Source organism: Lactuca serriola, chromosome 2 (assembly GCF_051521515.1).
Source record: "Lactuca serriola cultivar US96UC23 chromosome 2, Lser_US96UC23_V15, whole genome shotgun sequence".
In the NCBI taxonomy this organism is placed as follows: domain Eukaryota; kingdom Viridiplantae; phylum Streptophyta; class Magnoliopsida; order Asterales; family Asteraceae; genus Lactuca; species Lactuca serriola.
Window position 1 is genome coordinate 207298446 of NC_136409.1, and position 71697 is coordinate 207370142.

General features: G+C 35.7%; 6 protein-coding genes, 1 long non-coding RNA gene and 1 pseudogene across 10 annotated transcripts; 3 read left to right on the plus strand and 5 right to left on the minus strand.

The window, feature by feature from the left end:
* Positions 1-3990: 3990 nt before the first annotated feature.
* Positions 3991-6091, minus strand: LOC145088281 (uncharacterized). The gene is made up of 3 exons (XM_079026541.1): positions 5453-6091; positions 4665-5079; positions 3991-4575 (listed from the first exon to the last, which is right to left on the minus strand). Exons 2-3 carry the CDS (start codon positions 5001-5003, stop codon positions 4171-4173), a joined length of 744 nt encoding a protein of 247 aa, XP_078882667.1. The 5' UTR covers positions 5004-5079; positions 5453-6091; the 3' UTR covers positions 3991-4170.
* Positions 6092-16005: 9914 nt separating this feature from the next.
* Positions 16006-16938, plus strand: LOC145088283 (histone H2A). The gene is made up of 2 exons (XM_079026543.1): positions 16006-16323; positions 16529-16938. Exons 1-2 carry the CDS (start codon positions 16114-16116, stop codon positions 16769-16771), a joined length of 453 nt encoding a protein of 150 aa, XP_078882669.1. The 5' UTR covers positions 16006-16113; the 3' UTR covers positions 16772-16938.
* A 440-nt stretch (positions 16939-17378) lies between these two features.
* On the minus strand, positions 17379-20692 carry LOC145088282 (arginine biosynthesis protein ArgJ family). The gene is made up of 17 exons (XM_079026542.1): positions 20524-20692; positions 20096-20221; positions 19872-19995; positions 19722-19795; positions 19600-19644; positions 19489-19539; positions 19338-19406; positions 19208-19266; positions 19058-19127; positions 18847-18927; positions 18666-18752; positions 18446-18568; positions 18306-18368; positions 18154-18231; positions 17920-18065; positions 17769-17839; positions 17379-17679 (listed from the first exon to the last, which is right to left on the minus strand). The coding sequence occupies exons 1-17, from the start codon at positions 20587-20589 to the stop codon at positions 17597-17599; spliced, it is 1416 nt and encodes a 471-aa protein (XP_078882668.1). The 5' UTR covers positions 20590-20692; the 3' UTR covers positions 17379-17596.
* A 10792-nt stretch (positions 20693-31484) lies between these two features.
* Positions 31485-32546, minus strand: LOC145088284 (RNA-binding (RRM/RBD/RNP motifs) family protein). Its single transcript, XM_079026544.1, has 3 exons — positions 32319-32546; positions 31943-32011; positions 31485-31856 (listed from the first exon to the last, which is right to left on the minus strand). Exons 1-3 carry the CDS (start codon positions 32434-32436, stop codon positions 31618-31620), a joined length of 426 nt encoding a protein of 141 aa, XP_078882670.1. The 5' UTR covers positions 32437-32546; the 3' UTR covers positions 31485-31617.
* A 1932-nt stretch (positions 32547-34478) lies between these two features.
* Positions 34479-38454, plus strand: ALB1 (ALBINA 1). Of its 3 annotated transcripts, none has more exons than XM_079026546.1 (15): positions 34479-34902; positions 35057-35235; positions 35370-35454; positions 35537-35853; positions 35921-36044; positions 36117-36209; positions 36327-36422; positions 36544-36678; positions 36784-36999; positions 37082-37237; positions 37318-37425; positions 37497-37631; positions 37696-37851; positions 37929-38049; positions 38145-38454. In XM_079026546.1, the coding sequence occupies exons 1-15, from the start codon at positions 34591-34593 to the stop codon at positions 38228-38230; spliced, it is 2319 nt and encodes a 772-aa protein (XP_078882672.1). In that variant the 5' UTR covers positions 34479-34590; the 3' UTR covers positions 38231-38454. The 3 variants fall into 3 exon arrangements, with proteins under 3 accessions (XP_078882672.1, XP_078882673.1, XP_078882671.1); XM_079026547.1 differs by having other exon boundaries at positions 36787-36999; XM_079026545.1 differs by having other exon boundaries at positions 36544-36999.
* A 765-nt stretch (positions 38455-39219) lies between these two features.
* On the minus strand, positions 39220-39969 carry LOC145088287 (splicing factor 3B subunit 6-like protein pseudogene; annotated as a pseudogene).
* A 3305-nt stretch (positions 39970-43274) lies between these two features.
* On the minus strand, positions 43275-49075 carry LOC145088288 (uncharacterized). Of its 2 annotated transcripts, XM_079026548.1 has the most exons (18): positions 48900-49075; positions 46718-48397; positions 46581-46649; positions 46295-46493; positions 46129-46213; positions 45873-45995; positions 45700-45768; positions 45533-45614; positions 45383-45442; positions 45256-45308; positions 45001-45167; positions 44681-44919; positions 44304-44603; positions 44152-44213; positions 44015-44071; positions 43843-43936; positions 43622-43762; positions 43275-43541 (listed from the first exon to the last, which is right to left on the minus strand). In XM_079026548.1, the coding sequence occupies exons 2-18, from the start codon at positions 48380-48382 to the stop codon at positions 43449-43451; spliced, it is 3558 nt and encodes a 1185-aa protein (XP_078882674.1). In that variant the 5' UTR covers positions 48383-48397; positions 48900-49075; the 3' UTR covers positions 43275-43448. The 2 variants fall into 2 exon arrangements, with proteins under 2 accessions (XP_078882674.1, XP_078882675.1); XM_079026549.1 differs by lacking the exon at positions 46581-46649 and having other exon boundaries at positions 46718-49075.
* Positions 49076-69317: 20242 nt separating this feature from the next.
* LOC145088289 (uncharacterized) lies at positions 69318-70939 on the plus strand. The gene is made up of 2 exons (XR_013701051.1): positions 69318-69546; positions 70640-70939. It is a non-coding gene; the product is annotated as an uncharacterized LOC145088289 (long non-coding RNA).
* Positions 70940-71697: the final 758 nt, after the last annotated feature.

Sequence of the window (71697 nt, forward strand, 5' to 3'; positions counted from 1 at the left end):
GAGTTATATCTCTCACCCTCTCCTTTAATTATGTTATATATATTTATATGCATGTATGTATGTTATATGTATGTCCCATGTACATGAGCATGACTTAGAGAAAAAAAAGGATCATGTAGAATATGATTTTATGTAATGTTAAGTTCCTGTTGTTATACATGTAAGACCTTGTATCTGAACATGTATGTATGACCAAAGCATGTGTATATGTACAAGGAAAGATGTGGGTATTATTAGTAATACCCATAAGAGTAGATAAAGAAATAATATGATTGTATGTAATATAATCCTATGTATGTTTAGAGATGGAAAAGGTATTTTTTATAATACATAAGAGAAAGTAGATAGAGATAGAATATGATTATATGTAATATAATCAGGGGCGGCTCAACCATTTTAGGGGCTCTAAGAAAACAAAAAAAATTGGGGCACTTCATGTATCCAAGTAGATTTGAACCTAAGACCCTTGGTTTGCTAAACCACCACTTCACCACTAGACCAAGTTCAAACTTGTCTTTTAACCCAAGAAATACGTATATATACAGATATAATTAACATAATAAGTTTTAAAATTAGAGGCCCTTTAGAATTGGGGGCCCTAATCCATTGCTTAGTTTTCTAAAGCATAAAGTCGGCCCTGAATATAATCATAAGAGTATGTAAGTATGTCTAACTACCATTAGTATTGTAAAATGATGTATGGTACTAGACATAAATATTTATTAAGTACTTAATATATTAAGTACTAGATGAGTAATGGAAGATCTCTTAATGATATAACGGGTAAGGTTCCTACGGGGACAAGATATAGATGGTCCTTTGAGGACAAGTGTAAGGTTCCTATGGGAACAAGTGTTAGATGGTTCCTTCGGGGACAAGTGCAAGGTTCATATGGGAACAAGTGGTATATGGTTCCTTCGGGGACAAGTGTAAGGTTCCTATGGGAACAAGTGATATATGGTTCCTTGGGGGACGAGTGTAAGGTTCCTACGCGAACAAGAGTAAGTTTCCTTGAAGGACAAGAGTATGGCTCTTTCGGGGACAAGAGTATGGTTCCTACCGGAACAAGAGTATGTTTTCTTTGGGTACAAGAGTACGGTTCATATAGGAACAAGAGTAAGGTTCCTTCAAGGACAAAAGTAAGGCTCTTATAGGGACAAATAGTATGATTATGCGGGAATGAGATTATGTCCCTACGGGGAAAGAGATAGATGATTCCCTCTGGGGAACATAGATAGATGATGCTTGAGAGGATCTAGACTGAGTATGATTAGAAGATATAGAGAAAGGTTCCTTGTGAGGGACAATATTAGAGAGTTCTTTGTAAGAACTTAGATGTAACCCACAATGGGTTAAGAGCAAGGAATCCGTGATGGATTCAAGAATAAGAAGAAGAATTAAGGATCCACGAAGGATCATAAGAGAGAGGGGTAAGATTGGGTAACTGTGCCCAGTAATGAAAGTGGGGTGTTTTCCCTTAAAACTTGGTATGAGATATGACCGTTGGGTCTAGATGAGAATAGAGTGCTGAGGCACTAGATACGAGAATATAGAAGAGAAAGAGTAGAGAATGAGAAGAGTCTGGTAAGAGGATGTGAGTAGATATAGATGAAGAGACAGAGATAGAGTATGTATAGAGTATGATAATAGCATGTTAAGAGGTTAAGAAAAGAGTATAAAGACTAAAGGAAGAATATATGAATGTGAAGATAGATAAGAATATAACCCACCACACACTTTGTGTCTGATACTGCAAATGTGTTTCTATTTTGCAGATTCAGGTAGTAGCACCCATGGTACCATTAGTAAAGGTATGAGCACAAGGACATAGAATAGGTTTTATTTCCTTGTTGTCCTAATTTGTATGAAAGTTTCATTATACACCCGTGATTGTGCCTGGGATTAAAATGTTGTTTTTTATGATTTAATAAAATCTTGTAAATTATTAGTAATAACTCTGAGAATTTCATTATATTAGATATATAGAAATCTGGGTCGTTAGATAAATCTTTGTAAAAAACTCAAACTAGTGTTCGAGTTCAAGGTTTAAAACATATATAATATAGTTTATTAAGCACTTTGATCGATGATTTGAAAGTTAATGGTTTTTGTAGGATGTTAACTTGTGTTTAAAACATCTTATTTATTGTTAATTAATCATTTAGGACCTTGATAAATGTTTTGGAAAGGTGTATGAATATTGGAATGAGTTTGGACAACCTTAAATAAAAAAACTACTCCTTTAAGGGCATCATGACATACCCACTTGCAAGTGGAAGCTCCTTTTTGGCTCAGCTCGGTCAAATAACTTGTTGCATTGATGTTAGAACTGTCAAGCATGTTTCAGTTCTAACTTTTACATACAAACTTTAAATTAGGGGGTAAATAGTTAATGAAGAGCATGATTTATGAAGCTAGTTGTCTCTATACATATCCCTTTTTTTTATTCAAATGAAAATTTAAAGGAGAAGGAAGGTCTCATGTGTGGCTTTTTCTCTAATTGAAGTGGAATAAAAAGAGCTTTAAGTTATTTTGTAAGGGTAACTATAATCATCACTCTGGGACTAATGGATGGTGTATTTAATCTTACTTGAGTTTCCATATATCGAGTTATGGTTTGGGAATTCTCCCCAAATCTGATATTTTAGTTAAATTATAAATTATAATGGTGTTTTTAGACGAGCATATGTATTAGAAGGTGATTTGTAATACTATTTACGCAAATAATGGTTGACAATTCAAACCGATGTTCATTTTCAAGGTTTAAAACATAAATGGAGTTTATGTTGATGGCCACTTTGATCCATGTTTTGACTATATTAGTGATTTTTTAGGATGTCAATTGACGTCTAAAGCATGCTATACTCGCTTGAAGGGGTTGTGGCATTTGATCCGGTCATCGGTTAGGACATTTAGAAATGATTTGAAGGAGTTTTGGAATTACTGGAATTAGTTTGGACAACCCAAAATAATAAATTGCTTGTTTTTGGGAATCACTTGGTCGAGTGGAAGTTCTTTACTAGCTTCATTCGATCAAACAACTTTTTGCATTGAGGTTAAAAGTGTCAAACATGTTTTAATCATAAATTTTTCATATAGACTTCAAATTAAATCCGTTTTTTACATCTGTTCTTCTAAGACTCGAGATGATACTACAACAATAAAGTTATATTTTTTAATTAAAGAACTCAATACATAACTTAATGAACCATTGAAGAGTATTTGACACAAATTAAAATTCCATATAATATGTTGTGTGTGTGAGTGTTAGCCGCTCTAAAAAAAATAATGTGATGACGCGAAAAATCTAAAATGATTACCGATGATTTAGAAAATGATTAATGATTTGAAAGAATAAAGTACTATGTCTCGTGTACATATTCAACCATTAAACTATTTTTGTATGCAGTTTACCATCTAATATCTCTAGTCATCTTTTTGGTAAAGAAACAATTTTACAGTCATCTTCTTTGTACGTTTTCAACATGCAAGATCTATCTTCAATACAACACAATATGAACACAAGATTCATTCCAAACTTTAAATATAGGTTTCCAAAATGGGGATAAACACAATGAAGATATTGGTTGAAAAAAATGAGATGAGGTGAAGATGTTTGTTCGATTTTCGAGTTTGGATCGTGTCCATACTTTCGTCTTTAGGTTTTGTGTATTGCTTGTAAGAAACAAAACTTGAATCATATCTATGGGTTCGAAAAATGGGGCTAAGAACACGATGAAGATATGGATTTGAAAAATATCAATTTTTTTGAAGTTCTTGAATATTTATGGGGATGAATACGATGGATGGAGATATGGGTTTCATCCTCATCCTTGTTTGGCATCAAGGTTTCTTCAACTTTGTTATGAAGACGAACACAATGAAGATCTAGAATGAACACTTATTTCATGTTAGAGATATTAATACATAATATTTAACAAAAGCAATATAACACTTATTTCATCAGCTATATAAGTAACCAACAGTAAATAAAATAACATGCAATACTTCCATTCAATGAAAAAAAACAAACTAGAATTCAAGACAAGATATCTACAAAAATCCAAACAAACCACTCATACTAGCGTCTTCACAACAAAACTGCAATCTTATTATTATTATTATTATCCTATTTACAGGAAACCAGTTATCATCATGATCACAAAAAGCTTAAGTAGCTTCTGCAACAGATGAAAGGTGCAAGTTGGTTCCATAACCCTTGAGAAAGCTGCTTCCACAGAACTGATCATGAAAAACAACTCCATCATCGTCTTCTTCTTCATGCTCATGCAACTTGTACCCTGTGCTTGAAGAGTTTCCACCACGTTTTCTTACATGCTTCTTCTCTTTACCTTTACTTCCACGTGATGATGATTTGTTTCCATTCTTTTGCTTGTTTCTTGAATTCTTCTTGCTACTATGCCTTGATGACCTGTTGCTTGTTACAACATGTGATACTGAAGTGGGAATCGGATCGTACACATCTGGTGCCCATTTTACCCTCAGCTTCACTGGTGGAGCCACTCCACGTTTCTCACGGCTACCTTTCATGGCAGATACAGCCTTCAAATGGGTCTGTAAGTAACACAAGATCCAATCACTCACCATAAATAAAGATAAAACTCATAATTCATAAATGATGAATACAAGAAAACTGTACTTACAGGTAAAGAAATGGAACGGAATCCAGATTGATCCAAAGATTTGATCTTGTCATCGTGTAAGGTGATGGAATCTGGACAAGGAAATGTTGCAGACCTGCTGAGACAATTTTCAGGAGGTTGAGTTGTTGTTGTGTCTTTAGGTTTATGGGATGGTGAGGAGTTTGAATCCTCATTTGTGTCATCTTGAATGTTGAGAAACTCGGTGACATTAATGCTTAGTTCATCCACAGAAAGGGGTTTAAGGGCTCCATGAGTGGGTTCGAGTGGATCGTTTTGCAGATCATGAAGATCGTCGGCATTATCAGCAACTGACAAATCAGTGTCGGAGCAAATGTCCATTTGCAAAAAAAATCGGGGATTTTGAAATAACTGACTGCACTGTTGAAGCTTCAGAAGCGAAAGTGTTACAAGAAACCTGTGTCAAAAAAAGGTGTGTCATTTGTCAATTTAGTAAACATGATGTCATGGTGATTTGTTGAAGAGAAACTGTTGGGATTCATGCTCAAGACCTGATCTTCGATCATACTCAAATCTCAATATCAAAGCAATTTCGTGTGCATTATATTAATTATTAAATAAACCACCATCACCAAACAGTTTTATTCAGCTGTCGGTGAGGTGACAAACACATGTAATATCAATGAAAAAACAGATAAACCGTTTCCAACAAAGCATTCAATATAGCTATCAAGATATGGAACATTTGCTCCAAAATATTCTAGAAATTTAATACACAAATCCAAAGCACGTATACGAAAACGAAAGGAAAAAAATAAAATAGATGGTACCTTCTCCGGCAGATTAGATCTGGCTAGACCAAACTTCTCAGGCGCAGAAATGAATCCAACCAGTCCCGTATGTCTTAAGGCGATTTTCGATTGTCGATCGATCTCGGAATAAACAGATATAGCTAGTTGACCGTGTCAAATCAGTAAGGTAATGGAGAAGAAAAACAGACAGATGTAGAAAGAGATGACGGATGCTAATTAGAGGGAGGAAAACAGAAAAACAGGCCTATTGTTAACTAAGATTACCACGACGATCTCCTTTATGAAGACGACGTTTCAAACGATGAGAACACGAACGACCGCCATAAAAAGAGTTAAGCAAAGGGGGAGTAATAAATTCGAGTGAAAGCACCGAATGCATTGTTCGATGCTTTTCAAACCCTAGTTTCCACAACGAAAAGAAACTAAACGGCCAAACCCTAATCAAAACGACTCGATCGTCAATTCGATTAGATCCCGATGACTATACAAATTAAAAGCCACAAATGAGACGTGATTTGATTGATGGCGATAACGAAGGAGCTGATTACATGAAATTGAGGATCGACAGTCGATGATCGGGATCGAAGAACATGGCTGGAAAACGGAGAGAAACCAGGTTTAGGTAGGAAGATTTGTGCAAATGATAATACAAGGGGAATGGATAAACCAGAGAATAGGAATCGCTTGGTCAACGCCCTTCCGACAACAGATTTGGACTGGGCCTATATATTCCACCGCTAACGGCCCTATATGAGACGGGTCAAAGACTCAAAGTTAGTTCATTGTCGAGTTTACTTCGATACACGGTTTAATTAAAACAATAGTCTCTATTTTTATCAAAACTACATGTATGGTTTTTAATTGTATGGAGCATGTGTTGTGGGTTGGTTTGGTAGCCAAAAACAAATTATACCTATTGGTGAATGTATTTTGATGATTGATGTATTTTGATAGTCATTGATTGATTATCGATTATCATTGGTTTGGCTAATGGCTTTTGTTTTGTTTTAACTATTACGCGGAACAGGACGGGACAGAACAGAACAAGATCCTATCACAGAGCGTTTGGCACGGACGGGACTGGGACAAAGTTAGTTGTTGACCAAGTCCAATAGGACTATTTCTCTAAAATTTAGTCTCATCCAAAACCATAGAGCACAATGGGACAAAAGCCAAAATGACAAAGAAAACCATTTCTAGTGTTTTTCTTTTTGTTCCGGTGTTGCCAATTACTATATAACGAGTTCAGTCTAGTTCTGTCCAGTCCAGTCCAGTTTTGTCCAATCTAGTTATGTCCCACCTAGTCCCACCACCAAACGCTTATAGTCCAAAATGACTTTAAAATAGAAATTATATTTCTATTAAAAATGAAAAAACAAAAAGTGCATCGCCATGAAATCAAAAAATATGTTGTTATAAGTAGTTAAATATGTATCTTATTTTGTTTTGTGCGAGAAATCAGAAAATATGGTCATGATATTTTGTGAGTTTGCATACATATCTCGTATTTTCTTGAATTTCAACTCCTCGTTTAATTAATATAACTACATATGCTTTGAGTGTTCAACACAATTAAGCACTAAAGGAGAAGTACATTTGACCACCAATACTTGCATCTAACTTCAAAATGGAGCAATATGGAGAACATCATAGTCGGCCATGAAGAAAAAGAAAGAAAATAACCAACAATATGAAAGATTTTTGCATCCTTTAAGTATTCACATGCAATATCTAAAGCACGTATACTTCCATTTAATGTAAAGTGTATATATATATATATATATATATATATATATATATATATATATATATATATATATATATATATATATATATATATATATATATATATATATATACTTTACATTAAATGAGAGAGAGAGAAAGAAAGTTAGGTTCAAATTTTTTACTATTTATTGTATGCTTGTAAAATTGATTATGGACCATTCATTTTAGTTATTTTAAAAAAGTAATTAATGCATATTAAATGCTTAAAGTTTAATTAATGCTCATTATATCTTTAACATGTACATATGCATTAATTACTTTCCTAAAATAATTAAAATGATTGGTCAATAATCAATCTTAAATGCACACAATAGATAGTTAGAACAAAATAACCTAACCATATATATATATATATATATATATATATATATATATATATATATATATATATATATATATATATATATATATATATATATATATATATATATTGCAAGTAATGTATATGTAAAGGGAGGTTGGCAAGCAACATCTCATCCCTTGTGAAAATCATGGTTTTAGCGAGACAAATAAGATACAGAGTTTGACTTATTTCAACAACTGGTTTAGTCCATGTAAGTAGAAACTTATTACATTTATTCGGGTATGGACGACATTTGCCTATGGAATAACTTTGGATTTCCAGACACTATCGTTGCTAGGAAAGGAATAGTAGCATGAAGATGGTGGTGTCAGTTGCGTGAGTTGTTTGATCATTGGATGGGTCAACGAAATTGTATTTTCGCATGTACTAAAGTCGGTTAGATTTCAATGATTTCTTGACGATAGAAATCAGAGTAAATGTTTATTAGTGAATGGAAAGGGTTATGTTTCTTAGCTGCAAGCATAAGAACTCAAGGAATTGGTATGGTATCATGGGAGGTGATTTGGATCATTAGACTGGTTAAGGCCTCAAGAGTATTCTTCCGTATTCTTCCGGATTCCATGAGTTGGGCAATCATTGAGATTGTCTAGTAATAACACGCTAGTTTTGGTAAGCGCAGGGCATAGACAGTTCACGATATATGGGGATTGATGGTTTGGGAATCCATAAGAATTATGGAATAAGAAAGAGTTCGTCAAATCCAAGTGGGGGAGAATCGATCAGAATTTTCGAGAGTTGTATCAGGTGTGGAACTGTAACATCCATAAATTTTACGCCAAATTTAAACTTTTTCAATCATGAATAAAAATCAGATAGCATCATTTACAAAAATGTTTTCAAATCAATATCCATCAGAGTGTCCCAAAATCATAACATAAGGATGAGGAGCGGCACTGTCACCGCCCTACTGGGCCTACAGTCTATCTGAATCTATCCCGAGCCTTCGGCAGGACTGGTCTGCCACGTGGGCCTGCAGTCTCCCCGAACCGTTCATAGGGTATGTTGGCCTTCAGCACAAAGCAGGAACGCCTCAACCCAACCAACAAGCAAATAACCATGTGCGCATAACTATCATATACTGGCATATACAAACATTAAACATATCTATCTCACTGATCATCAATCATAGAATTCTCTCGTAACTAGAGTACCGACCTAGCATGTCACTAACATACTAATCCTTACGGATCATAAGAGTATAACATATTTGTCTACCCTGATTCCGATCTAACAGATCATAACCACATGTAGCATATCATAACAATAACAACTAAAGGGCCGGTCTTTGTGCCGTAGACCCTATCGATATAATGAGGATAACTCACCTTGAAGATGTCGACTCAGAAGATAAACTCCAACTCTCGGATCACTTGACACGAGCTCCACAACCTATGATCATAGTACAATATACTTATAAGTCCTTAACCTTATAAGGTACTCCATAACCCACTAGTCAACCCTTGATCAAAGTAAAAGTCCCCGACCAAGGTCAACAGTTCATGTTGACCCCAACTCGTTGAGTACCCTCGGCTACTTGCCGAGTTCCTTAAAGCACTTTCCAACTCGCCGAGTCATCATGGTGACTCGTCGAGTTCCTTCGATTCTCGTTTAAATTTTAAGGCCACCCGTCGAGTTCCCTCCTTGCAACTCGACGGATACACACGCATACATATCCTAGGGGAAACTCATCCGACTCGCCGAGTTGTTCTTCAACTCGTCGAGTCTTATGGTAATCTTCATCGGACTCGCCGAGTTGTTCATCCAACTCGTCGAGTTCACGACCATCTTCATGTGACTCGCCGAGTCAACCTTGCGACTCGCCGAGTCCATGCAATCTTTTCCCATGCAGACTTGATTTGAGCCATGCAACAGATCCAAATCACAGATCCAAGCTTCTAGGGCATGCTTATCACGTAGAGTTGCAAACTTTGCGTGCATGCATGGCTATAAATGCTCTAAATGCCTATTTTAAGTTCTTAATGGAGCTTCAAGCTCAAGAGGGACCTCAATCATGACAAAAAAACTATAACTTTATGCTTCTAGAATCTGAGGACGGTCCAGATCTGAAGTTACAACCTCATATCTAGCCCATAACTCATCTTTCCAACTTAACATCTCACAAAAACCCTAAAACTCAACCAATAGAAGAGATTCACAAGGAAAAAAAAGTGATTTGGTTACCTCTAGAAGACGATAACTGAGATAAGTGTTGATTCCCACACTTTACTTGCTCCAATCTCCTTCTCCTCCAAGCCTTCTCCCTCCAAATATCCTCTTTTCAAGCTTCAAACACACAATGGGCACATATACACACACGCACGTATTAGGGTTTTAAGGAGCTCTCAAAGACTGCAAAGAGGCCAAAGGAGGTTGAGGCTCCTTTAAATAAAGGTGAAAACCCCAGGATTTAGGGTTTCATCTGCCAAATCCTACTCGCCAAGTCCCAATATGGACTCGTCGAGTAGGGCACTTAACTCGCGATCCCACCCCGCTGCTACTCGATGAGCAGGACAACCAACTCGTCGAGTAGGGCCTAACCCAAAAAAAAAATCTTATTTATACAATACCTGAGAATCGGGGCGTTATAACTCTCCCCCAATTGAACTAGACTTCGCCCTCGAAGTCCGTTGTAATAAACAATGTCGGGTAATGCTCGCGCATCTCCGCCTCCGGCTCCCACGTCCACTCGAATCCCCTCCGATGTTCCCAGTGTACCTTTACTAAAGGTATCTCCTTGTTCCATAAAATCTTCTTCTTCCTTTCCAAAATAGCCACGGGCATAGTTCAGGCGCTCATCGACCTACATATCATCCAATGATACCACTGCCTCCTGGTCCATAATGCATTTTTGCAATTGCGAAAACATGAAATGTGTTGTGGATCCGGTTATGCTCCTCCGGAAGCTCTAGTCTATAGGCCACCCTACCAACCCTGACAACAATCCTGAAACGGCCCAATGAAACGGGGACCTAATTTTCCCCTCTTCCTAAAATGGATTACACCCTTCCAGGGTGAGACCTTCAGGAGAACCTTGTCACCCCACCTAAAATTCCAGTTCAGATCGGCATCGGTCGGCATAACGTTTCTGCCGACTCTGAGTGGCCTGCAGTCGCTGTCTAATTTGTTGTATCATCTCGGTAGTTTGCAGAACAACCTCTGTCCGACACATCACCCTGTGCCCAACCTCACCCCAGCAGACTGGGGTCCTACACTTCCACCCATACAACAGCTTGAAAGGCGGGGCGCCAATACTGGAATGATAGCTGTTGTTGTAGGCGAACTCTGCAAGCGGTAGGTGGGAATCCCAACTCCCACCGAAATCAATGACACACGCCCTCAACATATCCTCGAGGGTCTGAATGGTCCGCTCACTCTGCCCATCAGTCTGCAGATGGAACGTCGTACTAAAATGCAGTCGCGTACCCAATTCCTCATGGAACTTTTGCCAAAAAACGGGAAGTAAACCTGACATCTCGATCGGAAACGATAGAAACTGGAACCCCATGGCGAGAGACAACCTCTATGACGTACAGGTCGGCTAACTTTTCTGCCGACGAACTCTCCCATATGGCTAGGAAATGGGCACTCTTGGTCAATCAATCCACGATGACCCATATAGCATCGAACCCCTTGCCATCTTCGGCAACTTCGTGATGAAATCCATCGCGATTCGTTCCCATTTCCACATGGGAATCTCCAGAGGCTGCAGCTTACCATGCGGCATCTGATGCTCGACCTTGACCATCCTACAGGTCAAACACCTCTCAACAAACCAGGCGATATCTCGCTTCATAACAGGCCACAGTAACTCGAACTCAAATCAAGATACATCTTGGTGGCTCCCGGGTGAATAGAAAAATGAGACTTATGAGCCTCCTCCATCACCGTCTGTCAGACCCCTCCGGACATCGGAACCCAAACCCGACCATAACGGGTCAACAATCCGCGACTATGCTGAACAAACCGGACGCTTTCGCCCTTAATCCTCTCCAATTTCAAGTTCTTTGGTCTCATACCCTCAGTCAGCGCATCCCTGACCAAACCCACCGGCGGGGAATCCACCGCTATCCTCATACACCTGGTTGGGGTCCAGGACCTTGCGGCTCAAAGCATCTGCAACCACATTCTCTTTACCAGGATGGTAAATGATCTCACAATCATAGTCCTTGACCACATTCAGCCAGTTGCGCTGCCTCATATTCAGGTTGGGCTGATCCGTGATGTGCCTCAAACTCTTGTGATCCGTATATATTGTACATCGGACCCCGCACAGATAATGTCTCCAAATCTTGAGAGCGAAAACCATTGCTCCCAACTTGAGGTCGTGCGTAGGGTATCTCATCTCATGCGGCTTCAGTTACCGCGATGCATAGGCTACCACCCGTCCTCTCTGCATGAGGACTGCCCCTAATCCGATGATGGATGCATCACAAAATACCACAAAATCCTCAACTCCCTCGGGGAGTGTCAGCACCGGCGCCTCGCATAAACATTGTCGGAAGGTCTCAAACGCCCTCTGCTGCTCAGGCCCCCACCGGAAATCCACCTCCTTCCTCGTAAGACGAGTAAAGGGTACCGCAATCTTGGAGAAATCTCGAATAAATCTCCGGTAGTACCCTGCTAAGCCCAAGAAACTCCTGATGTCTAAGGGAGATCTCGGAGTCTCCCACTGCATAACCGCCTCCACCTTGGCCGGATTGACCAAAATCCCCTCCTGGTTAACGATATGTCCAAGGAACTGGACCTCTCGCAACCAAAACTCACACTTCGAGAACTTGGCATACAGTCGTTCTCGCTGCATAACCTCCAGCAGCTCCCTGAGATGCTCCTCATGCTGCTCTCGGGTCTTGGAATATACCAAGATATCATCTATGAACACAATGACCGAGCGATCGAGCATCGGTCTGCAGACTCGGTTCATCAGATCCATGAACACTGTTGGCGCATTGGTGAGTCCAAACGGCATCACCACGAACTCGTAAGGATCATAACGAGTCTGAAACGTGGGTCTTCTCCACATTTTCCTCCCTCACCTTAACCTGGTGGTATCCTGATCTCAAATCAATATTGGAAAACTAAGATGCACCCTGCAGCTGATCGAAAAAGGTCGTCTATCCTCGGGAGTAGATAACGGTTATTCTCCGTTAACTTGTTCAGCTCCATATAGTCAATACACATCCTGTGCGAACCATCATTCTTCCTGACGAAAATGATCAGTGCTCCCCATGGTGAACTACTCGAACGAATAAACTGCTTACCCAACAGCTCCTGCAACTGAGATGAAAGCTCTTGCATCTCAGGCGGTGCCAAACGGTACGACGCCTTGGCGATAGGTGCCGCACCTGACACTAGATCAATCCTGAACTCAACCTGCCTCGCCGGAGGCACTCCGGGTAACTCCTCCGGAAACACATCAACAAACTCTCTAACCACCGGGACCTCTAAAACTGAGAGTTGCTCTCTAACCCGTGTATCTACCACATACGCCAAATAACCGGCACACCTGTGCTGAATATACTATCGAGCCCTGGCTACCGAACAAAACCCTGATCCCGACCTGGTGCCCTCACCATATACTACCAGTTCTCCCCCACTTGGGGTTCGAACCACCACCCGCTGTCCCTCACAATCGATCATGGCGCCAAAACGGCTAAGCCAATCCATCCCTACAATCACGCATACATCCCCCATGGGGATAGGAATCAAATCTATCGGGAAGGACACCCCGAAAATCTCCAACTCGCATCCTCGGTAGACCGAAGAAGCAGAAACCCCGTGCTCATTGGCGATCGAAACTCGCAACGGACACTCAAGATCATATATCAACACACCAAACCCTCTACTGAAAGTCTGAGATACGAACGATCGACTCGCCCCCGAGTCAAATAAAACCAAAGCATGCAAGGAATTTACTAGAAACATACCCAATCACAGGTACAATCAATAAGCATAATATAAATACAATAATTGAGACAGAGAGTAGAAACGTACCAACAACCACATCCGGTGCTGCCTTGGCCTCCTCGGTCGTGAGCTAGAAGGCGCGACCCTGAGCCTTCGGAGGCTCCACCTTGACTGGCCTCCCATCTCCAATCCTCATAGCAGCTGGCGCGAAACCCTGCGCCGACTTGGCGGCGAGGTGCAAACAATTGGTCTTCACATTACCAACCTGATGACAATGGTAACAAATCCTCATATCTGCAGGATGAGCGGACTGATGGCGGTCCCTGGCATAGTGCCCCTCCTTGCCACATTTGTGGCACTCACCACCTGCTCTACAAACTCCCGAATGAACCCTGCCACACTTTCCACAAGTGTGGCTCTGTGGACCCCCAGACCGTGTATCAACGGTCTTAGACCACTTAAGCGCCAACTGAGACTGTGTCGATGCCTGATGCTGCTCCTTCAGTTGCAGCTCTATTTCCAACTCACGCCGCCTCGCGGCTTCCTGTAGATCCAGGAGGGTATCACAACGCTGTGTAACCACAAACTGTCGTATATCCGTCTTGAGCATACTCAAATAACGAGTCATCTGAGACTGCTCTGATGCAAACTTCGAGCAAAACATAACCCTCTCAGTGAACATCCGGGTGATCTTCATCATAGACTCTCCATCCTGTCTCAATGTCAAAAACTCCTGAGCATGCCGCTCCCGTTCCACGCGCGGAACGTAACGAGTGCAAAAATATCCCGGAACTGCTCCCAGGTAATAGTAGCCCGTTGATCATCAGAATATGAACATGTCGTCAATCTCCATCATAATATGAACATGATAGTCGTGGTTGATTTGAAGTATTGTAAGACTGTGATGGAAAACTCACATCTCAGTTTGAAAATATCGTTGAACAGTACACAACTCTGAATATCAACTCTACCTGTCACCTATTCATCAAATAAGGACCAAAATCAAAATACCCAAATTACCCTTAGGCCAAACTTGGTCAAATCCTAGTCAAAGTCAATAAGTCGAACCTGGTCAACACAGTTGAGTGTGTCCAGCGTAGTCAACTTGTACGCTTAACATACTCGAGCTTGACCAAAAACGGGTTGACTGACCTTGTACGCACGACGTACCTTGATTACGCCCAATGTACGCAATAGGTTCCTTTCCTTTCTTATTAAGAGCTTAATCCTTAAACTCTTTTGTCCAAATTCCATATATAGCCCTCAAATAACGTCTTTAACCATAAAGTTTCCAACTTTATGGTCTTGCATGGCTATTAAGTACCTAATAGCAAAAACCCTAACCTCCTAACCCATTTGGATCTATAGCATGCGCTACTCCAAAAAGTATAAAAAGACAATCCATTTGGATCTATAGCATGCGATACTCAAGGACACTATTGGTTAGGGACAAAATCACACAATAACATCATACAAGCCAAGTCTAACCACATAACCATCAAGGTATGAACTTTATGCCTTCCAGAGATGTAGGTGGGTACAAAACTTTCAGATCCAAGGTTGTTTAAAGATTCCAAGTGGTTCTTTGTTCCTTCTTTTTCCTCTATGAACACCAAAACACACACCAATGGGTCAAGAATGCTCAAAACAAATTAGGGTTTGCAAAGGGGTCAAAATGGGATTGGAGGTTGATGAAATGAAGAAGACTTGGGCATTAAGGATCTTTAAATAAGGTCAAAACCCTAAAAAATTAGGGCTTGCACCCTGACCACTGGCACCTAACGTACTTGGGGGTTATGACCACCATATGCATGCCATTTCAAAAAAATTACAAAAATGCCTCCAAGGGGCGAAATGCAGTAAATTCTTGTAACAAGGGTTAAAAGTGAAAATACATCAATATCAAAATGTTACGGTATGGTTGGTGTTGTGATTACCACTTTGTGACAATTAATTGTTAGTAGTATGCTTGCTGATATGATTACCACTACATGTGAATTAATTATTAGTGGTATATTTGGTGTTGTGATTACCACTATGTGGGAATAAATTGTTAGTGGTATATGTAATGTCACAAAAACATGGTAATTTTTTTTTTTTTTTTTCATTTTTAAGATAAATTAAACACCAATTTTTTATTAAGGTTACATTCAATTCAAACCGATAAACCATAATTCAAAAATCATAATTATAAGAAAACACTACTGAATCTCGAATCATAAACAATTGATGTGTATAACTTACATTAATTACTAGGGTCAAGTATTTGAATTTACTAAATTTGACTTAAATAACTATTTTACTTTCAAAACAATGTCAAAAAGTAATTAACCCTTTAAAAAGAAATAATGCGCTTCCTCCTTATTTCCCTTCTCCTGATTGGTCAATCCAAAACCACACGGATCAAGCAATTCCCAGCCTCACCCGTTGATCAAACCCAATCTAGCGGCCAAAATCATCACCACAAAAACCAATACTCCAAGCGAAGAGAAGAAATCGCCATATAAATAACACCCCCACATATTTCTCAAAAACATCACACACAATAAGTTTAATCGGAAAAATCACAGGCGCTTTCTTCTTCCGTCAGGTTAATTTCCTAATTTAGTCGTTGAAAGGTGAAATGGACGCCGGAACAAAGGTGAAAAAGGGTGCCGCCGGAAGGAAGGCTGGTGGTCCTAAGAAGAAGCCGGTTTCCCGCTCCGTCAAGGCCGGTCTTCAGTTCCCCGTCGGCAGGTTGGGTCGTTTCCTCAAGAAAGGCCAGTATGCAAAGCGTGTCGGAAGCGGTGCTCCGGTCTACCTCGCCGCCGTCCTCGAGTACCTTGCTGCTGAGGTATTTTCCGGCTTATTTATTTACAATTACCTAATTCCCCTTCGTTGCTGTATCAATAAATTGAACATTGAAACTGAGTTCATTAACTATCGGTAAAATTAACATTGGAGTTTTCTACGAATGCCATTATTTGCAGATCTATTTTACTTTTGTATGTTTATTAATTCTGAAATTCGAATTTCTTTCCCAATGAATTTGTAATTAGGTTTTGGAGTTGGCTGGAAATGCTGCCAGAGACAACAAGAAGACCAGAATCATTCCCAGACACGTTCTTTTAGCTGTGAGGAATGATGAAGAATTGGGAAAACTTCTTTCGGGCGTGACAATCGCTCATGGTGGTGTTCTTCCAAACATCAACCCGGTTCTTCTGCCCAAAAAGGCTCTTGACAAAGCAACCAAAGAGCCTAAATCTCCATCAAAAGCAACCAAATCACCTAAGAAAGCTTAGTGGATGGATATCACAATCCATCAGTTGGTTGTTAATCTTCTGAACATTTGTTTGCGATTTAGGGAAAGTTAGTTATTGTAGTCTCTCTGTACTCAGAATATTATTGCTGGATTTAACTATGTAGAACAACATCTCGTTTGTTTGAAATGAAAATTAGTATTTTTGTATACACGATTCCCATATCCTTGATTTATTTTCATTTGCTGTGTTCATTGCTCATAAGTTTGAGATTGGATCGTGTTGGTATGCTATTAATGATGATGGCGGTGCCATTACCATAATATGACTGTTTTATTCGATGTGTACGATTCTGAACGGGTTATTGTTTTTTTAGCATTACTCGTACTCTGTGGACATAATAATTTGAGAATCGATAGATTTGCATATGTAAAGTTTTTTTAAGTGTTGCTTTTATATGCAACTGGTGTTGTCAAAATAACTTGCTATGAGCATCACCAGCCCCTTTCAGGTAATTACTAGCTGCTGAAGTACGTGTTGGGGCTTATAGCCAGAAATTGAATGTGTCATAAAACAACGTTTTTGTTTTTCTTCCTGAATATAGATGCATGATAGGTGATGTTTTTAGTTTTCTTTTCATAACAACCAATTAACTGTCTGGAATTAGTGTTTTGACTGTGTTTCTGCGTCTTTATTGTTTAGGTGTTACAGAATACAGAGCAGCTACTGAAGCTAACTGAATTTAAGTTCCCAGAATCACCATAAAGTAACACACAAAATATCCGCAAGTACATCTTCGTTCATATATATCTTATAGAACATAATAAAACTGAAATAGCAGAGTCTATACTCTCTAGTCTCTAGTCTCTAGGTGGTGTACTCTGCATTAATCTTGACATAATCATAACTTAAATCACATCCCCATGCTAACCCTGTTCCTGGTCCATCCCCTGTTGATGTTCCACCCAAAACAAACAAATAAATCACTCAAGTTTCTTGTTGACTTAATGCAGAAATAACGACTTAATAATAAAGTCACCTATGGATATTTGAATTTTGACAGTGCCATGGGCATCACCAGCCTCTTTCAGGTAATTACTAGCTGCTGACCTGGAACACTCCCGCATTTTCAGTATTTCAAATATCATGTATCATGTATCATGTATGTGAGTGTATGGTGTTATTGTTACCTATCAAATGGAAGTGGTTGGCCTCCTTCCATAAGCAGAATATCTCCAAGTGCTATTCTAAGGGCATTTGAGTCAAAACAAATCCCCGCGTACCCTGCAGCACAGGCTATCCGCCCCCAATTCGGATCCCTACCATAAATTGCCGCCTGATAAAACCACCCATAAAAACCATCATCATTATATCATTGGAAACAATTATTTCACCTTCAAATATCAACATATTAATCATCATGCCTTGGTAAGTGAAGAAGATGCCACTGAACGTGCAATCTTTGCTGCTTCACTTTCACTCCCTGCACCACTCACTGTCACCTGCATCATTTCCCATTTCCATAAATACCCTTCTGCCCCAAAAAAAATAAAAACAAACAAACAAACAAACAGACCTCTATCAGACATGTTGCCCCTTCTCCATCCCATGCTATTGATTTGGCAAGCCCTTGCATTACCTGACAAATATCAACAAACAAACACTTGTAAAAATGCATATAACAAAAAAAAGGGTAAATTGGGAATTTAAACACACCGCATCAAGGCACATTTGGAGTTGGTTTCCTTCAGAACTGTGTAATGATGATATCCTGTTTGATCCAGATAAACCACTAGCCAAAGCAATAATGGTATCATTGGTGCTAGTATCCCCATCTACCTACAACATTTCATAAACAATGTTTTAGTTATTAATACACGCATGTCACAATTGGTTAAATGACTAAAATACCCCTCAATGAGATGCTACTACTTACAGTGATTTGGTTGAAACTTCGATTCACAGCAACCTGTACCATCTTTCGCCAGATGTCAGTATCTACACAAGCGTCAGTCGTTATAACCTGAAAATTAACAATTTTTTTTTTGTATCAATTAAATTGTTTTACAAAACATTTTGTCGTAATAAATTAATCATATAGCAATATTTGTACATACACCAAGAAGTGTTCCCATGTTTGGGTGGATCATTCCGGAACCTTTTGCCATTCCCCCGATTCTTATACGGCTTCCACCAACCTTCAAAAATATATATATATATATATATATATATATATATATATATATATATATATATATATATATATTTTGTAATAAAACGATAATAAATGAAATAAAAAAAGAAAGCAAATAAATACAAATATGATACCTCAAACTCTACTGCTACACTCTTGCTCACAAGATCAGTTGTTGTTATTGCCACAGCAGCAGAATCTGCTCTGCAAACCAAAAGTAGAATCGATAATTAATTTAACATTTAAAGGAAAGGAATACAAGGAGTTACAAATTACAACATTACCCCTTGACACTTGATGAAAGCAAACTAATTAACTTAGGAAGTGAATTAAGAAGAGGCTCCTGCACATAATATGATAAGTCAAACACATGGTCAAGACATTGACTATAAATGAATTTGCTGTGTTATTTACCTTCTTTATTCGTTGACCAATTACTCCAGTTGATTCTATCAAGATTTCATCAGGGCTTACTTGAAGTAACTGTAGAATTGTGAACTATCAATATTATTTTCACTGTGTAAATAGAAATAAATGAAAACAATGAGGTTTACACTTTACATACATTGGAAAGGGCATTTGAACAATCTATTACATCTTGGTAACCTGCATCCCCCTGTAAGGGCATATACGTCATTTTACATCATGGGTAACAAAAAGTTAAGTCAGAAATTACCGTGGCTGCATTTGCTTGACCAGCATTTATCAAGACTGCACGGGCCTAAAGAGGTAGCATAACTGAAATCAGTTAAATAAATTCAAAAGATTTGGTAATAAAAAGTTATAGAGAAAACTCACTGTTGTAGATTTTTGTAATGTACTTTTGCAATAAAGAACGGGTGCAGCTGCAACCACGTTTCTAGTAAATGCCCCTGAAGGAAGTTTGTCAAAAGATTTGATCAAGCAATTTTACACTACTAGAAGGCTAAAATAGTAAATTCAACGAACCTGCAGATATGGCATCTACATCACAAGTGACAAGTGCAAGATCAGGCTTCTGTCCTGCTGCTCGCAATCCTCCATACATCCCTGCAGCTTTGAATCCTTCAGCAGCAGTAACTCCACCAGGAATCTTCCCAATTAAAATAAAAAAGATTCAACAGGTTTGGGACTATGATGAATGATCCCTACTTTTGTGTTAAAACATGTCTCAGAATAAGGAAATGCATTACCTGCTTCCATGGTCCTTCAGGCAAAAATATTGGAGCTGCTGGGATGAAATTTGATGCCTCTTTTACATCTATCGACATGGAAAATACCCGAAAATCTCTTTTTGGAGAAGCAAATGAACCTAACAGCTGCAAAAAGGAACATCCATATGTTCAAATCAGATATAGTTTTAGTTCAAATGTTAAATAAAGACAAAGAACATGTTGTAATTTTAGGAGTCAGTTTCGAGTAATGTAGTAGAAATTTCCTCATGTTTTAGCCCATTTAAAACCCACTTTTACGATGAATGAAATAAGAAAATTTAGGGTTTAGAGTTTTAGCTCCTACTATAACATGGTTCCAGATAGGCGCAATCAAACAAATGCAGACGCACAAAACAATCGAATGTATAAACTTGACAAAATTTGAATTAAGTTGACTTGATTCTGACCTTTCGAGAATTGAATTCAGAGAGCTTAAGTGAAACAAATTGGGGAGGAACACATAATGACGACATTGTTTCTTAGTAGTATTTGAACCTCCTCGGAGAAGAAGCAAGCGTTCAAGTTTGTATGCCGGCGTAAAGTGAAAAAAGAGAGTTAGGGGTTACAACTTAGAAGCGTATTAAGTATAAACTAAAGTTGTCACATATAATCACATTAGTGATTAGTCATAAGTGGATGCTGGACTTATTACAATTATTAAGTAACAAAAAAATATAGAGATATTATAAGATTTTGTGACTATCTCCTATGCCTTGTATTTAAGCTAGTTTTTAGTTTATTTGTTATCCTTTCCTTATTCCCAACTCTGATTTTGTATTTATTCTTAGAATCCATTAATGAAAGATAGATTTCTCTTTATCAGTTTTTCATGGTATCAGAACGGATCGATCAGATCTCATGGAACAAACCCCAAAGCAACGACACCACCATGGGAGGAGACGACTCGGGCAAATCCGGAACCAAAAAGATAACCGTGTTGACACAAACTCACCATATTACATACATGCGTTTGAGTATCCCATACAAATGCATGTAAACGATGTTCTTATTGACGGGAATTATGGAGATTGGGCTAAAGAGATGAAAAACTTCCTATTTGCAAAGAACAAGATGAGATTTGTAGATGGGACAATCAAACTATCAAATGGCAATTCCCCAAATTACACGAGGTGGATGCGTTGTGATGCTATGATCAAGGGTTGGCTCACCACGATGATGGAAACGACGATCAGATTGAGTGTCAAATACGCGAACACAACTGCATAGATATAGGCTGATCTTGAAGAGTGATTTGACAAAGAAAGTGCTCCTCGCGTGTATGAATTAAAGCAGACCCTCGCCACGACTCAAAAAGATGGTAGTTCAATATCAGCTTACTTCACCAAATTGCGAGAAATATAGGACGAGATTCAATCTGTATCACCGACTCCAAGGTGCTCTTATGGTAAGTGCACATGTGATCTTGAGAAAAGATTGAATGAAACTAAAGAAAAAGAAAGACTCTATGTGTTTCTGATGGGTCTTAATAGTGCTCTCCACCATAAAGACAAATTCTTGCTTCAAAACCAACTCCCATGTTGGGAACAACTTATCATCTTTTTTTTTTATGAAGATAAACAACAAAGAGCCATCACAACTAATGAAGGCAAGGTTAATATGATCCAAGGCAGCCTTTGCTGATATGGAATTAAGCCCCATACCGGGACTCACAAGTGAGCAATACCATAAATTGATCAAACAATTTTCTATTGAAGGCAATGTTAATATGGTTAACATAGCAGGTAAAATATATACAAATAAATCATGGGTTGTTGAAACATGTGCAACATAACATATGATTGGAAATTGTAATCTTTTTGAAGGCAAGATGAATTGTAATGGTGAAACTCCTGTTATCATACCCGATGACGATTATGTTCCAGTAGAAGGAAAAGGAACCCCGACCTTACCTAATAGGATTAAAATCGTTGAAGTGTTATATATTCGGAAATTTGAATGCAACATTTTTTTGTTAGTAGTTTGACGAAAGATCTTCATTGTTATGTGATGTTCTTTCTTAATTTTATTTTGTTGCACATGACCTATAGACGAGGAGCTTGATTGGCGCGGGTCAATGTGACAAAGGTCTTTATCGTATGGCTTTAACAACAAAGAAAGGTGCAAGAATTACATCAGATGCTTCCGATTGGCATAAGAAATTAGGACACGCTTTCGAGGCAAAATTGCATCAAGTAGATTTTTTTAGCTAATTTTACTTCTGAATTGAAAAACAAAGTTTGTGATTCATGTGTAAAGGCTAAACATACTAGTTTACCTTTTTTGATAGTCCTATTAAAACTAGTGAATGCTTTGATCTTATACATTGTGATATATGGGGAAGCTATCATACACCATCTTTATCTGGGGCACGCTACGTTCTCATAGTCGTTGATGATTTTAGTAGAGGGGTATGGGTATTTATCATTAAGTACAAACATGAAGCAAGCAATTGCTTAATGAATTTTTGCAAAATGGTTAAAACTCAGTTTGGTAAAAATGTTAAGAGAATAAGAAATGATAATGGGGGTGAGTTCACATTAGGCTCAATGATTGAATTTTATGCACACCAAGGAATTATTCTTGAAACCTCGTATCCTCACACCCCACAACAAAATGGGGCTGTCGAGAGTAAACATCAACATTTACTTGAGATGGAAAGGGCTCTGACATTCGTAGCAAACTTGTCAATAAATTTGTGGGGACAGTGCATCATGATGACTGCATACATGATGACTGCATACATAATTAAACGATTACCCTATAAGGTAATAGGATTTAAAACCCCATTTGAATTGTTATTTGGGAAGATACCTAGTTATGAGCACATGAGGGTGTTTGGATATCTTGTGTATGTAAGAAACACAGAGACTGTTGACGTATCCCATCGGGAATCCGCCAAAGATAATGGAACCGCTAGTTTGACAGACAAATCGGTCAAGGAGCAACACGTTACTAATGTCGGGCCTACGCCATCGCCCTCAAGACCCCGTATCTGTTCCTTGGTGCCCAAGCGCCAAGGCTAACATCGAAGACAAAATAGTACCAAGAGTTCCCCAAAGCGACAAGTGTAGTGCTCTGGACGCCGCTTCTGGCAGAATCTACACCAATAGCGAACAACCACCCATGGAACACGATCCCCCAATCAAAAGCCATCAGCCCCTGCCAAACCTGAAAAAGGTAGAAGATATTGTCGGGGATCTGTTCCCCCTAGCCACAGGTATAAAAGGCACCATTCTTCCCCCAAGAGAAGGGGCTAAGATCTTCCACCCTTTAAAACTCTCTTTTCTCTTTTAACCATCTCTCTCTCAGACCATCACTGACTTGATCGTCATAGCCTCATTTCGGGACAACCTCCCTGACGATGACTGATGGTCTTATCTTCTTTGTTGTGATCCACATGCTCTTCACTTCCACCCTTAGAGAGACAGAGTTAAGTCAGTGGCATTTCACAACAGTTGGTGCCATCCGGGCTTGCACTTAGTCTTGCAAAACCCATTCAACAACACCAGGTGCCAGAAATGACAGACAAAAGACCGCAGTGGCAAGAAGGTGACTCCACTAGCCTAGTTCGACCAATGCAGTCCCTTGACAGAAGCGATCCGTCGACATTGAAAGGACAGTTGCTAGCAACAACACCGCCAGTCGGCTCCGCGGCGGAGTTCATTGCTAGTTTATGGCGACCAACACCTACCGCAACAACAAATGCGGCCACGACAACCACCACGATGCCCCAACGGGCACCGACCACACAATCACAGCCAACACTCATCAGCAGCCATCCACGCGGCAGGCAGGAACTAGCACCTGGTGCTCGAGCACCATCACATCCACTATACAACAAATTCCTGCAGGTCACCTGTCTTCCCCGATGGCCTCCATACGCGTCCCTCTATTCGAGCGCGAAGACTCGACATTAAATGCTTGCCATTCTCCACTCCGGTGGCATATCACAAAGAGAATAAAGTATATAAGGTTGAAGTGAAGGGGAGACCGGGTGTTTTTGTAGGATATCCTCAAAGGCCAAAAGGGCTACAAGGTTGATAGTGCCATATTTATACACATTTCTAGGTAGTATTTTAATTAAGCTATAATTTGGTTAATTGCAAACATATTTGGTATTTTTAATGTTTAAATTATATTTTGCAGCCAAAAATGGACATTCTCAAAGAAAATGATTGAAACCGACAAAAGCTGGATACTTGGAGGATTGGAGCTAAAAAAGATACAAAACGGATGTTGCTCAACAACTTGACCTCTCGTCATTATTTTGACCATATATCTCATGACTCGTAACTCCGATTGACGGGATTCAAAATGATCTGAAAACTAGACGAAATTACTTTGGTTTTTGTGCCAATTGCTAATTCCCAGTTCTCACGACGTGAGGAGTATAATATCACGACGTAAGATTGATTCTTCTAGAAGATAGCTACGCGGAATGCAGTTTCCTTGCCGAACACGAATTCTACTGAGATCACAACGTGAGAACTTAATTCTTACGACGCGAGACACGATTTTTGGAAACTATATATACATATATATATATATATATATATATATATATATATATATATATATCCCTTTGCTTATTTCGACTTAAGGGGTTGGCTAAGACATATTCTGGAGAGATAACCGAGTTTGGATGTTAGAAAAGTGCGAAAAACATCCTTTGGAAGGATAGATTGTTTGAAGATAGAGAATTTGAAGATTAAAACACTACATGCGATTTACATTAATTTAATCATTTCAATTTCTTATGAACTTGTGTGTTTATTATCAGATATGAGTAGCTGAATCAGTAGACTTTCATTTAGTTAGATGAAACCTTACAACTATGAGTTAACTTATTGTTTTATGGAGTTTATGAAGTTGGTTTTATGCATGTGTTTGATTATCATTTCCTAACATGTTAAAGTTCTGATATTTGTTGCTTTAAGTCAAGTTAAGTCTAGTTTAGTGACCATTAAATTACATGAACTTCCTTGCCTAGTAATTTAGTGACCATTAAATTGCTAGAGCTAAAATTGACCACATCTTAGATAAGTAATAAAGATAACAACTTTAGCTGTGTTGGAAAACATAATTTTGAACATAATTATGTTTGATTAATTGTATTTTGATCATAGATAATTATCTATATATATCTTACATAGCCTAATTATCATTATTAATCAATTATGTGTTTGCTTGTGTATGACCATTACATAGTAGTACATGAATTGGTATAAATATTAGTAGATCGGACCAAGACTGATAATTACATATAAACTGTTAACCAATTTTATTAATCCATAAATAAGATCTAACCATAGGAAAAATGTGGATTCAAAACTAAACGAAAGTGTTTTTTTTAATATCTTGATTACAATCGTTTTTTGTTAAGTGCTTAAGTTAGTATGAACTTGCAAAATCAGATAAAAACCCCTTTTAATTAGTGTATGATTTTAGATTACTTTTTAGTAGTTACTTTTGTTCCATGTGTTTGATACCCAACTTACTTTATTATAATATAAACTGACTAGGCACACTGCCTATAGGTACAATGAGCACATACATGCATATCGATAAGTGTCACGATGACAACTATACTCCTTCAACATAATTCAAAAGGGCCAAAATTGGTGCCATCGACCCATAAGTATAATAAGGATACTTACCTCAATCTGATGATAAACAAATCACACTCAAGCTGCTACTACCACGACTCTTCACACTGAACATATCCAAACATCAACCCTAATTAATAATCAGGGTAATAACCCATAATAAATGGTCCAAATCATATTCTATCATGCTAAGGGTAAAAGACCATTTTACCATTTCCTCACTTGACCCATCTAACCATGGCCCAAACCCATAATGACCCAAGGCCCAAAAATGACCCAAATGGACTTATGGTGGGTATGACATGCATACCACCCCATTACACCCTGTGTACTGGGCCTCAACAAAAAAGGCAATCAGGCTTAACCTGTTACGTCGTACGTACCTATAGGGTACACATATCGTACTCCATTGATGACAAAAACTTATATTAAGCTCTTAATGCTTAAAGTCCAAACGTCCAATTCATAGATCTAACTCTTAGGAAGGTCTTAAATAATAAGGTTGGTAACTTTAAGCTTTTGCATGGCTTAAGAGGACCCAAAACTAAACCCTTGGTCCATAACTTCATAAAAATACCAACAACTCATGCTTGGGTGGACTGCAACCCAAAAGATCCGATTTTTATGACTTATCAAACTAAAAATGGCTAGAAATGATGCTCAAAGGTTCTAGAGTAACTTCTACTCACAAGATCTAATCCACGGGATCAAACACAAGCCCAAAACATAACCCCAAACTAGATCTACACTAAAGATCCATAAAGTTTGAAGCTTTATACCTCCAGAAAGATGCTAGATGAAAAACCAAGTCTCGAGCCACAAGCTCAAAGCTCCCAACACCTCACCAATGGACTCCATCTTCTTCAATATGCACCAAAACACACAAAGTTCACTTTAAGAGCTCAAGAACATCACAAGGTGGCTAGCGTGTAACGCCCGCAGATCCAAGCTAGTCAAATTAGAGGCAATAGGGGTCGAAAACGACTTTTCGACAAAAAGATTATTTAGAATAAATAACCTTAACCAAGTTTTAGAATATGTCACAAAGTTTCCGTACATATAAAGAACGCCGAAATCCGAGTTATAACGAAGAAGTTATGGCCCGTCGAAGTTTTACGGCAAAACCGACACGACACCGGGAAGCGTAAATAGTGAATTTACGATAGAGAGAGATTTAGCCTTAGCAATCTAAACGAAAGTTGTAGAATATGTTAAACTAAGAGCGTCAATAAAAAGAACGCCCAAATCTGACTTCATATGAGGAAGTTATGATTTTTCTAAGATTCGGCTTAGTAGTGCACGGCCCGAAACTCGAATTTTAGTTCGAGAGGTTTTTGGCTTACGCGACCTAAATGAGAGTTGAATATCTCATTAATAGGAACTCAACGGTAAAAATATGGACGAAAACGGAGTTCGTATGAAGGAGTTACTAATTCTTCGCGGTCATTTAACAGTCTAAACGCCTCCTACTGTTAAATTTGAGATTGGTCGAGAATTAGCCGACGGAGTCTAAATGAAAGTTGTAGATCTTGATTTTACCTATGCGTGGATATAAAGAACGTCGAAAACAGAGCTCGTATGCGAGAGTTATGATTTTTCTAAGTTCGAAGGCTGATACGCAATAGGGGTGACGTGGCACCACCAGAATTGGACACGTGGCACCACCAGAAGGCCACCACATGGACCAACTCGGCGAGTAGGCCAGTCAGCACCCCTATAAATAGAGGTGCCGGGTTTCCTCATTCTTCACACCTTCCTAAACTATTCTTTCTCTCTCTAGACTCTCTCTCTAGCCCCCTAACCCCCCCTAAAAGCCTAGGTAAACCCCCTAGCAACCGAAGGAAGCCCCGAGGCTCTCGGAGTCCCGAGAAAAGAGCCTTTCGGCTCGGGAACGCTGCTCCAGCGAAGCCCGGTTTTCGAGAAAACCCGCTGTAAGTGAGCTACGCCTAACCTATCTTTAGTATAGCTTATGTTTTAATATAGTAACATTATTAGGAACTTATAATGAGTATTTGGGCTATTATTATGAGTTATATTGAGTGTTATTTAACGTTTATATAATAATAATAATAATAATAATAATAATAATAATAATAATAATAGTCAGACTATTAGTTTATCGCGGTTATCGTTAGACTAAACCCTAGTGGTATTGATACTAGGTTTTATCGAAGGAAATTGTTTTGAGAGTATCGAAGCTCTGTTCGAGTGCTGAGTCAACACCTACTCAGGTGAGTGCATGGTCCCTTTCAGCTTACACATAGATATGAAGTATTTTATTATAAATTACGTGCTATGTGTGCATATTGTCTGAATACTTGCTATCTATGCTGGTGAAAGATTTTTATACATGTTTTAAATGATGTAAGTTGTGTAAAGTATTTTATATCTACAAAATATGTTGGGTAAAAACATGGGTAGATGAATGCTGAGGGATAAAAGCTGAAATAGAGGAACATTAGTAGCATGGACCTAGTGCCCTATAGGTATACATTGGCAGCAGTGGACCTAATACCCTATAGATGAGCACTGGCAGCTGCGCCACAACCTGTTGATGTTTTAGATCTACGGTAAACGTCCTATCAGCTGCGCTCTAAGGACAGTATCGGCAGCTGCGCCTAATGGGGAGCCTTATGACCATGACAGTAGCGTTTAAAGGTCAATATCAGCAGAAGCACCTCATAGAAAATGTCACAATTCTGGCAGCTGCGCCTAAGTGACAAGATTAGCAGCTGCGCTTAACCAATGTGTCATTGGCAACAATGGACTTCATGTTGTTTCCTTAGGATGATCCTTAGGAATGAATGAATGAGAAATAGCTGATTCTTAGGGTAGATCCTTAAGAATAAAGAAGATAATGGGGATGGGTAATTGGGTTAATTGTTTGATGATCGAACATAATAATTATATTATTGTGGGTTGAAAACCCTATGTACTCACCATGTTTCCCAACCTGACCCACTCAGTTTATTTATATCACATGTGACGATATGAAGTGACATTACACTGAGAGATTTAAAGAGATGTAGATCACTAGTGTAAATAATTGTAAGTTCTGTTTATGCTTATGTTTCTGTATTAACGATGACATCCCAAACGTTTTAAAATGAAATAAATACGTTTCTTCGAAAATGTTTTAATAATGTATTTATCGTATTTTTCTGGGAACAAATTCCGCAACATTTTTATAAAAAGAAGTACTCTGATTTTTATAAAGCATAAAAAAAACTGGTCTTTCTGGCCGTGAAAAATGAGGATGTCACATAGCGTTTCTAAATAACAGAAATAGGGAGAGTGGGGGCTGGTTATGAAGGGGCCTTGAGGTCTTAAGGTGTTTAAATAGGGTCCAAACCCTAAAAATTAGGGTTTGGGACCTGCATGAGTACGCCCTGTATACTTGAGGGAACCCGCGATCCTCATTAAATGATCTACGCCCGACGTACCTACCACGTACGCCATGCGTAGGGACCAACTTGCAAACTTTATGACAATACCTAGAACACGAGCATTGCAACATCAAAAGGAATTATCATGAGTCAAAGAAAATACACTCTTGACGTATTGAAGGATTGTGGTATGATGAGGGGTGTAAACTAAGCTCTTTTTCGATAGAACATAACCTCCAGTTAGATCGATGTGAAAAGAGCCCTCAGATTGAAGCCACTCAATACAAAAGATTGGTTGGTCGTTTATTATATTTACAAACAACCAGATGTAACGTCTTAAAAAGCATAGTAAAAATTTTCATTTTCAAAACCATTTAATAACCCTTAAATCATACAAAACATTGTTTCCAAAAAGCTATAATTATAAATCATAGTATTCCAAAATCATCTATCAACAAAATATCCAAGGTTGATATGCACAATCACACCTTTGCCTTTCCTCGATCATCTGAAGTACCTGAAGCATTGAAATCCACAATTATAAGCTAAAACTTGGCAAGTTACCCAAAATACTCCACACAATAATACACTAGCAATTACAATACATGCATATAGGGTTTGTTGGCCAGTGACCTCAACCTAAACATATAGGGTTTGTTGGCATATTGCCTCAACCCGACCATCCTGGGTTTGTTGGTCTACCGCACGAAGCAATACCACCTCAACCCAACCATACAAGATTTGTTGGCCTCCCGGCTCAATCCAACCACTAATATGTCGACATATGCAACAAATAAACAATAATTAACAACTACAAGAAATCATATAGATCTACTAATCTAACAGGTCACTATAGCAAATCAACATTCCATATACCATGATACATAATACAACCTAGTGGGGCAACATTGTGTACATTGTGGAAAACTCACCTTAAGGCTCAAAAGATAACTGAACTAATCACTGCTCCAAACATCGACTCTACATGTCACCTATACAACAAACATGGACCAAGTCTTAATCCACTACTCAAACTACCCCAAATGACCTAAAGTCAAACTTGGTGAAAGCAATGGTCAAAAAATCAAGTTGAAAGGTTTACTTGGCAAAGTGGGCATTCGAGACTCACATGCTCTAATTTTAGGGGGAGTAAAAGATTTTACGATTATTTCATACGCTTTGTATTTAAGCTAGTTATTATCTTTCCTAGTTTACTTACCCTTTCATTATTTCCAGCTATGATTTTGTATTTATTCTCAAAATGAATTAATGAAAGATAGATTTCTGTTTACCAATTTTTCAGATATTATTATTGGTAATTATCTTTATATAAATCTCCATCAAAATATCGTGCTTTTGAGAAAAAGTGTTCCACTTTGAATGATGATATACAAATTATGTCTTTGTTATTGTAATTTGTTAAATTGTTGGAAAACACAATTATGTATACGTTGAATGATGATATACAAGTGTTCCACTTTGAATGATGATATACAAATTATGTATACGTTGAGTCATATATAAAATTTGTCTTCTAATTAGGTCAAAAATCAGGAGGAATGCATTATCTTTACATTTGGATGATTGACGTTTGTTCTCCGATTTTTAAATTGTATAATGTAATTTATTTTTTCTAGCGCTTTATTACTTTTGTGTTTCTATATAATACTTTCATTAACAAAAGATATAAATCTCCAATTATAACAACAAAAATATTATCCCAATCTAAATACAAATAAAGTAAGAGAGGTAGGATGGTCGACTGCATCTACCATAGGATAAGGATCCAATAAAAGCAAAAATAATCAAATACAAATAAGTATATAAAATAATAAAATATTTTTTTTGTAATCACGCATGGAAATCCTCAAATATAAAGCGTAGGTTTGAGATGAATAAAAAAAGTAGTGTGTTGAAAAAAAAATACTAAAAAACAATAAATCTTTAGTAAATAATAGCCACACATGCTGAAAGTTAATAGGAAAATAAGAGAAAGTAGAATATTGACGGACAAATACAAACATGATAAATTATATAGTTATCTAGACCTTATACTATGCAAATACAATTTAGTTACACTTATTTCAGCCTCCATACTCTCCGGTCTCTATCAACTTATGTGATTATCATATTCGATGAACCAATAATGAAAAAAATATAGAAATCAAATAGAAACAAGGAAATTGATCAATCAAGTTGGTTTCAAGCCGAATCAAGAAATCAAATAAGTATTCTACTTCATAACATCAACTATGTTGTAGATAAAAATTCTTATTGCTTGTATAATTAATAAGCTGTGTGTTTTATTTATTTATTTTACCTTTTCTAATGCTCAAAAGTTCTCTCATTTTATTATCTAAACTTTTAAGCAATTACTTATCTTCAACGCCATTCAATCACAGATTCTAAACAATGATTAAAAATTCCATATATGTGTCAACATAACTTCATTTCAAACCCATGGGAATCATAGTAAGAATATGTCTAAAACCCTCATTAAACATGACAATTAGCCACACCAACCAATAGTCTTGTTTGTTTTGAATCCAAACTCAGATTGCTGCTGTGATTCAGGATCTGCAGGTGGTCTATATTCCTTTGGCTTTGCTGGATCCACAAAAATAACCCATCCATCTAAGAACTTTGCATTCATTCCTTCACGAGCTTTCTCAGCTTCTTCTATTGATGCATATGTCACAAATGCAAAACCCTTTGATCTTTGAGTAGCCCTATCCATGATCACTTTTGCTGTAAAGTTTAAAAATTCAGGACCATTGTGTTTTCACCATGGTAAAAACTAAGAAATTTACAGAAAGCGAATATAGTTTCTTTACCCTCCACAAGCTGGCCAAATGGTTCAAATGCTTCTTTAAGTTTTTCATCAGTCGTGTTTCTGTTCAGGCCTGCACATAACATCAAGCAATGTAACAAAGTGGAGATAGATACCAATTCCGTTATCGAATATACAAGAAATACAATCTTCAAAAACCATTGCAATCTTCTAATTTGCTCTAGAAAATTGACATAAATAGTTTGGCCAATGAATCATTGGAGCGACGTATTTGAGAATTTGATCGAACAAATAAAACCTCAGATTGACCATGAACTTGAAAATTAAGATGTAAAAAGAATGTATTCCGTTCGCGCGTACGCAATAAAGACTGAAATTTCAAGCAGAGAATTAAAATATTCACAAAGCTGTAAACTTACCGCTGATAAATAGCTTTGGGGCAGTTAAAGTTGAGTTGAATCGAGCTGAAGCGAACTGAGAGCTCATAATAGAAGATGGTCCGTTGAGAATGCGACGAAAAGCCGACGAAAAAGCCATCTCTAAAAACAGATGAATGCAAATTAGTGGGAAAGAGGAGGAAATCAGGGTTTACTTGATAAACCCTAGCTTTGCAAGAACGATAAGGCTTTTGAGTTTTGAGTAGGGCCTACGAGACTACGAATGCTATTTCATGTTTCCAAAATTTACGAACTGCCCCCAACACTTTTTCTATATTGTAATTGAGATCCTATAGTTTTACTATTATATAAATAACTATGATAGTTTTGGTGTTTTTTTAAGAGTTTTGATTTGATTGAACATTAAAGTTTCATGAATGTCACTATTTAGCCATCAATATAACCCTTTAGTCTGATCGGAAAGCAAGGATCATCAATCGAACAATAGTTTGTCAAGTGTGCAAGCTTTCTAATAGTATGAATTCAATCTTTCAAAATTGCAACTCAAGGAATTCAATCATTTTCATTTATGAAAGATGTTTTCTTGGCAAATGAAGTGGCATCAATATCTACCACTTAAGAAGAGAGGATTGTGTATATTCAAGGAGAAGTTGTTAAAGTCCGGAAAGCTTTAGCAGTTTGTGATGGGACATTTAAGGAGGTTTTTGGTAGATCATATTGTCTTCTTTTGTTTGAGAAGACTGTAAATGATTATCATTTAATTTAGTTATCTTTGAAACTATAATAACATTGTTGTTTATGTGAATAATAGGAAATGTTCTTTTATCGAAACAATGTCGCAGCGGTCACACAAGAACGCCAACAAGTGGAAACATGGGTTGAGAATTGGTAACGATTGTACTCTTCCAATGAGGAGAGAGACATTCTTTCTTGATCGTGATCCCTAAATAGAACCACACATTTCTTCCCATGGCCTTTCATTATATGGCCGTGTTTTGACGCATTCTTTGAGATGACGACTGAGGGTGGTGGTGGTGTTTCTTGAGAAATGAGCTAATGATTGGCCAGAGGGGTAGAGTTCATGAATGGTCCATATGGTTTGTAAAAGACAATTTTGCCCTCCCATGTCTTGCACGTGTTGTGATTTAACATACCAAAAATGATGGTGCAAGCCAAAAAGACTATCTATGAAAAGTTTTTAAACCACATGAACAGTCTTTGAGGCAAAAAACAAGCAATTAACTTAATATTATAAAAAACCACATAGAACATATATGAAGATTTGTTCTTAACAAATGAAAAAAAATAAAAATAAACAATCATATTAATCCTAATAATCTGTATAAAGATTTCAGAAAATGATTGTTTTTTAGAAACAATCATGAATTTCGTAGCTCTTATCTACAAAATTGGTAAAGTACATGCCAAAATCATCAAAATGACGTTGTTTAAAAAAAATCTGCAATGTATAAACTACGTAAATTCATGTTTCACACATGAAACAAAAAAATAAATAAAACTGTGGCAACTTTTCTAACAACCATTTTTGCAACAAAAATTCATTATTCTAATTTAAATTTAAACATCCAAAAAACATAAAAAAAAACTACATAAAACATATAAAAAAATAGGAAAACTTGTCGTAAACGGTAGATTGTTGTTTTTTTGTTCCATTTCCTATGTAGAATTTCTCAACAAGCACAACAAAAAACTTAAGAAATGTGATTTAAAAAAAAGAAAAAAATATATATATAGAGAAGTACATTCGGGTCCATTTCGCAGCCCCATAATACTTTTTACAGCCCAAAACGATGGTTTTCAGCCCATTAATGATTTAACAGTCTAAAACTCTAAATGACAAATTTGTAGGTGTCATTTATGAAAACCGGCTATTTGTGACATGTGGTTAAATTTTAAACTTTCTTTTTGGAAAAATCTTATTTTAGATTTTTTTTTTTCATTAACTATTTGAGTTGGAGAAATAAATAAAGAAACTAAATATTTTCTTTCTATTTAAATATTAACATATATCAAATTTAATAAAATCAATAATATTTTAATATAATTGTCATTAAATATAATAAGAAAATAGATAGAAAAAAAATATGAAAGGATATTTAATTTCTCCAAACAAACAAAGCCATGATTAGTTTCTAGTTTTTAGACACAATAAATTTGATTTTAGCAATATGCGGAAAGATATCTTGCGGGGATGGATAACGGTAATCCCACCAGATAAGAGAGACCCAAACTTTCTCTCTCTCCCTTTCCAGTTTCCAGTCATCACTCTTCCATGGCGCTTCTGCAATCCGCGCCTTCTACTAGTGGTAGTTCTACACAATCACCATTGACAAACCGCCCTCTCATCCACACTCCCTTCATATTCCCTTCCACATCCTTCAAATTACCCCCAATTTCTACTAACCACTCCCTCAAGCACAAACACAACAACTATCGTTTCCGCATTCGTGCATCGACAACTCTTGAATCCACCAATGGCGCTGCCACCATAGCCGTCGGCCTTGATAGTCCCTCTTCCACCGTCAACACCTCCGGTATTCCTTATGGCAGACAGTATTTCCCTCTTGCCGCAGTTGTTGGACAAGTACGTCTTCTCGTATATATGCATTTTTGCTGATCTGAGATTGTATTGTTTGCTTTTATTACATCTTGAAACAACTCAAACGTGTTGGAGGAATTGGCAATGATGCTTATTCAATCAACTATAAACATTCATATATTATTATGTCATCTAACAGGATGCTATTAAAACTGCTCTTCTACTTGGGGCAATTGATCGTGAGATTGGAGGAATCGCAATCTGTGGCAAAAGAGGAACGGCTAAAACAGTTATGGCACGCGGATTACATGCAATTCTGCCACCAATCGATGTAGTTGTTGGTTCAACTTCAAATGCTGATCCAGCCTGCCCAGAAGAGTAAGGTTACCAAATCTCTTAACAAAATTTATGTGAACTCTAGATTACATTCCTTGATGCTTGATATTTTAAGAATTGCAATGTTTCCTTGTGATTAGTCGGCTGACAACAAAACTTTGTTTGATACATAATAGATGGGAAGATGGACTTGCTGATAGAGTGGAATATGACTCTGCTGGTAATGTGAAGACCCAAGTAGTTAGATCACCGTTTGTGCAGGTAGTATCAGTGGGAAAATCTTGTGATACTTTTAGCATTGTCATCTTCTTTAAATTTAACCTTAATTGCTTTCTTTTTGCAGATTCCACTTGGTGTTACAGAAGATCGATTAATTGGATCTGTTGATGTTGAGGAGTCTGTCAAGAATGGAACAACTGTATTTCAGCCAGGTCTTCTGGCTGAAGCACATAGAGGGGTTCTCTATGTTGATGAAATCAACTTACTTGATGAGGGTATAAGTAATTTGCTCCTTAATGTGTTGACTGATGGTGTTAATATTGTTGAGAGAGAAGGAATCAGCTTTCGTCATCCATGCAAGCCACTGTTAATTGCTACTTATAATCCTGAAGAGGGTTCTGTACGTGAACATTTACTCGATCGTATTGCAATCAATTTAAGGTAGACTTCTTATACTTATTAACAATTCCAAAACTACATACAATTTATTGAAATCTTTATTCTGCAGTGCAGATCTTCCAATGAGCTTTGAGGATCGTGTTGCTGCTGTAGGGATTGCAACACAGTTTCAGGAACAAAGTAAGGAGGTTTATAAAATGATGGAGGAAGAAACAGACTCTGCAAAGACTCAGGTAATCATTCCTGCAAGTTATTTTTAAAATTCTAAATTAGTAGTGTAATAAATATCTGCTGTTTTTGTACAGATTATTTTGGCAAGAGAATATTTGAAAGATGTAAGCATTAGCCGTGAACAACTCAAGTATCTGGTCATGGAAGCTATGCGTGGTGGTTGCCAGGTAAATCTGTAAGAATTTAGACATCTGATGAAGAAGAAGTTTCTTTGAAATATAATTGCTCAAAGATGAATTATAACTGAATAAAGATCTTTAAAAGTTTGATGGGGTTTACTACAGGGACATAGGGCTGAACTATATGCTGCACGTGTTGCCAAATGTTTAGCTGCTTTTGAAGGTCGTGAAAAAGTCAGTGTGGATGACCTCAAGAAATCTGTAAGTATCTCATTTGGATTTAAAATATATATATATATATATATATATATATATATATATATATATATATATATATATATATATATTTCATTTTTTTTCAAAATTCTTTCTCCATTCTCAGGTAGAACTTGTGATTCTTCCTCGTTCAATGATAAACGAGAACCCGCCAGATCAGCAGCAGCAGCCTCCACCCCCGCCACCTCCTCCACAAAATCAAAATTCTGAGAACCAGAATGAAGAAGAGGAGGAGGAAGAGGTGAGTTGGTCAACATGGTCAACCTTATTAATTGCTGTAGGAAAAAAAATATACTATATGTGGATGCTAATGACTGGATGTTTATTATTATTATTATATAAACAGGAGGAAGATAATGAAGATGAAAAGGATGAAGAAAATGAACAGCAACAAGACCAATTACCTGAAGAATTTATCTTCGATGCAGATGGTGGTCTGGTGGATGAAAAACTTCTCTTTTTTGCACAACAAGCACAAAGAAAAAAAGGGAAAGCTGGAAGGGCTAAAAATGTCATTTTCTCGGAAGACAGAGGTCGATATATCAAACCAATGCTTCCCAAGGTCGTTTTAACTTTAATATATCTTTTACTCTATAAAGCTTTAAAAATTTCTGCTTTTGACCAAATGGGTTGACTTGAAACAGGGTCCTGTAAAACGATTAGCTGTTGATGCAACATTAAGAGCAGCTGCACCTTATCAGAAATTGCGTAGGGAGAAAGACACACAAAGTCTTAGAAAAGTTTATGTGGAAAAAACAGATATGAGAGCTAAAAGAATGGCTAGGAAAGCAGGTGCATTGGTAAGTAAGACATATTGTCATATTGGATGACTAAATTTGAGAAATTATTTTTATTCGTATGTTTTTTTTTTTTTTGTAAGGTTATATTTGTGGTTGATGCTAGTGGAAGCATGGCATTAAATCGAATGCAAAATGCAAAAGGTGCAGCGCTTAAACTGTTAGCAGAAAGCTATACAAGTAGAGATCAGGTAATGTAATTTATTTTATTTATTATTGAATCTTTTAATAATTTATTTAAAATGTTGAAATTTATTTATAGGTGTCAATTATTCCGTTTCGTGGAGATGCTGCAGAAGTACTTTTGCCTCCTTCCAGATCAATCTCAATGGCTAGGAAAAGACTCGAGAGGCTTCCATGTGGTGGTGGTTCTCCTCTTGCTCATGGACTTACCACGGTAATTTCTTTTTGTTAAATAAATAAAATAATAAAATTTGAAGTAATTTTTTGTTGGGGGACAGGCGGTTAGGGTGGGGATGAATGCGGAGAAGAGTGGAGATGTTGGGCGGATAATGATTGTGGCAATAACAGATGGGAGAGCCAACATTTCACTTCAAAGATCTAATGATCCAGAAATGGCTGCAGATGCACCAAGGCCTTCTTCTCAAGAGTTGAAGGTAGTAAAAAACAATTTACAAAATATAAAAACTATATTATTATTACACTAATAATAATTGTATATTTTTATTGAAAGGATGAGATACTTGAAGTGGCTGGTAAGATTTATAAAGCGGGAATGTCTTTGTTGGTGATTGACACGGAGAATAAGTTTGTTTCAACTGGTTTTGCTAAAGAGATTGCTCGAGTGGCTCAAGGTATGAATTATTATTCCAAACAAACCAATTTCCTTTTCTTCTTTTTTTTTTTTTTTTTAAATAATAATTGTTGACTGATATTTTTTGTGTATTAGGAAAATACTATTACCTGCCTAATGCTTCGGACTCTGTTATCTCGGCTGCAACAAAGGATGCTTTGTCAGCTTTGAAGAACTCTTGAATAACAAAATCATAACAGCATCCACATTGTAATAATGCTTTTTTGTTGAAAACGAGACACAAAATGGCTTTTCATTGTGATTGAAGTTTTTTTTTTTTTTTTTTTTTTTGAGCCATTGTTGATGTTGTAAGTTTTGGTATATATCCGAATTGTAACAGTATTACTTGCCCTAATTGTGCAACCCATTAGGTTCAGATGGTATGCTATCTTTTTGTAGTATTGCAGTTGTGGTGGTTTTAATGGAAGAAACAACACAACACAAATCACACAAGTGTGACACCTCATCTATCCTTAGTACACTTTATTTCAAGTGCTACTAGGATTATACATTTTATTTCATCATGGGTTAACGAAATTACATAAACGTAGGTGCATAAAACAAAATCTATTTTAACAATTTATAATACATCCAAAACTCTGATAAAACATGGTACATTCATGAGAAGATTATACATGGTGTATTTTGTACCTTATCTCCTCATGCTTCTAGCTCTCATTTGTCATCTACTAGCTTAGCTTCATCGCTAAAATCCGTTTCTATACCTAGTTGTAGAACCTATCTATATGATGTAAGCACCTTTGTAAGCATATGGTAAACTACTTGTATGTTTGCTTACTTATTTCCAACTTTTCTTTAAAATAAAATCTGTAATATTTTTTCTAAAACAAACATTCCTTAAGTGTGCCCTATAGTTGCTTATGACTAATTATAGTACAAGGATCTTAACTAATCCCTTATAATTAATTGTGTATTAACAATTTTATACATGTCGATTTTCCTGAAAGGGACAGAATATGTGTATATATATTTCTGAAAATATAGTACCTTGCCTTCAATTTTAGAAACAGGGGTGTTACAAGATAATATTATTTGCATCATCTGTTAATTCTGAAATCCATTAGGTTCAGATGATATGCTATCTTTTTGTAGTATTGCAATTGTGGTGGTTTAATGGAAAGAACAACATAAAAACAACACACAACACAAATTAAAGAAGAGAACAGTATTTGCTTCATCAGCTAATGATTGCACCAAAATGCATTGACAACCTCGGAGTGCAAGGAAACTATCATCAGATCATGAAAGAAAAACAAAGTATAACAAGTGCTCATACAAATTTAAAACTTGTACTTCAAATTTACAATCCAACTTCAAACGAAAGGCAATCTCCTCCATTCACGTACACACTAATCAGTCTTCAATTGAAAAGAGAGAATATAAAACAAGCAACTCACTCACTGAATCACTGTAGATCTTTGGCAGTAACACCATACTTTTCCTGAAGCTTGGTAAGCTCCTCTTCTTTCTTCTTTTGATCAAACTTCTTACTCATCTTGGCCTGCTGATAATACAAGACAATGAGGTAGCGATTGGCAACGTTAAAACCGGAAAGATGATCGACTGCTGTTTTGGCATCGTAGATATCTTCGTAGACGACGAAGGCAGTGCCTCGCGTATCCTTGTTGGTTCCGATACGTATCTGGCGAATTGCACCGTATTTTCCGAAAATATCGTACATCTCTTCGGAAGTGATGTTGAATGGCAAGTTGCGTACGTAGAGGACCCTGTTTACTTCTGGTGGGAGCCTTGTGTTTCCCTTTCTTAAATTGATTGTTGCCATTACAGATTGCTCGTTCGCGAGATTGAAAAATTTAGGGTTCCGAAAAAGGATTTAGGGGTTTTGGTTTTGATCGACAAGTAATTGTTATACTCCTCTTGTTCAAACTTGACTCTGCAAAAGTCTAAAGTGGCCCCTCTATTTGAAAGGGATTACAAATACAAATTCCATTTTTGTTACTCGAGTTTTTTTTTTTTTGGCTACATTTTTGAACTTAAGAAATAATTTGTAGTAATATTATACTAATAATAAATTACTGGAAAATAAATATGCTAACAAATATCCAGTAATCCAGACAAACTACTAAACTAGCACTATGATATTTCAATATACTAGTGTAATTTTTTTGTCTATTTTTTGTAACACGATAGAAAAAGAAAAACAAGTTAAATTCTTTTTTTTTTCACTAAATAGCAACTACTTAAATCACAAGATTGGATTTGACCAAGGAGACCAATGTATAGTTCTCAGGAAATAAAAGTTACATTTTTTCTGACACTGATGGTTAAATATTGGAGTCCTTTGATTTTATGAATTCTTACTTTTGTTTTTTCAAGATTGAGTCGTTGAAATCACCACTTTCCACATGGTCCACATAGACCACTATAAGGGTCACTTTATTTATTAGTTGGATAATAACCGATACATCGTCTTTTATTTTGGAGTTGTTCATTGATGTTGTAAAACAAGTTTCCAAAAATGGTCTTATATTCATGAGCGGATGGGTAGGAGTCGCAAGAGGCGAGAGTTAGAAGAGATGAGAAAGGGTAGGGCGATGGTGGCTTTTAGCTTACACATAGTCTTTCTACTTTGGTTGTTTGGGAGCGGGTTCAAGGCGGTACTAATGGTACAGTTGCCTACACGACATCGAGCGAAGACGGTACTAGAGATTCGACGGAAGAACGGGTTGGGTGACCCTTGTCATCCCACATCTCTCTATCCTCTCGCCCTACTTGATCCTTCCTGACATTCATTTTTTCTCTTTTGACCAAACTATAAATACCACACAACCAATACAAATTCTCTCCTCTTTCATTCAAACTTTCTCAAATCCCATTTCAAATGGATTTTAATGGTGGCAAGTCCAAAAAAACAGTTTAAGCCAAAGACAACCAATACAATAAAATCGAAGACGGTTCTCAAAACTTTTCATATTCCATTCCCAAAACTCAAATCTTAAATAATTCTAAGTACCCAATATAGCAAACTACCCATGAAAGATTCTTATAGCCTATTCAGTTCTCTAAAGATAATTCTAGTTTTAATCTGATCATTTACTATACACAATCAATTCCCCAAACCCGATTCAATATTCCATTCCTGAAGCATTGTAATTTCGTGATGAGATATTTTAAAACGAAAGCTTTTCTAGAAGAGACAATATGAAATATTTTAAAATTCCACGACAAATGTTTAACCGTCTAAGTATATGGTGAGAATCCCCATCCAAAAGGACCAAAACATCAAACTCAAACATTTACACAATCTCTCATATGCATATTTCCATCTGATTCCAACGTGAGGCTGGGGCTAAACAGATTCTTGCTGAAACACCACAACGGAAGCAATGAAAAGGAAATAAAACGACATCAACATACTCACAACCTTCTAAAATAATATCGTCATTGAAATCACTGACCTCGCCCATCAAAACAAAGAAGAGGGATGGGAGAAAGCGACACCGGAAAGAAAATTGTGTGTCACGGAAGCTACCGAGCAAAAGAAAATGACACTCGTGGAGGAGGATTTACAAGCACTCAAGGAAAAACAAGAGGAAAAAGAGATGCGTAGCTACAACCATTTGACCTCATAAAAAATGGCAAATTGCAGCGGTCTACGATTGTAAATTGTTGAATTTCATTTTAGAATTTAATTATCATGTTAGGATTCTTTTTTTAATTATTGTTTTCAATTTAATTGTCATTTTATGAGTTTATTTAACGTTTGTAGTAGTTTAATGAAAATATTTTTAATTTAAGTTTTATTTATTAGTAAATGTTTGATTTAAAAAGATAATAATTGTGTGAATTAGGAGGTATGAAAAATGAATCTGATGAGAGATGAAAGTGAGAAGATATGAATTGATTGATTGAGATGGTGGGAGGAATGAACCCTTAGGAAAGAGTATTGGTAGAAAAGAAAAATAAAATAAAATGGTGAATGGGGTTAGATCTGAATAAAATAAAGTAATTAATAAATAAACAAACAAGATAAAAATATCATATTATACTGACTTAAAAGCAGTTACAACTTACAAACATCATTTTATAGTGACTTAACGGTAGTTACTACCGGTGCTTGGAAAAAAGACGATTTGTAAAAGATTTTGAAGCTATAAGATCAACGGTCCACAATGGATTGCAAAAACACCTATTGAAAGTTTTTGAGTTGCGTGCTTTTCAAATAGTTATGATAAACGAATAACATAATTAGAGGATCATGGAGGAATAGTTACCAAACTACACCAAGAGCAAAACATTGTGTGATAGTCGGATAGATAGCTAAACCCCCGGTAAACCCACAACCCATTTCCCAATCCCACCTCCATAAGATTCTCGATAACCTGTGTGATAGATAGCTAAAAAAAGTGTAAGATTATGCAAAGAAATTGTGCTTTTTAGTCTTCTTTCTTCTTTAATCTCCATAACCACTTAGCAAGTAAAGCCAAATTGCATTATCTAAGGTTTCCAACCCAAATTTTTTAGGCGGTATTGCATTTTGCCACGGAACCAACATATTTTATTTTTATCTACTAACAACCCCAATGAAATCTTCTTGTCAAAACTTTAAGGGCCTCCTAATCGTTTTTGGGGCTTTAAAGAGTGAGGAATAGTATAAGAAAAGACTACACAACACCGGTTTGACCAACCGTAAGTCTACCACCAAATGACAGATTTTTCATCTTCCATAGACTCGACTTAGACTTTAATTTGGTGACAATCGGCTCCCAGTTTTTAGCAAATTTATGGTTAGTGTAACCAAGTACATCACCAACCAAACAAGTTTTGCTTTTAGAATAACTAGCTTTCCATTAAACTCTATGATTTGACTAGCCAATACAAGTTAATTTCCAAAGATCGAGTTGATTTGAAAATTATTTCCTATGCCATTGGATCAAAGATTCCAAAAAGTGAAAGTGATGGACCCAAGATGATTTTAACAATTTAATAATATGCACAAAATAATTAATAAATTAGGTGAAGAGTAAAATATTCGAGAAAGAAACATACAAAAACCATAAACCCAAAACCCAAAAACTTGCAATGTATTGCAAAAATAAAAGTTAAGGTTAAACAATTGCAAAATTTTACGAAATTCAAGAACCATTTTTTGTAATTTACTCCTTTGTTTTATCTATCCAATAACCATATTATATATAAATGATCTAAACTCATCATCTTCCAAAGTAGGTTCCCCAACACATGTGAAAGAAAAAACAACAAAGCTTAGTTCACGCTTCATAAGAAAAAAAAAAGTAGTCAGAATTCAAACCGCCTATATATAAAAAAACTAAAAAGAAAAGTTTGTATATGTTTTGTTCAGTTAAAAAAAACTTAAAACTTAATATAATAAACAAAGAGATGGGTAGTGTAGTAGTATCAGGATGTAGATGTAGCACGATGCAATTCCTTCTCCAGCATTGATGTCCCTTTGAATATGGTGAGCTGGATGTCCCTCGAGTACTGTGTATACTGTATGCAAAAATTTACATCATTTATTATTACCATTAAAACCAAAAATATAAATTAAATAAAATAATAGTAATATTTACCCGATCGTCACTCATCTTTCTGAAACCCAATTTTTTAGTCCAGATTGACTCGGCTTCTTCAGCAGCAGGAAGCACAAGGAGTTCAACACCCAATGACAACAGTAACTCCTCAATACAAAAGAACAGAGCTTGAAAATATCCCTACAAATTATAAATTATTTTAATAACAGACTAAAAAGAATATATAATATATAATATCTATCAACACTGCATGCATTCACCTTCCCTTGGTGTTGTCTACTGGTAGCCACCAGGGGTAGCTCAGCCACCTCCCGCCCGAAAATTCTCAGAAGCCCTGCAGATACAACTACTGACCTGCCCATGTATGTATATATGTCACTTGAATAATTAATTACTTGGAAAAAAAATATTTATTTAAAAACATTAACATACCCTGCCATCAGAACAACACAATATATCCCACCAAACTCCTGTCCAGATATATTTCTCCTGCAAAAGTGGAGGGGGGCAAATTGAAAACTTGTAGAATTTCAAGGTTGATAAAAGATGGAAGTTCAACCAAAGCATACCCGTATACCATTACAGGGATTAGATCACGGCCAGATGTTGCTACAATGGGATCAAAACACTCCTGCCACACCAAACCCAAACCCAAACCCAGATTAATTAAAAATAAAATTAAAAAATTGGTAAAAGGACAGATATATCCAGCCCAACCCACCCGGAAAATGGCAGCAGCCCTTGAGAGGAGGGGCAAATGTTCAGGATAGCGGCTTTTCCCACTTAACATCCGCCATCTAATCTCATTGGTGACTCCTCCTTTGTCTACATGTTGATGTTTCCTGTTTATTATACTCAAAACTGGAGCCGAAATTACAGTTGCGCCATTCACAACCACATCTTGAATAGCACCATGAATCATATCACAGTGATCACAACAAAACCATTTATCCGATGGGAGCGCCTTCAGATCACATCTCCCACTCTCTCTTAAACAACCAACATGATACTCTTTCTCACACTGCAACAATATTCAAACACACAAATAAATAAATACCATATATATTTATATTAATATTAGTATTACAATTTACCTACCTGATCACATAGCATTACTGTTCGATCATCAAACTCTGCAACACTGAAATCATGGGCCCTACAAATAACACAACCACCAGTTTCATATTCTCGGGCTTTAACAACACGTGTGAGTCTGATCACAATGGGCCTTGACTCTGTAGCAGATGCTTTTCTACCAGAACCAGACCCAATACTGTCTCTACAATATGGGCAATGCCAGTCTTCAGATGAAACACCATCTACTACTCCCAAACAAACTGAAAGCTAGAAGCTTATATATATTAGATATTTAGATTTACATTCAATATTTAACTAAAATGAACAGATAAAGCTTTCACCTGCATGGAAAGCACGAGGGCATCCATCACAAATCATCAGCTCTCCTCTGTCTCCACATACTGCACACATGTCATCACTGTTGCTGGTTGTGATACTTTGACCATTTGCAAGCAACAGAGCTATATCATGGAGTGTTAGCCCATTAGGGATATAAATATGCCGATACCTGAAAATCAAAATATGAGAATGGATATTATTAGATTCACAAATATGGAAATCATTCTAGAATTTTTGCTTCTAGAAACTCCACTCACGGTTGACGTTTGGCAGCCCAACCAGCATGAGCTTCAAATTGTGAAGGACTGATCTGTCACAGCAAAGTAAATGAATTAATATTTATAAAGAAAATTGAAATACATAGAACATGATAATAATGTTTACCTCAGTGTCACAATGGCTACAAACTATACCGGTTCCTTGCTTGTAACCCTCAAGTATTTTCTGCAAAAAAAAAACATATATTTGAGGATTTTATGGCATGATAAAAATGGAATATCAGATTATTTGATTTAAACAACAGACAAAAGTCACCTTTCCTCTGGCATAATAAGCCAATTCAGTTCCATCTGGAAGTCCATTTGGCATAAATAGTAAGCGGTGTAAATCGTTATCCCTGTTAATTTTCATCACATACAAGAGATTTCATGAGTGAAAATGTAACACCCAATGCAACAAAGACCAAATTACCCTTTGCCTACCTTTTCTTATGGCCACCTTCAGCATTCCGTTTTGTTTCAACAGCAGTACTAGATGTGTATGACCTTGGCCTATATACACATATACAAGGAAGTATTGTAATACACTGATACTGATATGCATGTATGTGTGTGTGTGTGAGAGAGAGAGAGAGAGGATACAAGAAATAGCATACTTTTTGAATTGGGTTTTCCGCTCTTTTGTGGTGTCACTAACAAATGTTTGAGGTTCCAAAGCTGAGCTCTTACGATAAGAATAATACGGGATAGAACCATCTTCTCTTGTGTGATTGGTGCAGCTAAAAGAAACATAAATCAAAAATTGTAATAACTTGATAATCTATAAAATCCAAGAAAAAGGCTGTTACTACTTACTACTACTTAAAAAAAGGACAGAAGAAAAGATATAAGAGCAAGAGAAATGGTATGCACCTTGTTGTAGAATGATACAGGTTCATAAGCTTCATATGATGATTGTTGTCTGATTTACCCCTGTCCATGTTTCCTTGAAGACCCCCTGCAGATTACAAGAAAATGTAACAAATAGAAGTAATAAAAGTTTTTCATCTATAAATAACAAAAACGCCATCAGTCTCACCTATCCAAACCTGAAGGAATTCCTCATTAACAGATGAACCAGCTACGTTTCTTATTGCTTCATCTACTGTGTTGGGAGGAGAATTCTTCATTGCCTGAATTATACTGTATACAGGTTTCCCATTCTCCAGATATATGTGATTATTAGGGTGCCTAGTTTTTCCACCAGCATGTTCCTCAAACTCATGAGCACGAAGAATCTGAATGCATCATTCAATCATTAATCAAGCGTAGCAAATCCAATACCAAAAATACACCATTTTAATGAAAAGAAAAAAAAAACTAACATTAGAAAAATTGCATGATGCACAACCACATAAATAGCCACAATCCTTCACAATTCCAATAAGCTCCCCCTGGTGCCCAAACTCTGTTAAGATAAGAATACTTGCTGAAAATACTAGTAAAGAGATATGCAACTTACTGAAGCAGAAATATATTTCACTTTTGCTCCCTCGAGAATCCCAGTTGATAAGAGTCTTTTAACAGTTGTAGGATAACTTTCAGGAGGAGCAACCTTTTCAGTCGTTGCTTCAAGAGTATTAGGATATAAAAGAGAGTCCCCAGTTTCATGCAACCTAGGTGCCTTACGGGTCCCGTTTGTGAAAGAATTGCCTGTTGACTTTGCAGTAGAAGCAGACAGTTGACTATCATACTCTTCCTTTCGTTTACTGAATTTGAAAGTAATTTTCCTAATACCAGAAGAAGTACTTGCATGCTTTGGAACCTCAAGTACAACATGTGATGTATCATTTGTAGTACCATGTTCATCTTGGCTTGAGCTCCCCTCACTGCTAGATGATGTAATCTCACCACAAACAGTTTGATCTTTTATGACTTGTTTTCCATCTGGTTGACTATTAACAGTCTGAAAACTTGAAGAATTGTCACGAGGTGATACATTGGGGTTTGAAACTTCAGAGCAAATATCATCATTTGAAGCCTCCTTCACCTCCTTCTTGGTGCAAGGATCTATTACTAGTTCAGTATCATTTAAGGCCTCTGTTGTCTGCTTTATAACAGAAGGCTCTATTCCAGTATCGTTTACAGCTTGGGTTATATGGTTCCTAACAGGAGGCTTTATTTCATTATCAGTTAAGCTTTGTGTTGTCTGTTTACTTCTAGAAACCTCTATTTTCATCTCAAGCAGTGAATCTTTGATAGGTTTTTGAACAGAAGATTCTGGTTCACTCTCATTCAAAGCCTCAGTTGTCTTCATCTTGCCACAAACCTCTGTTTCCATCTCACTTGGACATTCTTTGACAGGTTGGATCTCATTCAAACACTCCTTGACAGGTTGTTCAATAATAGCCTCTACTTTCACCTCATTCAGACATTCCTTGACAGGCTGTTCAACATTAGACTCTAGTTTCACCTCATTCAGACACTCCTTGACAGGCTGTTCAACAATAGGCTCTAGTTTCACCTCATTCAGACACTCTTTGACAGGCTGCTCAACAACTGGTTCTATTGCCATCTCATTCAGACACTCCTTGACAGGCTGCTCAACAATAGGCTCTATTTCCATGTCATGTGAAACCTCTAAAGTGTGTTTCTCATTCTCACCACAAGGATCTAGTTCCATGTCATCTAAACCTTCTGTAACAGGCTGTACAGCAGAAGGATTTACATCATTATTATTATTATTTAAACTCTCAGTTGCTTGCTTACTTTCACAATTCTGTTGTTCTGTCACCTTCAGACATTCTTGGACAGGCTCCTCACTGGAAGCATCTGGCATATTATCGTTTAGAGCTTCTGTTGGTTGCACTAGCTCCAAACCATTTGAACATTCTTTACTATCCTGTTCAACAGAAGGCTCTGGTTTTTTAATATTATCTAAACCCTCTGTGGGAGGTGTTTTAGGACATGGCTCTTGTTCAATAGAAACCAGGGCCACTTCTGAATGAGTAATAGCACAAGAATCTACTTCATCATCCACTGAACCCTCTATGGCCTGTTTTTTGGGCAAGGGCTCCATATCAGAACCAACTGTTAGCCACTGATGGTCACGCTTTTGCTGAATTTTCTCGTTTTCCATTTCCCCAACATTGCTCAACACAGCCACACAAACCTCCCCTTCTCCCATCCTAAATGTTCCCCTCTACAAGTTCAGAAACTATCACGTATCAAAAAAATTCAAAATGCATAACAGCATTCTAAGTTCAAATAAATAACTACGCAAACCAAGTAAACACAACAGAAACCCTAATTCCTGAATTAGAAATTAAAACCCTCACTGATACTCTATCAAACAACTGGATTACAATTCAATCTCTAATACCAATTATACAACAATCCAACACACTCATCTAAGCATAACGAGCCTACACAGAACCAACTTCTCATCAACACAATTTCGTCGATCAACAACTTCTCGGAATCCGATATTAAATGGCACAATCAATCGCTCAAAATCCGATTCTCACCGACCTCTTACAAGTAAAATAGGTTCCAACAACTTTGAATCAGAAGATATACCGTAACATAGTGAGTCACAACATGAATCCCCCAATAAACTTTTCATGCATCCATATATGTGTATTATAAATGTACACGTGTAGATCTGGGATCAAATTTGCAAAATAGCAAAGAAGCAAACTAACCGTGAAGATCAACTTTCAAAATTAGGGTTTTTTCTTGTTCTCTATTACAATCTTCATCTCCTTTTTTGCATATTCCTCATGAACGACAACGAATAGAGCGGCAACGAACGAAACTGAATTTTTTGTTCGCGGGAGTAAGAAAAGTCGTGAGATATGGAAGGCACGAGAAGAGGGGTTACAGGGGGTGGATAGGGTAAAAGCAATACGAGTGGGCCCCGCATACAACAAACTTATAGTAAGCTGCCATGTGGTCACTACAATAGCTTTAATTCGATCATGATGGAAATGAACGGTTTAGATGTGGAAACGTAACAGCTGTACCCTATCATCTGGTGCACCACTATATCATGGGAAAACACTTTCATCATCATTTACAAATCATCTTCCACATACCAACCAGTCTTTGGATGGAAACAAATAACATTTATAAAATTTCTCTGGGTTAAATTAACCAAAATTTTAATCAAATATATTGTTACATATACCGTATAGAACCGGATTGGATAGAATAAAACATGATTTGGGAGTGCTTTTCAATCAACTTATTGGTTATAAATTTTTGGGAAAACCAAAAATTACTTTTTGGAAAAGTCTTGTTTTGTTTAAAATATTAGTGTTTATCAAACACCTTTTTTTGATTTGGGAGTGTTTTTCAATCAACTTAGTATTTATATAGTCATTCTATCCTTTAAGATAACTGTAACATCCCAAAATTTAAGGCCAAAATTTTCATTTTAATTAAGTTATTACATAAAATCATCAGTATAAAAACATTCATAATAATATCTCGTGTCAAAACTAAAATGTAAATAATCAAAACATAGACCAATGAAGCCCAGCCCAGCTGGGAAAGAGGTGTTGGGTTTATAACTATTGAGGGGCAAGGTGGGGAGTTCGACTCTCGTTGGTGGCCACTCATGGGAAAATTTCCTTTGGAATCCCATTAAAAAGGGTGAGGGTTTGCCCTGTAAAGGAGCTCGAACCCGGGCTTCCGTTGTAAAGGCGGAAGGGCTTCCGCTTGGTATTTTCCGTTCCAAAAAAATAATAATAATAAATAAAAAATAAAAATAATCAAAACATAGTATCATAAAACCATATCAGAGTGTAATCCCAAAGATCTCGTGTGCAGAAAACTATAGTGTGATGTGTTGCAATCGAGCCGGTTTCTTTCCTTTGAAAACGAAGTACCTGAAACCAAAACTGAAAACCGTAAGCACAAACTTAGTGAGTTCCCCCCCCCCCCATGATACCACATACCATATAATGCCTATCCCTCGGTATCTTTCAACCGGTATCTGTCTGGCATATCTGGGAGCTGGGCTCCCTTTCGGTATCTTTCAAACGATAACCGGGAACTGACCTCCCCTTCGGTATCCTTCAACCGATAACTGGGAGATAACCTATAACCTCCCCTTCGGTATCTTTCAACCGGTATCCGGGGACTATTTCACCCCCTTACCACTATCACATAATAACATGTCATAAACTTATTGATTCCATGATAACATAACATAAACATGTTGATCACATAATAGCATATCATAACCATAATGGTCACATAATAACATATCATAAACATACTGCTAGGCATGCATGGGTTCTGTCTACCCCTTCGGTATCTTTCAACCGGTAATTGTCTTCGGTATCTTTCAACCGGTAACTGGGGACTATTTCACCCCTACTACTACTAACACATATCTCGTAGCATCCCTGCACGTAAAGCATATCAAATAGTGGCAAACCAGAAAATTATCACAAAGACAATCATCCCAAACATAATCACCTACCGGTGGGTCGGCATTGGTGCTTTAGACCCACCCCTACTGGAAGGTAACTCACCTCACACTATTGAAGTCCCGTAGACACAACCCCCAACTGCTGGATGATAGATTCCCGAACTGCCAATATCAAAACATCACCCAATTAATTATTGGGTTTCAACACATAACCATAAATACATACTTGGGGGAAGGCCTAAAAGTCAACTATGAGTAAAAGCCCAACATATGGCCTAATTTTCCAAATTAGGCCCAAACCTTTACAAGGTCTTACCATAAGGCCCAACCATTTAGTCATGTCCAACATTCGACATTCTAATGGCCCAATATCACCTAATCATGAAGGCCCAATTATGGCCCATCTATGGCCCAATTTTCCAAATTGGGCCCAAACCGTCACATATGGGCCTTATCTTAAAGCCTATTAAATTATTCTAGTCCATATGATTATTCTTAGATGGTCCACCAATAACCCAATCATCAAGGCCCAATAATAAACCCAAGTGAAATTAGGGTTTCACATATAATGACAATTAGGGTTAAGTGTTTCTCACTTAACCCATTAAGGACTTAATCCATTAAGTCCATCACTCTTCTAAATAAATCATATGGTGTGATTGGGCTTAATACATAATTTCATTATAATGGCCCAAAAGTGGGTCCTAATAAGTCCAAGACCCATAAATCCAATATTAGGGTTTTCTAAACCCTAATTAGGGTTTCCAACCCCACCTTAGCCCAATAGACCTAATAGCTAGGTCTTTTGATCAATTAAGGTTCATTAGGCCCATTAGTTACATGTTTGGGCTTTTAGGTCAATTAGGGTTTCATTGGGACCATTAGGGTTTTAGTCCCTTTGTCCAAACATCCCAACGAATCAAACACAACAAGCACACCACCACCCAACACGGCGACTAGTGGCGGTAGGAGGCGGCAGCCACCATCTCACGGTGGTGGTTAGGGTTTCTTTCCATTATTCACATTTCAAATTACATTTTACAATGCTAATCTCTAAAATAACACACACAACTAAGCTAAACACACACATATAACAACCTTGTGGTGGCCGGCGATGGCGAGTGACGGCATCCACCACCCTATAGACGGTTTGGGTAAAGAGCGGTGTATGCCTAACGTCGGGTCATCGCTCTTGCCCTCACTCTCGTGGTCCCGTATTCATTCCTTGGCGCCCAAGCACCAAAGCCAGTGTAGAGAAAAAACAACACCAATCGCCTCGCCTCTCAGAGCGACAGGTGTAGCGCTCAGAACGTTGCTCTTGGCAACCATGCACCAGTGGCAAACGACTACTCGCGAAGCACGATCTACCAATCAAAGGTCGTCTATCACTACCAAACCTGAAAAGGTAAAAGCTATTTCCGGGTATATCCCCCTCCCCCTCCCCCCGACCACAGGTATAAAAATGTCCCTTCTCCTCCAAGAGAAGGGATCAAGAAATAAACCCTTAAACACTTGCCTAACACGTTTTTCCTGGAAACACACATTTTGTTGGTTTCATTGATGACCTAATTAAATAGTTATAAATGAGTCGATGAGATGAACATCAAATTTTACAATAAATGTAGCATTATATAACCCATCGTGTCGTCATATCAACTAATTTAATGACTAGGTGTTTAAGTCAACAATGAAACTGATGAAATGTATATTACATGGAGAAAAAGGCCAAATTGATAGTTTCATTTTATTTACTTCTTTTTATAGTTTATTTTAGCATATTTCATCCATAATCTAGTTTAATTTCCATGCATATTTTCCTTTTTGCTATTTTATGACTATTTCGGGTACTTTCTAGTTTCATGAGCTTTATTGCAGATTTCATGGAGACTAGTGGAGCGGGAGTGTAGGGACGTATGGAAAGCGGTTGGAATAAGAGGAAGTCAAGAATTCTAGGCTTGGTGATAATGAAGTTGATGCATGGAGTGGGCTTGATGATTATTTGAAGGCTTGGAGAAAATAAAAATTAAAATTGCAAGATGCGGGAGAATATTCAAGCATGCGTTGGTTATTAATCGAGCGAGTTTACAAGCTATGGAGGATTTGGAGAAGCCAAATAGGGCTTAAAATGAAGAAAACTTGAAGAAAAATGGGCCAGGAGCTGATTGGAATCAAATTGGGCCAAGTGGGCTAAGCTATGGAGGCCCAAGCCTCAAAGAAGCCACATCCAGGAACCACCCGCGTAACCGCACGCGGGTCGCGCACAACACTGCAGAGCAAATTTGGAATTTCATTTGGAAGGCTATTTTAGGAAGGTTGGTGCCCATCTTTTGGAGACTCTTAGACATCCGATTTTTGAACATTCCCTCTAGAGTTTTGAAGACTTTTGAAGGCCAAGAAGACCTCAAGAACATAATCTTTTTACCTCTTGATTCTTGTTAAATGTTTGGTACAATCTTCTCTAACTCTGTTTTCTTGAGTTTGGCCATGCTTGGCTAAACAAATCTTGGTTGACTTTTGTTGAATCCTTTGATTTTGTTGAATGTTGAAGAATCCATGAACTTGTTCTTAAATCTTTATGGAAATGTTTTGTGTTTTAACATATTATCACTACTTGTATGTTTTTATTCATGAGTTTAAATGTGTTTGTAATGATTAGTTGACTAATTTCTTGATTAAGTAAATGATCCTCAAATTAGCAAGCAACAAATGATTTTTGTGTTGTTTTTGCTTCACACGATCATAAAAACATTTCCTCAAACATGTTAGTGAAATCATTTGACTCCTATTGGATTTGGTGACTTTTTGGTTCTTAATGCTAGTTGACTTTCACTAATTACATGCTTAATGGAAATTGTGATTTTGACTAAGGAAATTGTTATGAGCTTTTCTAATCATTTTAACAACTAAGAAAAGTCTAGGTAATCTAAAGCTTCTTGGATTACTATAGCCAAATCAAGGATTTAAATCAAATAGTGCACCAATGGATTCTAATGATATGTTCATCAAAAGCCAAAGTGAGGAAACCTTAAATCAATCATCCTTCTCTTATTGATTTTACATCAAACTCTTATTTTTGTTGAAATTGTCTATTTAAATATTACTTTAATTATAGTTTATTTCAAAAGACCAAACCCCCCATTTTTAATTTATTGTCATTTTACAAGTATTTTTACAAAGAGATTTTTCATAGAGTTATAAAATTGAACCAATCTCCGTGGATGCGATCTATTTACCGTTATGCACTATTTTAGTGTGTAATATTTAGGGTTATTAATTTTGTTGGCCTCGACAACCACCACAAATCATCACTAAATTTTAGTTTTTGACTTATTCATAAACTAGGGTAAAACAATGAGACTTTAATGAAACCATGTAAGTAATGAAACCGATAAACTAGTAAAAGGGGGTCAAATCACTATTTTTACTGGTAATTCATATTTTGTAGTAAATAAATTTTAGTTTGAGAGTTTTTCATAACTTAGGATAAAATGTTAGGACTTTTATGGAGATTTCCTTTCATTATAAATACCTATATTAGAATGTATAAATATGTTTTTTTTAAATATAAAGTCCTATATTTAGGTATTTATAGGTATAAAATATGAAAATACCACATAAAATACGTTTAAAAATGTCTATATGTTTTATATGTATAAAAAATGTTTTTATACGTATAAAAATGTTTTTATAAGTATACATAACTTTTTAATACATATAAACATATAAATACGTTTTTTATAAATAAAAAGACACATCATTATGTTTTTATACATAATTATATTTATTCATTATGTATAAATATTTTTTTTGCATATTTATATGTATATATTATGTATAACGACGTATAAATAGCGTATTTAAATGTATTTAGTATGTGCATATGTAGTTATTTCGTATAAAACATACTGTATACATACAAATATGAAAATACCATATAAATACATTCAAAAATATCTCTATACGTTTATATATGTATAAAAATGTTTTTATATGTATAGATAACGTTTTTATAAATAATGTTTCTATACATATTTAGACGTTTAAAAACGTTTTTCATACACATAAAAATACATCAATATGTTTTTTATAGAAAAAATAAATACACATATACATATTAAATACGTTTTTATGCGATATATATATATATATATATATATATATATATATATATATATATATTTAAAAATAAAAAATTACAGTGTTCATTATATAAAATGTTCGAAAAATTGTAATAATAATAATAACAATTGCTCCAGCATAACACATTATGTATATTAAGTTAGAAAATAAAACCAAAAATCATTTTAGCTTGGTTGTTCAAGTCGTTGCCAGTAGCGTGCGATGCCTAGTTCGAATCCTCTTGGTCTCCATTGTGTTCAAAATTTGTGTTTTTCATTTAAAGGCAACAACGCTAACTTGGCTTGCTATGTCAACTCCTACTCAACCTCTTCCCTCCAATCAACTATGCATTGATCGACCATAAAAGGTAAATGGGCAAAACTAAACAAATTTTCCAATATTTCAGGCATAAGCGAACATAAATTTCAATTTTGGGCAAAACCAACAAAAAAACTGAAAATTTAAGGTTTTTGATGACATTAACTCTTGTTTTTATCAAGACTATCATGAATTTGCAGAATAATTTTTAGCGAAGTTTGTGACTATGCGATAAAAGATGAAACATAGTTATTCCGATACAAGAGTATCTCCAATGGTTAGATTATAAATAAATGTTAAATATTCAATTAATTTTGACCTCTACAAAAAATACTACTATAATGGTTAAGCTTATTAAATAGTTTTTTTTTTTATAAATTTAACTAATTTATCATTATCTTTTTAAAATGTTTTTTTTCATTTAATTAGTCTATTATTTAACAAAATAATTATTGAGTATACAAATTTATCATTTAATTATTTATGTAAGTAAAATATGAAAAATTATTATGTTATAGTTACAAAAATAATATAAAAACATTGAAAATATTATATTATCTTCATAAAAGTTCTATTTTATAAATAAGATGTTATTAATATTTAATAAGATTAATTAAATAGTAAATAAAAAAAATAAAATTGAGTTATAATAAAAATGCTAAATTGAAATATTGTTAAACTATAAGGGGTTATATGTACACATTGCGAAAACATATTGACCATTAAATATATATTGAGTGGTCAAAATGAAAAAACTAAAAAACAATGTTGTATAATAATAATAAGTGCTTGTTTAAAAAAAAAATGCATAATAATAAATTATTAAAAAACTTCTCATTGGAGATGTTCTGACTAGCTGTGAAATATGATAAATTTAAAAAATACATCTTTTATTTAATATATATAATAATTATTTGTTATAATTAAACTATAAAATTCAATTGTTTGCAACTCTATACAATGGTTTCTAACTAGAGTTGTGGCGTAAATACCTCAGCTCCATAATGCACGAAGACGCACGATTTACAGTCACATTAATGCTGCCTTATTTTATGGATGATAAATTCTCAAGTCTTGTACAAGTTCCCATAATTAAATTAAATATAATCTAATTACCAATTTCTCTAGAAAAAAATAATTTGATTTTATAAGATATCCAGTAAAAGGTTAATTTAATTTTTAAATCTCCAAAATGACATTTGTTAAGAACAGGAATGTGTGATCCAAAATAGATGTTCATTGATGTTACCAGGAAAGAAAATGTAACAAGCTTTTAAGACAACAAAATTATTAATTTTAAAATTATAACAAAAAGTTAAAGATAAAATATAAAATTACAAAATATAAGTTCATAATCTTGAGATTAATTTTTTAGAGAAAATAAAATGTAACAAGCTTTAAGACATCAAATATGTTTAACCAAACTAAATCATTAAATTTTAAAATAAAACAAAAATTTTAAACAAAATAAAATTATGAATTTTTGGATCCTATACCAAAAAATATGACAAAAATGACACAGTGCTTTGGAAGCTTTTAGGAAAAAACTAAAAAAAAAAAAAAAAAATCGTTTGGCATAATGGCCTCCTAATTATCTTGTTTTAATACTCAACTAGCGAATACATGTAGCGCATAATTTAATAAAATATTTTGCTATTATAAATTATAAAATAATAATTTTACTATAAAGTTGATATAAGATATATTTAATATTTTAAATATATGACAATATAAAAATATATTAAAACAATATCATCTTAATCGGCTTTATATGTAGGTTATGCATGAAAATAGTTAAATTATATTTTTAGTTGTTATTATTTTTTAGTTATTATTAAAATTATTTAGTTGCGATAAATATTTTATACTCTTATCATCGTAACAGTATGTGTATATATATATATATATATATATATATATATGTGTGTGTGTGTGTGTGTGTGTATTTGTCTGTGGAAATAAAACTAAATACATGTTTTCAACCAATATTATTTTTAACTATTATTATTGTTAGTTATTTTTAAAAAATTATTTGATTTTTTTTGTAATTATTGTTCGAAATATAAATGTCGTTTTTAAAATAACGTGGTATAGTTTTTAATTATTTAATCTACTTGTTATTGTTAATTAACTCGAAAACTATCAATTTGGAAAAATATTATTATTGCAAAAAATAGTTTGTAATTAACCTTTTAATTAATTTGACATTTCGATTTATGTTTTATATGTAACCATTTATTATTATTATTATTTTAAAATATTTAAAAATAGTCTTTCAAATATTTTTATTTTTATTTGACATAAATCAATAAGTTTTAAGTATATTTTATTTTAAAAGTTGATGAGTTAGCACTAAATTTAAAATTACAAATTACTAAAATCAATTTAATGATGATTAATTAGTTGGAATTTGAAAAATGGTGTAAGTTTCAAGTCAACATGATATACGACATCAATAACATAAGTATATTTTATGTTGGATTTGAAGATTTGGAATTAAAGTTGAAATTAGAATTGACTTTAATTATTAAAAATGAAATTAAAAATAGTTAATTAATTGGAAGTTGATGAGTTGTATAATTTTCAAATCAATAAATGAGTTAAATGTACTAAAAATCAAATTAATGATTGTTAATAAGTTGGAATCTAAAAAGTTAATATGTTTAAAATGAATATGTATGTGAAATCAATAGCTTAAGTACATATTTTACTAGGCAAATACTCACGCGTTGCATAGAATACAACAATATATTTGAAATTTTTACAAATATATGTTTTTTAAATATATCAATTACCTTGTTATTAGCTTTTAAATAATAAATCTTATAATAAGTTGATATAAATATTGTTTGTTTTGAATTATATGATAATGTAGACATCTTTTAAAATTATATAATCCTAAGTGTCTTAATGAATTCTACCTACAGATTACTTATGAATAAAATTAAATATAATATATGATTTAATAATATTTACAGTTATTGTTATGATTAATTAATTTTAAAAAGTTTATTTGCTTGAGATTTTAATTTCTATCATTGTAATTATTTAAAACATCAAACATTATTTTTTTTAAAGAAAAACAATATAATTTTTTATATAATTTTACTTTTAACTATTGTTGTTGTAAGTTATTTAAAATAACGTATTTCAAAACTCTTAATTATTTTAATTTGGTTTCAGAAATTTAATGTTTTTAATATTTATTTGATGAATATTGTTAGTTTCTATTATTGTAGTTATTTAAAACAAAAAAACATTGTTTTTGTTTTTAAAGAAAATATTATAGTTTTTTATATAATATTACTTTTAACTATCCTTATTGTAATTTATTTTTAAGCTATTTATTTAAAAATTGTTAATGATTATAAAATATAGTTTCATGTTTTTTTTTGTTAATTTTGGATTAGAATTTAGGTTTAACACTATAATTTATAATTTTTAACTATTTATAAAATAGGCTGTCGATTTTTTTCAAGTTTAACTGAAATTTTGATTTAAGATAATTGTTTAATATTATATTGAAATTAATAATTTAACTATTTTGCATCAACTCATAAATTATATAAATGTTGTGACTTTAAAATGATAATTGCTCACATAAGACAACATATTTAAACTAATAAGTTAACTATAATATGTTAAAAAGATAAAATCATAGTTTTATAAATAGAAATATAATGTGAGATTTTAATATTGTAGTATAGTCAATCTTTTGAATGATTTCTACCCGCGTTACACATGAATAAATTTAAATATAATATGTGGTTTAATGTGATTTATAGTTGTTGTTATTGTTAATTATTTTTTTTTAAATGTATTTGCTTAATGTTTTAATTTCTATCATTGTAATTTTTTAAAACATCAAACATTGTTTTTTTATTTTAAAGGTAACAATATAATCATTTATATAGAGTTATTTTTAACTATTGTTATTGTAAGTATTTTAAACTAATTATTTGAAAACTTTTAACGATTATAAAAATATCTTTAGGAAATATTTTAATTAAATTGGGATTACAATTTAGTTTTTGCATTTATCACTTTTAACTATTTACAAATTATTTTTTGATTTTTTAAGTAGAACTGAAATTTATATTTAAGTTGATACTATAACGTTATATTTAAATTAATAAATTAAGTATTTTGTTGAAACTGTTCAGAATTTATAGCTTCAAATTGATAGTGGTTTACATACAATAATATTTTAAATCTAATAAATTAAGTATATAATATATTAAAAGTTAAATACATAACTTTATAGGTAGAAGTAGAGAATTATTTTAAAATTGAAATTTAGTTTATTTATGATTACACTTTAGGTTTGATATTTATTTAACTTTCTTAACCAATTTATAATCATTATTAGAAAGACACTACAATTTATCACTTTTAACTATTTTCAAAATATTTTTTGGGTTGTTTAAGTTAAACTTAAATTTATATTTAAGTTTACCATGTCATGTTATATTTAAATTAATAATTTAATTATTTTATATAAATTATTCCAAAATTGTATTTTTAAAATGATAATGGTTAAATGCAATACTATATTAAAACTAATAAATGAAGTTTAATATGTTAGAAGTTAAAAAAAAAAAAAAAACATAACTTTATAAGTAGAAGTAGAGATATTATTTTAATATTGAAATTTAGTTTATGTATGATTATACTTTAGGTTTGATATTTATTTAACCTTATTAACCAACTTATAAATAGAAAAAAATATCATAAATGGTCCCTGTGGTTACCCAAAATCTGAAGTTTAGTCCCCGTGGTTTAAAACCTCATAGATGGTCCCTATGTTTTCAAAACTTTTGATATTTGGTCCTTTTTGCTAACTCCGTTAAGTTTGTCCGTTAACTGAAGGGTATTTTTGTCATTTCACCACCACGGGGACCATTTATGTTCCTTTCTGTTATTTTTTTAAAAGAAAAACTAAATATAAGTATTTAATATATAAACTCTCTCTCTCTCAGGTGCCCTGTTCTAGAAAAGCGACATAGGTACTTCCGGTGAGTACCATTCCATTACCGACCATTGATTTCTCCATCCCAAAAACACCACACATGTCTCCTCCCTCTATTCCGGAAACATCACACACGACCCCCCTTTTCCCTCCTGTCATCTCCAACCAAAGCAACCTTTTAGCACCGACGATCTTGAACACAATTCGTCTCCAACTGTTTGATTTGACAAAGTTCCGGCTGTTTGAGAAAAGATAAGAGTTCTTTACAATCCTTAATCATATGCATGATTAATCAAACAAACTAAGAATCAGTTGATTTCAATCACAATCAAACAAATCCAATAGTCAAACAACCCAAGAATCCAACAGAGCCGAGAATTAAAGAAGCAAGCCGATAATGAAAAATAGTTAAACAAAGACTATAATCAAATTTATAGGAGGAGCCATTGATTTTAATGCTTGTAAACAGACAAACCAAGAATCAAACACAGTCAAACAAAACCAAAACTTTAAGACAAAACTTCATTTTGGATGGAAGAGGAATCAAAAAATTAACCAATAACATCAGGTACCAATTTGTGTGTGCGTGTGGGTTTTAAATTATTCCTTAGATGATCAGACAACCATCGATATGATCAGAAGGGGTAAGGATCTTGGTTGTAGATAGGGGAGGAGGGCATACCCGTTAAATCTGCAGAAAACACGAAAAGGAAAAGAGGAGGAGTGGCTTTGATCGAATAAAAAATAAGGAAGAGGGAGGGAGGGCATACCTGTAATGTAACTGAATCGGAGGATTGGAGCTCAATTTCTTCAGAAGATCGCTATTTTCCAAACTGGTAACCCTAGGTTTAGCCAATTTTTCATCTGGATTGAATTTCTTAACACATATAGACACTTTAATAGCTTGATAAGTACAAGAAGGAAGATTCGAGGTGAAAACAGTAACCAATTTTGAGCCTAATTTTGTTGTATCCAATTGTCCTTCCAATGACGTAGAAACATTGGGATCAAGATTTGGAGCGAAACCCTCCATAAAACAGAACGACAGCTAGGTACAAGAGTAGAGAAGAAAATATGGGTTGTGATGGGATCAACGAAAGAAAGAGACAATAGGTGGTGGTGATCGGAGTCCTCGCGGTGGCAGCAGGTGGTGGCGACGTGCAATGACAGTTCCATTGCCTTGCTCGTTTGTTTTCTGCCGACGTGAACTGAAAGGGAGGGGTGGTGAACGGTGAAAGGTGGTCGGAGGGAGCTGGTTCGATGGAGCGACGCAAGCAGTAACAACAGCACATGTGAGGATTTTTGGCTAGCTCCGGTCAACAGCAAAGAGTAAGAAACACGATGGTGGTGGTGGTTGGTGCTATAAGAACGAAAAGAAGAGAGAGAGAGAGAGAGAGGGTATAACCCCTTTGCATATTTTTTTTTATAAAATAAAAGAAAACATCATAAATAGTCCATGTGGTAAGGTGGTCGGAGGGAGCTGGTTCGATGGAGCGACGCAAGCAGTAACAGCAGCACATATGAGGATTTTTGGCTAGCTCCGGTCAACAGCAAAGAGTAAGAAACACGATGGTGGTGGTGGCTGGTGCTATAAGAACGAAAAGAAGAGAGAGAGAGAGAGAGAGAGAGAGAGAGAGAGAGAGAGAGAGGTATAACCCATTTGCATATTATTATTTTTTTATAAAATAAAAGAAAACATCATAAATAGTCCATGTGGTAGTGAAATGACGAAAATGTCCTTCAGTTAACGGATAAAACTTAACGGAGTTAGTAATAAGGACCAATCGTCAAAAGTTTTGAAAGCACAGGGACCATCTATGACGTTCTAAGCTACGGGTACTAAACTTTAGATTTTGGGAAACCACAGGGACCATTTATGATGTTTTTTCTTATAAATATTATTAGAAATAAATTGAAAAGTCATAGGAGTTTCAAATGAATGTGGTGAAAGGAAAAATGCATTGAGAGTTTCAAATGAATGTGGTGAAATGAAAAATGTTTCATTTATAATACATTATGATTATGATTATGATTATGATTATGATGATATGATATGATGTGAAAATTGAAAATGAGACATTTTATTTAAAATTAAAAATAAGTTTAATTTCTTAAAATTACATTAAATCAGTGATAGTTAATTAGTTGGAAACTGATGAATTGTATAAGATTCAAATCAATATTATGCAATCTTTAAAATTACATGTCATATTTTTTTTAATGTCGGTTGGTAAATTATGTGTGTAAATATTAATGTTTTCAATAATTAATTATTTGCATAATTAAAATTTATCAAATGCTTAAGCAATGATAATCTTACTATTAGTATTTTAGATAATTGATACTCACCGGAGACTATCTTCGACCTTCCGTTGTGTTATAACTAATTATCTATTTTTAACTATTTATCTTAAATAATACAAACACATTTTACAACTTTCATAGTTCCAAACACCCTTTACCATTTTTGTTTTGTTATAACATAAATTCAAACACGCTTAATATTTACAACACCAAACAAATATAAACAATAGTTATATAAAGTTATAACTTTTAAAGAAAAAAATAATTTTGTAAAGCTTAATATAAAACTTCAAAAAAAACATTGTTAATACAATAACCCGTTGGATTAGGTGTCTAAACTCATAACTATAATTGATATGTATTTGAATTGATAATAACACAGTCTTTTTGGGTTGTCTTCATACTAGCAACTAGACATGATAACCAATTGAGAAAGAGGAAGAATTTATTATTTGGAATAATAAATTAATATATAAAATGATTTATTAATATTTTATGAAAATAATATATTAATTAGACATCATGTTATTTAATTAATATTTAATCAGAAATTAATTTGAAATTAATTTTGGGATTAAATGAGTTAATTAAAAGTATAAGGGTTGTTTAGCAATTGATTAATAGTTGTGAATTTAGGGTCTTGGACCATCCTAGAAGGGATGGACAAAAACTTCTAGGGAGGCCCTAGATTTTTCATCTATGACCTAAAGGATGGGGAGTCCATGGGCTACTTAAGCCTTAAGCTGGAGATTAGGGTTTCCAGCAAACCCTAGCTTTAGCTCTAAGCAACAAACAACTATATAAAGAGCCACAACCTATTGATTTCGTCCAATGCTTCCAAACCTAAGAAGAGTCGATTTCTAGAGCTTCCTCATCCTCTCTCCTCTCATCCTCTTGCTTGGTGTATTTGTAACCCATTAGAGGTGTTACACATCTGGCACTTGCTCTTAAAGTTCAAGGTCTTCAAGGATTTCATTGCTATTACAATATAACAATCAAGGTACGTATCCTAACCCTAGTTATTCTTAATTTTGAAAACTATAATTACCTCATAGGGTTTTTAGTTTTGTGTTCAATGCTTGTATGTCTAATAGAGAAAACATAGATCCAACATCTAGGGTTTCATGCACAAATAGGATTGTTTGTTATGCTCAAAACCCATCATAACCGACTTTGAGCTGTATATACTTTTTTGAGCAAGTATAGATCTAACTTGAAGTTCATGTTGGATATATAAAATAACATGATTGAGGTAAATAGAAAAAAAGCATTTTACATTACCTATTTTGAGGTTGATCTTCATAAATTATGCTACTTCGAAATTTCTGAAAGACGGCTCAGGTGACTGTATGATTGGAGGATAGTGTAAATTGGAAGTTGGGAAAACTTGCCAATTGTGAGACCTCATTCTCGAAATTTCTGGTCGCATATTACATAGGAATCGGTTGGGAGTTCCATTTGGGACATGAGTACCACTTGGGAGTACTCGATTGTGCTGTATGATCAACTACGGGTTAGTCGTAGCATCCACTAGCAGCTAGTCGGTGTGGAAAGGTGTTGTCAGACTACCGGATGGCCGTAGCATTCACCAGTGGCTAAATAGTAAGAGAAGTATATTAAGACTGCGGTGTGGCCTGTAGCATTAGATTAGCATGACTGCGGTGCGGCCCGCAGCAATCGTATGAGAGTATGGTTAGGCTACGGTGTGGCCCGTAGCACTGGTTTAGTAAGACTGCGATGTGGCCCGTAGCATTAGATTAGTAAGACTGCAGTGTGGCCCGTAGCATTAGATTAGCAAGACTGCGGTGCGGCCCGCAACAATCGTATGGGAGTAGGGTTAGGCTACGGTGTGGCCTGTAGCACTGGTTTAGCAAGACTGCGGGGCGGCCCGTAGCTTTGGTTGGCTGGCAGCGTAGAAGTGTTGTAAGACTACGGGGTGGCCCGTAGCATTCATCAGTCCCTATTCGTTAGAGCGAATGTATTAGGTGTATGGTTTAGTGGCAGAGTGGATTGAGCGGTTATTGGTGAAGTTTCTTCGAAAGTCGCTGGGAGCGACTAGGAGTTGAGTTGGGGCTAGCGACCGGTGGGGGCCGGTAATCCAGATATTGGTAGATTGGTAGGGACCAGGGTGGTCTCAGTTCATCCGAAAGGCAGATAAGGAATAGCAGAAATTTCCAGTCAGTAGCAGTGCTGGTAAGCAGTCTATGGTGAAATTCAGATAGTTGGTCGTGGGGTGCTCAACACCAATTATAGTAGAAAGAATGCCCAGTGGATACTGGCGATAATGACCCATACTGGAAGTAGCGGGAGTAATGGATTTGGTGAAGATATGATCTTCACAGTGGCAGGGGAGATAGTTGTTTTGGGGCATCGCCTTGGGAAGGCAAGGGAATCGCGTGAGGAAAGAAGGGATGAATCCCTATGGGTCCAGTTGCAGTACTCGGAGAGTACCAGAAGGTTGTCGGCTGAGTAAGTTGTGTTTCCAGAATGATCAGGGTCAGAGTTGACCCGAAATGATTATCCGCAAGGATTTGTGTTAGTCAGAATGACCAGGTGGAAGACCAGTGAAGGTAGGCAGCTGGTGTTGGGATGACTGACGGGTATTGAAAGCAGATTGCAGGCAGTGGACCATGGCAAACTTCGAGGACGAAGTTTAGTTTAAGTGGGGGAGAGTTGTAACACCCAAAGTTTTGGAGGCCAAGAAAGGAAAGAAAACCCTAATTTTTAGGGGCGACTCGGCGAGTCCAAGGAGGAACTCGGCGAGTCCAAGCGGGATCCGAGTCGAGGAGTAAGTGACCGACTCGGCGAGTTTGGTCTGTGCGTGGAAAACCCTAAATTCGGGACTTGGAGCCTATATAAACGTCTTAATCTTCTTCCTAGGGTTCCTTACTGCCTCTTTAGCCCTGGATACCAAACCCTAGCCGTCATATCCTTTGATTGAGCCATTTGTTGCCTTGGAAGGTGCATTAAAGCTTGGATAAGGAAGAAGGGACTTGGAGGAGCAAGAAGGGACTATAGATCTGGGATTGTGAGTTCGTTATGAGCATTTGGAGGTAATAAAACTAGTTCCTGGACCCTTTTTGCACCTAGATCTATGTGTGGTTGTTGGGGCTTTTTAGCCATAATGTTATTATTTTGAGTTAGAAGCCAGATCTGAAGTTGCTACTTCAGATCTAAGCATATTATGGTCTTGAGAAGCATAAAGTAGCAGCCCTTGAGTTGATTATGGAGCCTCCTTGCCTTAAACCTTAGTTTATGGTGTATTTTGCTTAGATCTCCTTCTCTACACGTAAAGTTTGCAACTTTACGTGAGGAATAGGCTTGGGAAGGGTAGATCTACATATTTGAGTCCCTGCATGACTCAAAAGTCATCTGCATGTATGAAGGACCGGATGGACTCGTTGAGTCCTTTGAGTGGACTCGGCGAGTAGCTTGAAGATGAGGAGGAACTCAACGAGTGGGATGAACAGCTCGTCGAGTCGGATGAAGTTGGGCATGAACTCGGCGAGTTGGATGAAGATTGTCTTGGACTCGGCGAGTCGGGTCGCGAAACCCCAAACCCTTCGAGTTGAGACTCGAATCAGTGAGCCGAATGGAGACTCGGTGAGTTGGACAGGTCAGGACTCGGTAATCGGTAGACTCGGCGAGTCATGGACTGACTCGGCGAGTCGAGTCGCTAAGAGAAGGACTCTGAACATATGAACTCGGCGAGTAGGGTTGACCTGGAAGGTTGACTTTGACCAGAACTTTGAGTTTGACCAGAGTTGACTTGGTTGTCTTTCGAGGGTCAGTTAGACTCAGTGTTGCTTTGACATTGGTAGCTCGGGGAGCGAGTGGAGCAGGAGCTCAGAGAGTTGTCGGTCAGCAGCCAGAGGATTATCAGCAGAGTTCAGCAGTGCGAGGTGAGTCTCCTCACTGTTTGTATGGGTCTAAGGCACCAATGCCGGCCCATTTAGAATATGCATGAAAGACTAGGGGGTGGCTCCTGGAACACTGTATGTTATTATGGATGATAGGAAGACCCGGGGGTTAGCCTTAGGCAATATCCATGAAAGACCAGGAGGTGGCTCCTGGCACACTGTATGTTATTATGAATGATAGGAAGACCCGGGGGTTAGCCCTATGCAATATGCATGAAAGACCAGGGGGTGGCTCCTGGCATACAGTATGTTATTATGGATGATAGGAAGACCCAGGGGTTAGCCCTAGGCAATATGTATGAAAGACCAGGAGGTGGCTCCTGGCGTATTGTATGCTATTATATATGAAAGACTAGGAGGTGGCTTTTGGCACACTGTATGCTGTTTAGTTAAGTAGAGTAGCATGTACGGTTGTCTTTGTGATACTTGCATAAAAGACCAGGGGGTGGCCCTTGGCACATGTCTGTAAGACCAGGGGGTGGCCTTTGGCACTTGTCTGTAAGACCCAGGGAGTGGCCCAGGCTTGACCAGGAAGACCACGCACGGCCCGTGGCATAATGGCAAGACTATGTTTGGCACATAGCACCTTACTTGATTATGGATAAGTCGGTTACGTATGGTACTTGGATATGAATGGTTTGTATGGTATGTGGTATCTGGGGAACTCACTAAGCTTCGTGCTTACGGTTTTCAGTTTTGGTTTCAGGTGCTTCCGGTAGCGGATGATGGAGCTCGGGATGATCGCATAGCACACACCATAGATTAGTCAGCCTGGGAATGTTTTACTCTGATAATGAACATGTGTTTTGAAAACTAATACTCTGTTTATGTTTTGAAATGATGATTTTACTTTAAGTAATATTTTATTAAAAGAAATTTTTAGTCTTGAATTTTGGGACGTTACACTTTATATGTACGAAACCCTTGTAACATATACTATAACTTGATTAAGATTAATCTTTCTAAATAATCTTCCATAAAAAACTCATTTTTGATGTCCATCGTCTCTAAATTGATTAGCCCGGATCTGCGGGCGTTACACTAAGGAAACCACATGCTCAGGACTTTCTTATTACTATCTCTATTGACGATATTGGCCATCATATCTTGCTAGTGGAGTATCGTGTTATCCTCAAGTACCACCTTATGATCCATTTATTTCCGGTTAATGAGACTTGCCTTGTTTGTCACAAGGCATGCTTGGACTCCTCTAGGGAGCATGCACTTCATTACAGAGAGCTCCCGAGTTTCAAGTATCGACACGATCTGGTTATGGATGTTTTGTTTGACATATTTAGGTGCGCCAAGGTTTCTGCCAAGAAAGAGGCACATGTGAACTTTCTGACTGACCAATTGGAAGGAAGATCAACATTTAGACCAACTGATGTTTTAGTTTTTGGATATTATGTGGATCTAATAGGTGTTTCCCCTATTGTGGGCTTGGAGAGTAGGATTTTCAATAGACAAGTTGCTTTAAAAGTTGCATCATACAAAGTGTCAAAGTATGAGAAAAACGTACATGGAAAATCAACTGTCCTTTATACCTTTTGCATTTAATACTTCCAGTTTCCTTGCGTCAGATGTTGTGGAGCTCCTCAATAGATCCCAAAGGGTCATGCATAATAATGTTATGACCCCTAGATTTATGAATGTTGTTTTTTAAAAGAATTAGTTTTGGTATCCAAAAAGAAGTTGTGACACAGCTTGTTGCTCGTTTATCCGTTACGTCTATGTAAAACTTTTATTTTTATTCTATCAATTTGATAAATATAATTCTGTTATAATTTAAATAAAAAATATGTTATTTTACATATAATATAACATTGTATTGAGGTAAATTACATAATTAGCTAATGACATATATGACCATTCAAACTAAATCGTATAGTGCGATTTACACGGATTTCTGCTTATGCCTTTTGGTACATGGAGTGGATTCGCAGACAAGATCCTGATGGTCATGGTACTGAAGATATCTCCAAGATCAAGATTTCTTGCATTGTGAGTTGGTACTAGATGAAAGTTGGGAGGGTTCAACTTCTCCTTGAACCCGTTCATCTCTTTCTATGCACCATCAACTTATATCATATGTTTCAGTATTATATATAATGGGAATGAGTTAAAAGAGATGAATTATTTGTGTTCAGGTTAAAAAGATAAAAATAAGAAGAAAATTGAATACTGATATGATGGAAAAACCAACAAAAATGTACACTCTCCACCCTTAAAATGATACCTAAAAAGAAATATCTTCAACAAAATAATCAAACTAATTTATGTCTTTAAACTATAAAGAAACAAAATGGAAAGGTAAAAGACAAAAACTGACCTTGATGCAGTTAAAAGCCAGTTACCGCGTTCCTATTATTCATTGAGGGGTAGATACATTGAACATATAAAACGGGTAAGATGCAAGCATCAGAAAGATGCAAAACAACCCCACCACACTACCAAAGTTTTTATTTATTTTTTATTTTATATATTTCCTTCGTTTTTAATTATTATGTAATGATCTGCCGATATGCTCAATAACCTAAAATATTAGTTTGTTTAAACCATGATTGATCCCTTGAAGCAATGTATTTGATCCCCTAGCTTGGCAATGACACCTATTTTTTGTAAGTTTTGTTGCTAACAAAGTATTATTATTATTATTATTATTATTATTATTATTATTATTATTATTTATGTTTTTGTCTTAAAAATTATTAGAATATACTGTAGTTATTATTTTGTTTAATAATAACTCATTTATTATTGTTAAATTATTTATTGGTAACAAGGATAAGCTCTACCCCGTACCCACCTTATCTCAAGGTCAAAATTTGAAATATATTAAAAAGTCAACTGACTGAAGCTTTATTTTAATTACTTATGGATGTCTAGTCTCATGGTTATTTGATCAAGATGAATCAAATGGGTTTTTTAACGAGGAATTGATGAGGTTCAGAATACATAATAATAAATTAAAAGATTTACAACAAAGTATTATATTTTATTACTATAAAAATATCCATTTATTTTTTTCAATCTAGACAACGTTGGAAGTTAACTAATAATGCAAGTTTCACTCCCTGATCACTACTCAATTTGTTTATATATACAAGTTTTCTATTCACACATGGATGCATATTCCCTGCATCTTTTTTCCAATTTCTCTCACAAAAATGTCTCAGGGAGGAGTGCGCCGCCACCAAAGGAGGCTATCTCAGTCGGTTTTCGACTTCCCGGACAACGTTCTTCAACCACCTCCCGTGGCGGACAATGACAGTTTCGACAAGGTTGGTTTCACTTTCACCTCTGCTTGTGCTTTAACTCAACTTGATTCAGATCTCGTTTTTATATTGCTTAATACTTATGCTTCTCTGTTTACCATTTTCGTTTTCTATTTTCGTAATGCAAAACGATCTGGTCACTTATAAAAAGGTTTCTTGTTTTGGAAGATTCTATATACAATTCAGATTTATAAAGTCATCTTCGATTTTCCATAAATGATAATTTTGTTCGATTTTATCACACTACATAGATTATAAAAAGGAGTGTATGTTCATCGATTACATACACTAGTGCTCACCGGAACGCCGTGGGCGGTGGTGGTTATTCAAATTCTGCAATTGGCTCTCGGTTTACGTTCCGGTGGAAGTACAATGAGATCGCCTCAGGGGTCCTTGTGATGGTCGTTGTTCAAAAGTCGTACATTAAAAAAAAATAATAAAAAAATAAAAATAAAAAAGTAGTCTTGTAGGTAGTGTTACGTTGCTCGATTCCAATCACTCATTTAGATCATGTTTGTTTGTTAGGTAGGAAAGTAAAAAATCCATTTAAAAAAAAATACAGTTTTACTTATATATATATATATATATATATATATATATATATATATATATATATATATATATATATTAGTTTATAACCCGTGAAACCACGGCTGCAAAATTAATTAAACTTTAATAGTTAGAACACAAAATTATTAATAAATTATAGTCGTTAATTTAAATAAATATGTGAAATTATATCACCTTATAATTTGTATTAATTTTATTTTAATTTTTATTCCATTGTTATTAATTTATTGTAATTAAAATGAAAATTTTAAAATTTGAAATAGATAATTAATAGGTTGACAAGTGGCATGCATTAATTAAGAAGTTTAATAGGGTGACACATGACAAAAAAAAGAATAAAATGTGTATTAATTAGGAGGCCTAATATGATGACACATGTCAAAAGGAGATTAAAACTATTCTTTTATTAGAATAGGGATATATATATATATATATATATATATATATATATATATATATATATATATATATATATATATATATATATATATATATATATATATTGATTCATTAAAATTGCTATTTACAGGAATTGAGGAATGCAAACTCGGCGTCTAAGGTACCAGAACAACAACATAGTACACGTCCAACCTTAGACGCTTCCACACATTTGAAAGAGAAAGGTGTAGCTTCTTCCTTACCCCCAACGTCACAAAAGAAGTCGTAACGCTAGCTGGAAAATACATGCTAGTTAGCTTAAGTTGGGAAATTAAGTGTGTAACAAATGGTTCTCTTTCTCTAGCTTCTTGTTACATTTATTTCGTGTTGCAGTGTCATGTTAATTTCTAGTTTGATGATGTGAAATAAAGTATCGTATTGGCAACCACAATTTTCGTTTCATATAAAGTACCCATTTAAGGTGGAAAAAGACCCACTATTTAAGTACAAATTAGTAATAGATTGTTTTATACTAAAACTTTAAACATCTCTATTTGTTATGGAGATTGGAATCCATATGTTGACGCCATATAATGTTGGATGTTGATTTTGTGACAACGATTAAATTAAAAACAGTTGTCATGGTTATTAGGGAGGACGGAATCGTCCCCGTCCTTCCCGCTACCCGCCAAACCCTTTATGGAGGGAGTCGAACCCGCCAAAACTGCATCCCTCCCAACCCATCTTCCCTATTTTTCTTCTGTGATTCAACCCTTCAGCAGTTTCTTGAACCCACTCAACACCCTCTCTTTCTCTCTTGCTCTCCTCCCGGTGCACCCTCTTCTTCGTTCGGGTCAAAGCCGCTCAACAAAACCGCTACCATTCCATTCTCCCTTAGTGGTGAAGGAGTCACTAAGCTTCCCCAATGAAGTGTCTCCCTCTTAACCTTAGAGGTGCGGGTGATTCTCGCATAGCGGAGCATAGGTGGGTCTAGTATATATCCCGGGGTAGCCCGGGATACCCCTAAAAAATTTTTAATAGTGTAATTTTTTCCAGAACTTTTTTTTTCATATTGTGTATTATGCGATTATTTTTGTTGGGGATACCCCTTTACTTGTCGGGGATACCCTTTTACTTTGATCCTGGATCCGCCACTGTAGCGGAGTGGGTTCGTAAAATTAAATTGTAGTACCAGATTAATTTTATTGG

Coding starts and splice junctions, on each gene's coding strand:
- LOC145088288 (XM_079026548.1), bottom strand. CDS start 48,382: ATGGGAGAAGGGGAGGTTTGTGTGGCTGTGTTGAGCAATGTTGGGGAA. Junction 45,309..45,382: donor GTAGCCATTGTGACACTGAG/GTAAACATTATT, acceptor TTGCTGTGACAG/ATCAGTCCTTCACAATTTGA. Junction 43,763..43,842: donor GTAGACAACACCAAGGGAAG/GTGAATGCATGC, acceptor TATAATTTGTAG/GGATATTTTCAAGCTCTGTT.
- LOC145088282 (XM_079026542.1), bottom strand. CDS start 20,589: ATGTCGTCATTATGTGTTCCTCCCCAATTTGTTTCACTTAAGCTCTCT. Junction 19,407..19,488: donor GTTCAAATGCCCTTTCCAAT/GTATGTAAAGTG, acceptor ACAATTCTACAG/TTACTTCAAGTAAGCCCTGA. Junction 18,232..18,305: donor GGGCAACATGTCTGATAGAG/GTCTGTTTGTTT, acceptor GAAATGATGCAG/GTGACAGTGAGTGGTGCAGG.
- LOC145088284 (XM_079026544.1), bottom strand. CDS start 32,436: ATGGCTTTTTCGTCGGCTTTTCGTCGCATTCTCAACGGACCATCTTCT. Junction 32,012..32,318: donor CCCAAAGCTATTTATCAGCG/GTAAGTTTACAG, acceptor TGTTATGTGCAG/GCCTGAACAGAAACACGACT. Junction 31,857..31,942: donor ATTTGGCCAGCTTGTGGAGG/GTAAAGAAACTA, acceptor TAAACTTTACAG/CAAAAGTGATCATGGATAGG.
- ALB1 (XM_079026545.1), top strand. CDS start 34,591: ATGGCGCTTCTGCAATCCGCGCCTTCTACTAGTGGTAGTTCTACACAA. Junction 35,236..35,369: donor GATCCAGCCTGCCCAGAAGA/GTAAGGTTACCA, acceptor GATACATAATAG/ATGGGAAGATGGACTTGCTG. Junction 35,455..35,536: donor TTAGATCACCGTTTGTGCAG/GTAGTATCAGTG, acceptor TTCTTTTTGCAG/ATTCCACTTGGTGTTACAGA.
- LOC145088281 (XM_079026541.1), bottom strand. CDS start 5,003: ATGGACATTTGCTCCGACACTGATTTGTCAGTTGCTGATAATGCCGAC. Junction 4,576..4,664: donor TCCGTTCCATTTCTTTACCT/GTAAGTACAGTT, acceptor TGTTACTTACAG/ACCCATTTGAAGGCTGTATC.
- LOC145088283 (XM_079026543.1), top strand. CDS start 16,114: ATGGACGCCGGAACAAAGGTGAAAAAGGGTGCCGCCGGAAGGAAGGCT. Junction 16,324..16,528: donor TCGAGTACCTTGCTGCTGAG/GTATTTTCCGGC, acceptor ATTTGTAATTAG/GTTTTGGAGTTGGCTGGAAA.